We start from the raw sequence: 72,089 nt of genomic DNA on the forward strand, positions 1-72,089 counted from the left end.
AACAGCAAGAAATTTAATATTGCTGACCCTCTCCACCCTTGATCCTCTGAAGAGGACTGGTTTCTGGACCTTTGGTTTCCTCCTGAAATCAGTAATCAGCTCCTTGGTCTTGCTGGCAGTGAATAAGAGTTGTTATTGTGGCACCACTCAGCCATATTTTCAGTCTCCCTCCTGTATACTGATTCAGCCTACCACAGTAGTGTTGTCAGCAAACTTAAATATGGCATTGGGGATATCTTTAGTGTAAAGTATAAGCGTAAACTGAGTATGGCAGGGGGCTAAGCACACAGCCTTGTGGCGCACCTGTGCCGATGGAGATTGTGAAGGAGATGTTGTTCCCAATCTGAGCTGACTGGAGTCTGCATGTGAGGAAATCAAGGATCCAATTTTATTGAGTACCTGTTCAGTACAGCATCGTGGGCTGAAGGGCCTATATTGTGCTGCAGTTCTTCTATGTTTCCATGTTTCTATGTTTCACAAGGAGGTATTGAGGCCAACATCTTGGAGCTTATTGATTGGTTTAGAGGAGATAATGGTATTGATGTTGAGCAGTAGTTGATGTAGAGCATCCTGATGTGTGCATCTGTCCAGTGAAGAGCCAATGAGATGGCATCTGCTGTGGAGCTGTTGTACCGGTAGGCAAACTGGAGCGGATCCAAGTGGCTTCTCAGGCAGGGGCTGTTATGTTTCATCACCAACCTCTCAAAACACATCATCACTGTAGATACGAGTGCTACTGGAAGATGTGCACAGGAATGTAAAAACTACATCACCTTAACACTGCCTTGGACAATACCTCTTTCTTTTCCCTCTTCAAACCTTGTTTATATTAGTGTCATGTGTAATCTAATCTAATTTTGTTAATTTAAGTTTATTAACATTCAAGTGACCACTTTATTAGGTATAGATTACATCTGTCAATGTAAATATCTAAGTTGCCAATCATGTAGTAGAAACTCAATGCATAAAAATACGCAAACATGTTCAAGAGGTTCCATTGTTGTTCAGACCAGTTGCATGATTGTTGATGCCAGATGGAGTGGTTTGAGTATCTCAGAAACTGCTGATCTCTTGGGATTTTCACACACAAAAGTCTCTAGAGCAGGGGCTCCTAACCTTTTTTATGCCTGATCTGCTGAGTTCTTCGTGTGTGTTGCTCTGGATTTCCAGCATCTGTAGAAACTCTTGTGTTAATGAAATCCAGAGTTTCTTGCGTTCATGGACAGAGGGGTTATGTATTTGGATGGGATGTTTTCTGTGGCACATCTGTGAAAATTTAGTGTGTGTGCCATCCAGTTATATTATTCCATACTTACACTCAATGGCCACTTTGATAGCTACACTTGTATACCTCATTAATGAAAATAGCTAATCAGCCAATCATGTGGCAATATCTCAATGCTTAAAAGCATGCAGACTTGGTCATGAGGATCAGTTTGTTGTTCAGGCCAAACACCAGAATGGGGTAGAAATGTGACTTTGACTGTTGAATGATTGTTGGTGCCAGACTGGATGGTTTGAGTATCTCAGAAATTGCTGATCTCCTGGAATTTTCATGTACAGTTATCTAGAGTTTACAGAGAATGATGCGAGAAATGAAAAAAACATTGAGTGAACTGTATTTCTGTGGGCAAAAATGCCTTGTTGATGGGAGAGGTCAGAAGAGAATGGCCAGACTGATTCGAACTAGCAGGTAGACAATACTAATATTTTAATCACATTACAACAGTGGTGTACAGAAGAACATCTCTGAATGCATATGCCGAGCATTGAAGTGGATGGGTTACAGCAAATGAAGTCCACACCGGGTTCCACTCATGTAACTAATAAAGTGGCCACTGAATGTATTCTTGTTATTTATTTATTTATTGAGCTACCATGTGGAATAGGCCATTCAGGTCCTTCAAGCCATGCCACCCAGCAACCCCTGAGTTAACCCTAGTCAAAACATGTGACAATTAACTTACCAACTGGTATGTCTTTGGACTGTGGGAGGAAACTCATGTGGTCACGGGGAGTACTGTATATACAAAGTCCTGGATCACTGTACTGTAAAGCATTATGCTAATCACTGTGCTACCTTACTGCCCCATACCACTGGTTAAATGTGTTCAAAGGGAGATAAAGACCTGGCCAGACAGAGCAACCTCTACATTTGCAGGACTGTTTTGAAAAGATGGTATGGTGCATGTTCAGGAAGGCGGCTATCTGTGACTATCACGTTAACATCGATGAATATGTGAGATCTGTGATGTTTGTAATGCAAGTCAAAAGCACTGGTCATTGACGTCAGGAAGCACAGCAGGATACACGACAATGTTCCCTCTAATTTGTAATGACTAGTGTGCACAAAGATCCTGCAATGTGCAATTTCTTTCCCAGTGACAACAACTTGTGTGCATTGAATAATTTCTTCAATAAAAACAATATAAATAAGCCAGTTCTAAAATATGCAGATTCCACATTGTCAACACCATCCACATCAGTAGCTGGAAAAGGAAATGCAATTGTGCACAATTGTGAAATATACTTAATATGCCAATGAGATAGAGGGTGACAACCTTTTATGTGCAGTTCAAATTCCTTTATGCACTAGTAGCAAAAGATGTGTGTGCGTGCACACCTTAGAGGGAACATTGGTACACAGCTCTCTCTCTAACGGAGAGAGATGGGAGTCTCAAACTATGGGGTGAAATACCACAACCAGCTCGCCATGCCCAAGAAAGTGCACCCAGTGCTTTTACTTCCTCAGGAGGCTCATGAAAGTCAGAATGTCCTCAATGATCATTGCCACCTTTTATAAATGGATCACAGAAAACAGATTCATCACGGCTTGGTACGGCTAGTGCTCAGCCCATGACTGCAAGGGTTGTGGACACAGCTCAGCATCTCATGGAAACCAGTCTCCCCTTTATGGACTCTATCTACACTTGCCGCACTTTCAGAAAGCGGCCAATATAGTCAAAGACCATACACTCCCCCAATTAGGCAAATGCACAATTAGGCTTGAGGACAGCTTCTATCCTGCTGTTACCAAACCCCTGAATAGACCTCTTGTATGATAAGATGGACTCTTGGCCTCACAATTTACCTTATTGTGGCTCCTGCACCTCATCGTTTGCCTTCATTGCACTTTCTCTGTAAATGTAATGCTACATTCTACTATTGTTTTCCTTTGTACTATCTTAATACACTGTTATAATCAAATGATAGACAATAGGTGCAGGGTGTAGGCCATTCGGCCCTTCGAGCCTGCACCGCCATTCACTGTGATCATGGCTGATCAACCACAATCAGTATCCGGTTTCTGCCTTATCCCCATAACCGTTGATTCTGCTATCTTTAAGAGCTCTATCCATCTCTTTCTTGAAAGCATCCAGAGACTTGGCCTCCACAGCCTTCTGGGGCAGAGCATTCCACATATCCACCACTCTCTGGGTGAAAAAGTTTTTCCTCAACTCCGTTTTAAATGGCCTACCCCTTATTCTTAAACTGTAGTGTCTAGTTCTGGACTCACCCATCAGCGGGAACATGCTTCCTGCCTCCAGCATGTCCAATCCCTTAATAATCTTATATGTTTCAATAAGATCCCCTCTCAGCCTTCTAAATTCCAGAGTATACAAGCCCAGTCGCTCCAATCTTTCAACATATGACAGTTCCGCCATCCCGGGAATTAACCTTGTGAACCTACGCTGCACTCCCTCAATAGCAAGAATGTCCTTCCTCAAATTTGGAGACCAAAACTGCACACAGTACTCCAGGTGTGGTCTCACCAAGGCCCTGTACAGCTGCAGAAGGACCTCTTTGCTCTTATACTCAATTCCCCTTGTTATGAAGGCCAGCATGCCATTAGCTTTCTTCACTGCCTGCTGTACTTGCATGCTTGCTTTCAGTGACTGATGTACAAGAACACCTAGATCTCGTTGTACTTTCTGTTTTCCTAACTTGACTCCATTTAGATAATAATCTGCCTTCCTGTTCTTACCACCTCACATTTATCCACATTAAACTGCATCTGCCCACTCACCCAGCCTGTCCAAGTCACCCTGCATTCTCATAACATCCTCCTCACATTTCACACTGCCACCCAGCTTTGTGTCATCCTCAAAGTTGCTAACGTTACTTTTAATTCCCTCATCTAAATCATAAATATATATTGTAAACAGCTGCCGTCCCAGCACTGAACCCTACGATACCCCACTGGTCACCGCCTGCCATTCTGAAAGGGACCCATTAATCGCTACTCTTTGCTTCCTGTCAGCCAGCCAATTTTCAATGATCTGTATGGACGGCATGCAACATAGTTTTTCACTCAACTTGATACACATGACAATTATAAACCAATTTATCAATTGCTGTGCTACTGCTGTACAAAAAATCTAACTTTCCTGACATTTATACCCTGTGTATGTATGCCTCTGGTGGTAAATTTGAATTTTGATAAGGTATTCACATCAGATTGAACGTGTAAGGAACATATACATGTTCTGTAAAAAGGAAAACGTTAATAAAAACTGAGGCTGGTCAATTAAAGTCAGAAGTGGGAGAACTTATGTGTGTGTAGGCAAGGGGTAGCAAGGTGGGAATTGGGTGGTGTAGATGAGTCGGCACGGATTCAGTGAGACATTCCCACGCCCTATCACTCTATAGTGATGGCTGTGACATCAGAACAGAAGACATGTTAAAACATAATGCTTAGAAAATGTAAACAGGATTAAATAGAGACTCTAGAATTCTAAAATTGGGGGATGTTTTTGAGGTGTACAGAGAAATAAAGGAAGACAATGAATTAACGTGTTGGGAATTTCAGGCAATTCAGTGTAGGGGATCTAAACCTAGAGGGCACAGGTAAACATAAATGTGTTTGTTGTCATGTTGTCTGAAATACAGTGAAAACTTCCTTTTGCTTGTCATCATACTGATCATTTCATCACATCAGTGTATCGAAGTAGTAGAAGTAAAAACAATACCAGAATACTGAATACAGAGAAAGTATAGTTCAGGCAGACAGTAAAGTGCAAGGGCCAGAAAGGCAGATTAAGGTGAGAGGAAAAAAAAATAATTTTTAAAACAAAATTAAAGGGGCAAGTTTTTCCACACGGAGGAAGTGTAAGAGGTGGGTAAAATTACAGCATTTAAAAGGCATTCAGTCAGGTATATGATAGGAAAGGATTACAGAGATCAGCCAAATGCAGGCAAATTGAACTAGGTATCTCATAGGCTGAAGGGCCAGATTCTGTGTTAATAACTCCATTACTCTATGAGAGCAGAGGAAAGGTAGTAAATCATATGCATTTTCACCAAGCTCGACCACTGAGAAATATCAAAGTTTATTCAGCATGGAGAGTTTTGAACTGGGTCCCTGAGGTCAAGAACCGAATGGTTGAAAGGTCGTAAATATTTCTTGTAGTACTTCTCGATTTTGTACCGCTTGCCCGATGGGAGCTGCAAGAGGATAGCATGGCCCGGATGGTAGGGATCCACGATGATGAACGTTGGCCTCAAGGCAGATACAACTGATGAATGTGTCAAGACTGTAATCAGTACAGTTTAGCAGCACCATGACCGCACTGCACTGAAATTGACCTTTTTTGTTGTAATTGTATTTTCTTGAAAAAAAATCATGATTATTGTATGTTTTTCTTGTGAATGTTGTGTATCTAACACTGTGTGTCTTTAATGCTGCTGCAAAAACGTTTTTCATTGCACCTGTAAACACTTGAATTTGTGCATCTGACAATAAACTTGGCTCTGACTTGGGCCTGCAGCTGGGAAAGAGTTAGGGGGAACGCAGCAGACTGCCAGGCAGTACAAGGGCTGGTGTTGCAGTATTATTACTGAGTAACAGCAAAGGAATGAGGAGGTGGGGAATGATCCCACAGAGAGCAGAAGTTCAGAAAAGATATGGGCAAATGTCAGTGGTATTTCCACTGCAGGTCTAACCTTAGGCAAAAGGGGAAGTAGAGAATTTCATTTTCAGGTTGAATAGTTCTCCCTGTGAGACACAAGTCTTTTCGAAATGTCACAGAGACCCAGAGTGGGTGGAATATGTTAAACATTCCCAGGGTCGGACACAGAGTAAATCTCCCTCCACATTGTACCATCACACACACCCGGGACAGACACAAAGTGAATGTTCCTTCATACCGTCCCATCACACACTCCCAGGGTCAGACACAGAGTGAATCTCCTTCCATACCGTACCATCACACACTCCCAGGGTCAGACACAGAGTGAATCTCCTTCCATACTGTAGCATCACACACTCCCAGGGTCAGACACAGAGTGAATCTCCTTCCATACTGTGCCATCACACACTCCCAGGGTCAGACACAGAGTGAAGCTCCCTCCACACAGTATCATCACATACTCCCAGGGTCAGACACAGAGTCAAGCTCCCCCAACACCGTACTGTGATGAGAATACACATAAATTAAGATGTTTGCTGGCCTGGGCTAGCATCAGTGGCATCAGCAGTTGGTCTGCCACCTGTCCTCAGGGGAGGGAGAGATAAGGCACACAATGAAGCAGCATTTCGAGGTGTTAATGAAGGAGCCACCAGTCTGGGTATTGTCAAGAGCGGCTCCCCCTTTGAACCCTGAACTGTTTGAAGTGATGGACAGGCGATACCCCAGCAGGGGGATAAAAAGGGACAGGTCCGCTAAGGCAGGACACACACGATACCCGAGGTAACGAGACCCTGGAAGCGGTGTGCCTCTCACGAGTTGGTGGGAAGTACCGGGCCATAAACGGCCAGGGTGGAAAGGTACGATCAGCGGGAACCCGGTGTGTGTCCGCCCTTGCCTGGGTGCCGGGTTCACTGCAGAGGATCGACCGCATCTGGAGGAGGGGTCACAGTCGGTGACCTCAGGTGACATGACAAAGGACTCGCCCGAAAGCTGCTTGTGAGCCATATCGCCGGTCTGTGAGTGAAGCCGTGTCTGAATGATCAGTCGTTCCCGTTCTCTCTCCCCCCCCCACGTTGTCCATCGCCATGGCAACGATTACTGCGAACTGAACTACTAAATTAGACTGAAATTTATGTCACTTTGAAATTGGTTATTTACCCCTAGACAACGATAGAGCTTGATTGATGCTTTTATCTTAATTCTGTGCACATGTGTGTTTATCATTGCTGAACTGTTGCATTTATTATCCTTTCGATTACTGTGTTGCTTGTTTCTTTAATAAAACTTTCTTAGTTCTAGTAATCCAGACTCCAACTGAGTGATCCATTTCTGCTGGTTTGGCAACCCAGTTACGGGGTACGTAACAGTACCATCACACACTCCCAGGGTCAGACACAGAGTGAATCTCCTTCCATACCGTACCATCACACACTCCCAGGGTCAGACACAGAGTCAAGTTCCTTCCATACCGTACCATCACACACTCCCAGGGTCAGACACAGAGTCAAGCTCCTTCCATACCGTCCCATCACACACTCCCAGAGTTAGACTCACAGACCACATGAGGCATTAATCGCTGATCCCTAACTGTCCTCTCTAAACCACAGTGTCTGCCTGCTAACCTCATCCTCATCTTACCCTGTGGGAGGAGAGATTTTCTACGAATATCAAGAAGGGATTTTTTCCAGCCCTGTTCTCAAGTGATTCACCCCACTGCACAGTGAAGCATGCCTTTTATCATTGGCCAGACATTGTAATGAAGTTCACCTGTCCAAAAGTTCAAAGTAAATTTATTATCAAAGTACATAGATGTCACCATGTGTGATTTATTTTCTCCACCACTTGAATCAAAGAATCTCTGTGATGGGAGGTGTGACCACTCTTCCTGTTGTCCTCATCCTGACCCTGACACTACCCTTTCCCATACCGTTAATATTACCCTCCCTCCCAATTCCCCTGCCGTCTTTCCAGCCCTTTGGGAAATTCTCATCAGATATTCATCCCAATTGCAACAGCTCACTTTTGTGGCAATATTTCCCCCCGTTCCTCCATTGATTTCCTCACATCACCCTTCCTCTGACCCTCCTCATTTGAGGCAGCTATTCCTCATTCACTCATATGTCCCATTCGATGTGCTCTGAACCTTCTGTCTCAGGACCTGCATCTGCCCAGGGTCAAGCTGCATCTGCCCAGGGTCAAGCTGCTTCTGATTCAGTCAAGCAACCCGATCCTGCCTCTTGTTAACCTGCCCTCCCAACACCATCCTTACACATGGACCAGACCCATCCTGACTCTCTCCTTGAGCAAATGGATTTAATCTCCCATTAACCTGTCCCTGTCTTCCCAGCACCAGAGCCTTCCAACCCGATGTGCATCCAAAGTCTTCCTGTGCGTCCTCGACATCCTCGGCTCCTTCCAAAAGAGTACGTGTGTGGTGTGGGGAAGTCAGCCACCTCCTCACTTCCCCTCCATAATTAAACAGGGTGCAACAAAGCCTGTGAGAAATTAGACACTTCCCCTAACTCCTGAAATCCACAACGGATCGGGCTGTCCGTTTGACAAGATGAACCTTCGCCCTTGTCTTGTGTTAGCTCTCCAAGTCTGTCACAGTCTACTCCCTATCCACCACCACGAATGTGGGCCTTTCGTTTGGGACTGGCTGTGCCTGTTTGTCCATTCATTGGCATTCATGAAGGAATTCTAACAAGGAGAATGGTCTGGAAGAACTGTCTCTTTCCTCATAGGAATCATTTGATGACCTTCGGGACAAGCCACAATCATTTCTGGAATGGGAGGAGAACAAGAGATTTACAGTCATAGCTTCAGCAACAGTAAAACTAACAAGCTGATTGTTCACTTAAGGACTGGTAAGGTCGGTGAACATGTCCCAGTCTACATTGAGAGAGAGGGTCAACAGCTTTATATTCTTGGGTGTTAACATCTCAGGTGAGCTGTCCTGAACACAGTACACAGATACAATTACAAGGAAGGAATGTGCCTTTATGTTCTTAAGGAGGTTTGGCTTGTCACCAAACTCTCTACAAACTTCTACAGATGTCCTGTTGAAAGTATCCTGTCTGGTTACATCACAGTCTGTACAGAATGGACAGAATCAGCCTAACACATCCCTCCCCACCATCGGTAGCATCTACAGGAGATGCTGCCTCAGGAAGTTAAAGTCCATTATTACAGACCCCCAGCATTCAAGCCACGACATCTTCCTGTAGCACTCAGCATGCTTTCATCTCTGTCCCTCCTCACCAACCCCCCCTCCCACAGAGTGGCACTCCCTCCTCACCTTCCAAGCTGTACCTTTTCGTCGTGTCGTCCTCCGATACACAAGGCCTAGAGCAACCAGCAAAGCCAAGGTGATAACCAACAGGGTGACGTATAAGAGAATATTCCTGCGTGGCTGCTGTACAGAGCTCCCCGTGTTGGATCCTAAAAATATGGGAAACATGACTCACTATCACCTGCCTCCAACCCTGTCCCGTGTGGGAAATATCAGCATTGGACTCCCACAGTTGAGTCAGTGTGTTGGGGGAATTCCATGGGCATTACAATGGAGAGAAAGAGGCAAAGGGGGGAGGGAGTTCCAGAGTTCAGGGTCTGGAAAGCAACTAGAATGGGGGGGGGGGGAATGATGCTGGAGTTGGGGTTGAGGAAGGGTTAATTTTGAGGGTTTGGGATATTGAGGAGATATATGGGCGTGGGTCACAAGGTGATGGAGGGATGCAGGGGCTGGAGGAGGTTCATAGAGATAGGGAGGGGTATAGAGACTGAAAGGGTATCACAGAGACAGGGAGGGGTGTAGGGGACCAGGGGGGAATCACAGAGATGGGGAGGTGTGTAGCGGGCAGAAGGGGTTACGGAGACAGGGAAGGGTGTAGTGGCCAGGTGTCACAGAGACAGCAGGAATGTAGGAGCTGGAGAAGATTGCTCTGGCTCTTACCGGACCAGGCAGGGGAGGTGGTGCTCTTGTTTGTCCGTGTGTTGACGACAGTACAGGTGAAGCTGGAATTGGCTGACACTTCCACCTGGATCATACTGCTGATGCTCCAGAGCCCCGAGACGGCATCTTTGCTGAAGTTGTCCTGCCTCATATCGAGTAATGATCTGCTCTCCCCGTCTGTCCAGCTCACTGTGGGCTCTGGATATCCACCGGACGAGTGGCAGGTCAAGTTCACCAAGTCCCCAGTTTGTACCCGTTCCGGATTTGGGCCAACGATAGTGGGTGTGCTGTAATGGGCTGTTAACGGAAGGAACAGCGTGGTGACGGCAAGGAATCTATTCAGGCTCATTCTGAACCTGTGAGGAGGGGCATGGTGGTGTAGGAGTGCTGTGGGAGGAGTGAGGAGGGAACGAGGTGGGAGATGTGAGGAGGGAACGAGGTGGGAGGGGGTGAGGAGGGAACGCTGTGGGAGGGGGTGAGGAGGAAACACTGTGGGAGGGGGTGAGGAGGGAACACTGTGGGAGGGGTGAGGAGGGAACGAGGTGGGAGGGGTGAGGAGGGAACGCTGTGGGAGGGGGTGAGGAGGGAACGCTGTGGGAGGGGTGAGGAGGGAACGAGGTGGGAGGGGTGAGGAGGGAACGCTGTGGGAGGGGTGAGGAGGGAACGAGGTGGGAGGGGTGAGGAGGGAACGCTGTGGGAGGGGGTGAGGAGGAAACACTGTGGGAGGGGTGAGGAGGGAACGCTGTGGGAGGGGGTGAGGAGGGAACACTGGGAGGGGGTGAGGAGGGAACACTGTGGGAGGGTCGGAGAGGAAGGAACGCTGTGGGAGGGGGTGAGGAGGGAACGCTGTGGGAGGAGGTGAGATGGGAACACTGTGGGAGGGGTGAGGAGGGAACGCTGTGGGAGGGGTGAGGAGGGAACACTGTAGGAGGGGTGAGGAGGAAACGCTGTGGGAGGGTTGGTGAAGAGGGAACGCTGTGGGAGGGGTGAGGAGGGAACACTGTGGGAGGGGTGAGGAGGGAACACTGTAGGAGGGGTGAGGAGGAAATGCTGTGGGAGGGTCGGTGAAGAGGGAACGCTGTGGGAGGGGGTGAGGAGGGAACGCTGTGGGAGGGGTGAGATGGGAACACTGTGGGAAGGGACGGTGAAGAGGGAACACTGTGGGAGGAGTGAGGAGGGAACTTTGTGGGAAGGGTGAGGAGGGAACACTGTGGGAGGGGTGAAGAGGAAACGCTGTGGGAAGGCTGAGGAGGGAGTGCTGTGGCAGGGATAGTGAAGAGGGAACACTGTGGGAGGGGTGAGGAGGAAACGCTGTGGGAGGGGTGAGGAGGGAGTGCTGTGGGACAGATAGTGAGGAGGGAACACTGTGGGAGGGTCGGTGAAGAGGGAACACTGTGGGAGGGGTGAGGATGGAACACTGTGGGAGGGGAAGGGTGACTAGAGAACACTGTGGGAGGGAGTGAGGAGGGAACACTGTGGGAGGGGATGGCGAGGAGGGAACACTGTGGGAGGGGGTGAGGAGGAAACACTGTGGGAGGGGGTGAGATGGGAACACTGTGGGAGGGGACGGTGAGGAGGGAACACTGTGGGAGGGGGTGAGGAGGGAACGCTGTGGGAGGGGGTGAGGTGGGAACACTGTGGGAGGGGGTGAGGAGGGAAGGTTGTGGGAGGGGATGAGGTGGGAACACTGTGGGACGGGGTGAGGAGGGAACGCTGTGGGAGGGGGTGAGGTGGGAACACTGTGGGAGGGGGTGAGGAGGGAACACTGTGGGAGGGTGTGAGGAGGGATCACTGTGGAAGGGGGTGAGGAGGGATTACTGTGGGAGGCGGTGAGGAGGGAACACTGTGGGAGGGGGTGAGATGGGAACACTGTGGGAGGGGACGGTGAGGAGGGAACACTGTGGGAGGGGGTGAGGAGGGAACGCTGTGGGAGGGGGTGAGGTGGGAACACTGTGGGAGGGGGTGAGGAGGGAACGCTGTGGGAGGGGGTGAGGTGGGAACACTGTGGGAGGGGGTGAGGAGGGAAGGTTGTGGGAGGGGATGAGGTGGGAACACTGTGGGACGGGGTGAGGAGGGAACGCTGTGGGAGGGGGTGAGGTGGGAACACTGTGGGAGGGGGTGAGGAGGGAACACTGTGGGAGGGTGTGAGGAGGGATCACTGTGGAAGGGGGTGAGGAGGGATTACTGTGGGAGGCGGTGAGGAGGGAACACTGTGGGAGGGTGTGAGGAGGGATCACTGTGGAAGGGGGTGAGGAGGGATTACTGTGGGAGGGGATGAGGAGGGAACACTGTGGGAGGCGGTGAGGAGGGATTACTGTGGGAGGGGGTGAGGAGGGAACACTGTGGGAGGGAGTGAGGAGGGAATACTGTAGGAGGGATAGTGAGGAGGGAACACTGTGGGAGGGGGTGAGATGGGAACACTGTGGGAGGGGACGGTGAGGAGGGAACACTGTGGGAGGGGGTGAGGAGGGAACGCTGTGGGAGGGGGTGAGGTGGGAACACTGTGGGAGGGGGTGAGGAGGGAACGCTGTGGGAGGGGGTGAGGTGGGAACACTGTGGGAGGGGGTGAGGAGGGAACACTGTGGGAGGCGGTGAGGAGGGATTACTGTGGGAGGCGGTGAGGAGGGATTACTGTGGGAGGGGATGAGGAGGGATTACTGTGGGAGGGGGTGAGGAGGGAAGGTTGTGGGAGGGGATGAGGTGGGAACACTGTGGGACGGGGTGAGGAGGGATTACTGTGGGAGGCGGTGAGGAGGGATCACTGTGGGAGGGGGTGAGGAGGGAACACTGTGGGAGGCGGTGAGGAGGGAACACTGTAGGAGGGATAGTGAGGAGGGATTACTGTGGGAGGGGTGAGGAGGGAACACTGTGGGAGGGTGTGAGGAGGGATCACTGTGGAAGGGGGTGAGGAGGGATTACTGTGGGAGGCGGTGAGGAGGGATTACTGTGGGAGGGGATGAGGAGGGATTACTGTGGGAGGGGGTGAGGAGGGATTACTGTGGGAGGCGGTGAGGAGGGAACACTGTGGGAGGGGGTGAGGAGGGATTACTGTGGGAGGCGGTGAGGAGGGATTACTGTGGGACGGGGTGAGGAGGGAACACTGTGGGAGGGGGTGAGGAGGGAACACTGTGGGAGGCGGTGAGGTGGGAACACTGTGGGAGGCGGTGAGGAGGGAACACTGTGGGAGGCGGTGAGGAGGGAACACTGTGGGAGGGGGTGAGGAGGGAACACTGTGGGAGGGTGTGAGGAGGGATCACTGTGGAAGGGGGTGAGGAGGGATTACTGTGGGAGGCGGTGAGGAGGGATTACTGTGGGAGGGGATGAGGAGGGAACACTGTGGGAGTGATGGTGAGGAGGGAATACTGTGGGAGGGGGTGAGGAGGGAACACTGTGGGAGGCGGTGAGGAGGGAACACTGTGGGAGGCGGTGAGGAGGGATTACTGTGGGAGGGGGTGAGGAGGGATTACTGTGGGAGGGGATGAGGAGGGAACACTGTGGGAGGCGGTGAGGAGGGAACACTGTGGGAGGCGGTGAGGAGGGAACACTGTGGGAGGGAGTGAGGAGGGATTACTGTGGGAGGGGGTGAGGAGGGAACACTGTGGGAGGGAGTGAGGAGGGAACACTGTAGGAGGGATAGTGAGGAGGGAACACTGTGGGAGGCGGTGAGGAGGGATTACTGTGGGAGGGGGTGAGGAGGGAACACTGTGGGAGGCGGTGAGGAGGGAACACTGTGGGAGGGGGTGAGGAGGGAACACTGTGGGAGGCGGTGAGGAGGGATTACTGTGGGAGGGGGTGAGGAGGGATTACTGTGGGAGGGGATGAGGAGGGAACACTGTGGGAGGCGGTGAGGAGGGAACACTGTGGGAGGCGGTGAGGAGGGATTACTGTGGGAGGGGGTGAGGAGGGAACACTGTGGGAGGGAGTGAGGAGGGAACACTGTAGGAGGGATAGTGAGGAGGGAACGCTGTGGGAAGACTGTGGGAGGCGGTGAGGAGGGATTACTGTGGGAGGGGATGAGGAGGGAACACTGTGGGAGGCGGTGAGGAGGGAACACTGTGGGAGGGGGTGAGGAGGGAACACTGTGGGAGGGAGTGAGGAGGGAACACTGTAGGAGGGATAGTGAGGAGGGAACGCTGTGGGAGTGAACACTGTGGTTGGGGTGGTGAGGATCACTCATTCTCTACCTGCTACATAGAGCTGAATGTGGGCAGTGTGCAGCGTCTTCCACTGCTCTGAGGTCTTCAGCACGACACACATGTAGCCGCCCTCGTCCTCCAGCTGCAGTGGTCCGAAGGTCAGCGAGAAGTTGCCCCGGCTAAACTCCTGGTCATCCACTTCCGTCCGGTTATTGTACCTGCGTTCCTGATCACCGAACTGGCTGCCTGTCGCATTCTGAACGTGCACGACAATTGCCCCCCTCTGCCATAACAGCACCTTCTTCTGCAAAGTGCGTTCCTCGTCCCTGTGCGTGCACGGCAGGCTGACACGCTCTCCCTTCATTCCCACCACTTCCGATGGTTCTCCTGCAACTTGAGCGGGATGGGGAGGACACACAGTAAGTATTCTTCTGTCTCCTCTCTGGTATTCTGCTACTGCTCTCTCTCTCATTCCCAAGGTCATTGGGGGAGGGGAGGCTTGGGTCCGATGATGGGTATCTCTCTGCTATCCACGGACTAGCTGGTGAATATGTCTGATGATGACGTCGTGTCATCGACAGTGTCAAGGATTGCAGTGTTGGCTGGTGGGCTAAGAGGCTGCAAAGATAGTTTAGTGGGGATAAGAGTGAGGTCTTGCAATTCAAATCAGTAGAACTTTCACAGTGAACACAGGGCCCTGGGGAATGTTCCAGAACAGAGTGACCCACGGGTACAGAGTGGAGGAGTTGGGTTACGTTGCAAGTATATTGCAGTTGTACAAGACATTAATGAGGCACATGGAGTATCTTGCTCAGTTTTTTGTCTCCCTACTATAGAAAAGATACCATTAAACTGTAGAGAGCGCAGAGGAGATTTACGAGGATGTTGTTTGGACTCAAGGTATGGAAAGTTGGAATTTTATTCCTTGGAGTGTTGGAGACCTGGGGGAGATCTTACAGAGGTGTATAAAATCACCGGGAGCATGGACGGCGAGGTTTAAGGTTAGAGGGGAGATATTTAATAGGGACCCAAGGGGATACTTTTCTACCCAGAGGGTGATGGGTATACGGAACAACATGCTGCGGAAGTGGCTGAGACAGATACATTAACAACGTTTAAACGGGCATGGATGGGAAAGATTTAGAGCAGTGGTTCCAGGGAGGCCGTGAATTTGGATGGAAAAAATTTATATATTTACTTTCACCAACTTCTAACAGAAATTTAACACTTCCTTCAACTTTATAAATGTTGGCAACAAACCACAGTAGTAAGGCCTTATTTCCAATGATGAGACAGCCTACAGAGGAGAAAAAGCCAAGAAAACAACCTCTCCCTCAATGTCGAAATAACGTTTATCGTGGATTACAGGAGGAATGGAGACATCAATGGGACTGTAGTTGAGAGGGTGAGTAGCTTCAAGTTCCTCGGTGTACACATCACTGATGATTCATCTGGAGCATACATACCGGCTGTGTGGTGAAAAAAGCACAACAGAGCCTCTTTCACCTCAGGCAGCTGAAGAAGTTTGGCATGACTCCCCAGATCCTGAGAACTTTCTACAGGGACACCATCGACAGCATCCTGACTGTCTGTGTCATCACCTGGTACGGGAACGGTACTGCCCTCAATCGCAGGGCACTGCAGAGAGTGGTGCGGACAAGGCTGTGTGTCTGTGGATGTGAACTTTCCTCAGTTCAGGACATCTACAGCAGCAGCTGTGTAAAAAGGGCCCAGGGGATCATCAGGCACATGGGTACTACAGTATAAACGCCAGGATCAACAGGTTCCGGGACAGCTTCTTTCACCAGGCCATCAGATTTATCAATGATTGCATATCTGACTGTGTATACAAAACAATTCTGTATAATCTTAGTGTTTCGGCAATATCCTTCCACATTTCCCCTCTTTATTGCTTCTACATTGCATAAACAGATGCAACAGAAAGAATTTTACTCCCTTGTATGTAATAAATAAATAAATACAAATAGTTTTAGCAGTACCTGTGACTCTGTCACCAACAGAAATCACAGATATTTTCATATCACATTACAGTTGTTACAAATATCTCAAAATATCATTTATGGCATGCTCATTGCTTTTTTTAATGCATAAATAAAGAAGCACATGTCACAATTTTTAAAAACTATTCTGATAACTGTATTTCAATAAAATTGGTGTCTTTTGTAATCCTATGTACTCTATTTTATATATTTAAATATATTATTCTGTGAAAGGGTCCATAGGCTTCAATGGCCTGCCCAAGTGGTCCATGGCATAAAAAAGGTTGGGAGCACCTGGAATAGAGGGATAAGGGCCAAAATGCAGGAAAATTGAATCAACTTGGATGGGAACCTTGATTGGCACGGGGCAGTTAAGCCGAAAGGCCTGATTCTGTGCTGAAAAACACTGTAACACACACACACACACACACACACACACACACACACACACACACACACACACACACACACACACACGCAGTCTCACACACACACTCACACACACACACTCACACACACACACACACACTCACACACTCACTCACACACACACACTCACACACACACACACACACGCATTCTCACACACACACACACACACACACTCACACACACACACACACACGCAGTCTCACACACACACTCACACACACACACACACACACACACACTCAGTCTCACACACACACTCACACACACACACTCACACACACACACACACACTCACACACTCACTCACACACACACACTCACACACACACACACACACGCAGTCTCACACACACACTCACACACACACACACACACACACACACGCAGTCTCACACACACACTCACACACACACACTCACACACACACACACACACTCACACACTCACTCACACACACACACTCACACACACACACACACGCATTCTCACACACACACACACACACACTCAGACACACACACACGCACACACTCACACACTCACTCACACACACTCACACACACACTCACACACACACACTCACACACACACACACTCACACACTCACTCACACACACACACTCACACACACACACACACACTCATTCTCACACACACACACACACACACACACACTCAGACACACACACACGCACACACACACGCACACACACACGGACACACACACTCACTCAGACTTATACACACACATTCTCACACACACTCACACAGACATACACACGCATTCTCATACAGACTTACATACATTCTCACATGGCTCACACTTATACACAGACACACACGCATTCTCATAGACTTGCATTCTCACATGCACTCACAGACTTATACACACACACGTTCTCACACGCACTCACAGAATTACACACACACATTCCCACACACTCACTCAGAATTACACACACACACACATTTTCACACATACTGTTTTGGAGGCTTTGACTGAACCCAGGTCTCTGAGGCTGTGAGATAGTGGCTCTTTAGCAAAATATAATGTTTCCTACACCCCAACCCATCCTTGTGACCCCGATGCTGATGCCCAATTGCCTCAGCCATTGCTGGATTGGAAAGTTTCTGGCCGGTTTTGCGCTCAGTGCCCCTCCCTCTCTTCTCATGAGTAAATCACACTGAATGCCACAGACCTGTGCTCTCACCTGCTTGCACGCACATGACCAAAAGGTTCAGGCTCAGCAACCAGTCCTTCATCCTGTGGCAGAGAGAAAACATGGGAATTAATCTCAGACCATTTAGCTTTGTGCCCAGGCTGCAGGCCTGCACTGTCTCCAGGGAGATCAAATGCCCCTCTTCTTCTCTTGCTCTGTTCCATCCCCTCTCCGCACTCCATTGTCCCAGGAAGCTGGGTCTCTTTATAAGGATGTTCTGGCCTCATGGAGCCCTCAGGAATGTGTCAGATCACTTGTAGATTGTGGCCCTCTGTAGCAAGGTCCTGGGGCTCACTATTGACATCCACAAAACCTTTGGACCCTTTTGAGAAAATAATTTAAGCTGTGAGTCTCTCTATAATATCCCAGAGCCTCCTGATTATTCTTGAGGCTTGAACATGAGACCTGGGCCTCTCCAGAAAGGCACTGAGACTATTGCATTTCAAGAAAGCCACGTGTCTCACCGGTCATCCTTGCTAAGGCAAAGTGGAGTTTATTGTCAGATGTGCACAGGTGTAATGCAAAGACTTACTCGAGCAGCTCCACAGGCACAAGGAGACACAACGTTCACAAAAATACATAAACTTAGCATAAGTTATGCATAAATTTACAAGAAAGAACAGAAATTGAACAAAATCAATGTCTAATTGTAGTGCAGAATGGCCACAGTGTTGCTATAGTGTTGGTTCAGGAACCAAATGGTTGAAGGGAATTAACTGTTCCTGAACCTGCTGTGGAACTTCAGGCTCCTGTACTGCAGTGGAAGCTGAGAGAAGATGCCATGTCCTTGGTGGTGAGGATCTTTGATGATGGATGTTGTCTTCTCGAGACAGCACCTCCTGGCTGATCCCTGCTGCATGTTCACCCTCCACCATCCTGAAGCCAACAATCAGCTTTTCAGTTTCGCACCACACCATCAGGTATTTGACCCCAATCTTGTACACTGAGTCATCATCACCACTGATTCATTCAGAGATAGTGGTGTTGTCAGTGAGTTTGTGTTAAGCTTGTGTCTAAGATCCCAAGGCCCTGGGAATTCATTAAGGTTCTGGTGTCATGTGTGACGCCAAGCAGAGGTACTGAACGGGTGATGCTAATGAGAGAGATAAGAAAGACAATGGAGAAACATTCAAAATGCTAATAAGAGAGAAGAGAGGGATTAACTGAAAAGAAATACAATTCAGATATTGACAGACCGGTTGCTTGGAACCTGAACTGTTTGAAGTTTGATGGACAGGTGATACCCCAGCAGGGGGATAAAAGGAGCAGGTTTGCTAAGGCACGAGACACACCACGAGACCCTGGAAAGAGCAGTGTGCCCCCACAAGTTGGTGGGCGTTTAGAGGACCGGTTCGCGGGAACCGATCAGAGGCTCACAGGGTGTAAAGGTACAATTGGTGGGAGCCTGGGGTGTGTGTCCGCCCTTGCCTGGGTGCCGGGTTCACCGCGGAAGAACGATCATATCCGGAACGGAGGGGTCACAGTCGGTGACCACAACGGGATAGAAGACATCAAAAGGGCTGCTGGAAAACAACTGCGAAAACATCAAAAGGTCTGCCTGAAACTAAATTGCATCTCTCTCTCTCTCCCCCCAATGGTACGACAACAGTGATTACTGCGAACAGCACTAAACTGAACTGAACTCTGCTTCACTTAAGACTGATCATTTTACCCCTAGACTGCGATAGAGCTTGGTTGATTCCTATTACCCTAGTCCTGTGTATATGTGTGTATTATCATTGCTAATCTGTTACATTTATATCCTTACGATTAGTGTACTGTATTACCTATTTCTTTAATAAAACTTTATTAGTTCCAGTAATCCAGACTCCAACGAGCGTTTCTTTAATAAAACTTTATTAGTTCCAGTAATCCAGACTCCAACAAGCGTTCCATTTCTGCTGGTTTGGCAACCGAGTTACTGGGTACGTAACATAAGAGGGGATCTCGTCTGGGATTTTGAACGCAAAAATTTGGGACTGGGTAAATTGATTGGGTTAAAATTTCTGAAAGAAAGAAAGGGCAAACAGCAGAAATGGAGATTGAGGAATTTCTAAAGGCGCCAACCTTGGAGGCATTAGAGGATGCCAGGATATCAGAATTGGCGACTGTTGCCAAATGGTTGAATCTTTTTAAGGGGAAGCCGACAATGAGGAGAGCGGAGATGCACAGAGCTATCATTGAGCATTATGTATCTAAAGGTATGTTTCCCCAAGGGGAGCTGGAGGTGGTATCTATGGGAAAACCTGGTGGAGAAGCGGTGCAGCTGCAGATGGAAAAATTAAGACTCGAGCACGAGTTCCGAGTAAAGCAGTTAGAACGAGAAGAGAAAGAGAAGGAAAGGGAGTTTGAGCTGGAGAAGTTAAGGATGACGTTAGAGAGGGGCCAAATGCCGAACCAAGGTGGAGGGTTCAAGGTGACCCAGGGGGTTAGGCTGGTTCCCCCATTTGAGGAGGCCGATGTTGATCGGTACTTTCTACATTTTGAAAAAGTTGCTGCAAGTCAGGATTGGCCGAGGGATAAGTGGGCTGTTTTGCTTCAGAGTGTACTTAAAGGAAAAGCCCAGCAAGCTTACTCGGCATTGTCCGCAGAAGATGCCCAGAGGTATGATGTGGTGAAAGAGGCTATACTCAGGATTTATGAGTTGGTCCCGGAGGCATACCGGCAAAGGTTCCGGAATGTGAGGAAGCAGTGGGGACGCTCGTATTTAGAGTTTGCCCGTGAGATGCAGATGTATTGTGAGTGTTGGTGCACCTCGAAAGGGGTCACTGGGGATTATGACAGACTGCTACAGCTAATAATGATTGAGCAACTTAAAGGTTGTGTCCCTGAAGGTATGAGGACCTATCTAGATGAGAAAGAGGCAGAAACCTTAGCCGTGACTGCTAAGTTAGCAGATGAGTACGCGTTAACACACGAAGTCAAGTTTACCCCGAGTAAGAGCTACCAGAAGGGTAGTCAAGAGGGTGGAGAGAGTCCACCAGAAAAGCCAGAAAGTAGGCCGGGGACTAGTGAGAAGGATAAGGAAGACCGGGAGCAGTTTGGTAGGAAGTCTCCTGGGGTCGTATGCTATAATTGTGGGAAAGCTGGTCACATTGTGTCCAGGCATTTTGCCCCAAAGAAGGAGACAGGGAAAGGAAAAACGGCGACTCCGACTGGCTGTATTGAGCCGGCAAACAAACCGCTAGGGGAGAAGAGGTCTGATAGAGTTCAGGAAGGGCGTGAGAAGTTTATTTTGGCTGGATTGGTGTCGGTGAAGGAGTGGTCAAACCCAGTTCCAGTACGGATCTGGAGAGACACTGGAGCTTGTCAGTCATTGATATTAAGGAGGGTGTTAGACTTTAGCTCAGAGACCGAGACTGGGGAGGTCAGTGTGATAAAAGGCATTGGGAAAGGGACTGAAGCAGTACCTTTGCACCAGATACACCTAAAAAGCGACTTGGTCTCCGGACCGGTCACGATAGGGGTGAGGCCCGAATTACCGATGGAAGACGTGGAGGTTTTACTTGGTAATGACCTTGCAGGTGGAGATGTGTACCCAGCAGTAAAGCTGACGAGTAAGCCTGCCAGGACCGAGGACCCGCCCATGGACTCATATGTTTATCCTGTTTGTGCAGTGACTCGGCGCATGTCCAGAAAGGCTGCCGAAGCGAATGTAGATCTAGCTGAGAAGTTTTTACCAGCCTTGTACCAGGACGGATAGAAAGTGAGAAGAAGGAGAATAGTGGAGTGGAAGGAAGTGAGGGAGTTGAGGTAGACTTATCATTAGCGAGGAAGGAATTTATACAGGCACAGGAGCAAGATGAGGAGCTGATGGTTTTGACGGAGACAGCTCTCTCCGAAGCAGAAATAAAAAGGGAACCAGTGGGCTATTATGTGAAGGAGGGAGTAGTAATGAGGAAGTGAAGACCAAGCAGATGAGGAGTGGGGGTGGTAGTGCCGAAAATTTATAGGGACGTGATTTTTAACCTGGCCCACAAGATACCCCTTGGTGGACATTTTGGGGTGAGGAAAACAGTCGATAGAATTATGAAAGAGTTTTACTGGCCGAAAATGAGGAAAGATATTGTTGAATATTGTAGGCGATGTCATTTATGTCAGGTGGTAGGAAAGCCGAACCAGGTCCTGCCTAAGGCGCCCCTTCGACCGATACTCGCTTTTGGGGAACCTTTCTCCCGAATAATTGTGGATTTTGTCGGTCCCCTGCCCAGAACTGCGAGTGGGCGAGAGTATGTGATGACTATGATGTGCGCTGCCACCAGGTTTCCGGAGGCGGTGCCCCTGGCAAGCGTCAAGGCTCCCGCAGTGGTAAAGGCACTTGTGAAAATTTTCACTATGGTGGGGCTCCCCAGGGAAATCCAGTCAGATCAGGGGAGTGTCTTCATATCTCACACATTCCAACGGATGTTGGATGAGATGGGAGCAAAGCAGATTTTGGCCTCTGCGTACCACCCAGAGTCCCAAGGGGGCATTGGAAAGATTCCACGCAACATTAAAGACCATGATTAAAATTTATTGTCAAGAGAACACTAGGGACTGGGATGATGCCTTGCCCCTTCTGTTATTTGCCGTAAGGGACACGGTTCAGGAGTCATTGGGGTTCAGCCCATTCGAGCTTGTCTTCGGTCATTGGTCCAGAGGACCCCTTGACCTTACTGAAAGAGCAATGGTCCAGTCCGGCAGTACAAGTCAATATGATTGACTACGTTTTAAAATTTTGTGAGAGGCTTAAAAGGATCTGTGACCTTGCCAAAGAAAATCTATGACACTCCCAAACTAAAATGAAACAGTGGTATGATAGATGTGCCCGCAAACAAGTGTTTCAAGTGGGCGATCGGGTCTTAGTTCTGTTTCCAGTGGTAACCAAACCCCTCCAGTCGAGATTCCACGGTCCGTACAAAGTGATTAAAAAGATAGACTCTTTGAATTATGTTATCAAAACGCCAGACAGGCGTAAGCCAACACAATTAGTACACATTAATATGCTAAAAGCTTGCCACGATCAGAAAGCAGATCTAGTTGGTGTTATCACGAAAATTAATGAGGCTGGGGTGCCAAATGATAAGGGGAAAACCCATCTTGAAAAGATAAATATGGTGTCAACCAGATTGGAGAACTCTATTGTTTTGGCCAACTTTGCTGATAAGGTCTCTCACTTAACCCCTGAACAGAGCGAGTCGCTGATAAAGCTAATTAACCGGCTGGCAGATGTATGTCCGGATGCCCCGAGGCGATGCAAGGAGACGGTATATGATGTTGTTGTCACCTCAGATCAGCCTATTAAGCAACACCCCTATAGGATGAACTTGGAGAAGGGCAAGCAAGTGGAGAAAGAAATTGAACACATGCTCGCCACGGATATTATTAGGCCATCCAAATCGGAATGGGCGTCTCCCTGTGTGGTTCTCCCGAAAGCCGATGGGAGCATATGATTCTGTACAGATTACAGAAAGGTGAACGCCTTCACAAAAACTGATGCTTACCCCATCCCAAGGGTAGACGATTGCATCAATAAAGTGGGGAGAGCTAAGTAGATCACAAAGATCGATTTGCTGAAAGGGTACTGGTGCGTTCCTTTAACCGACCGGGCTAGAGAAATCTCAGCATTTTTCACTCCACCCGAGTTATACGAGTATAACGTTTTACCTTTTGGCATGAAAAACGCCCCAGGGACCTTTCAAAGGATGATTAATTCCGTGATAAAAGGGTTAAAGAATGCAGAAGCTTATATTGATGATTTAGTGGTCTGGAGTGACACGTGGGAGGAGCACATTGTGGCAGTAGAGGAACTGTTTAAACGGCTGTCTGAAGCCAACCTGACAGTGAACCTCGCGAAAAGTGAGTTCGGCCACGCTAAGGTCACTTATCTGGGATATGTGGTAGGACAGGGGCAGCTGGCACTGATGCAGGCTAAGGTGCAGGCTATCTCTGAAGTTCCCATCCCGACGGACAAGAGAGCCCTGAGAAGGTTCTTGGGGATGGTGGGGTACTATCGGAAGTTTTGCAAAAACTTTGCGGATATTACCCTCCCTCTTACTAAGCTCTTGCCGAAGAATGCGAAGTTTGTGTGGAACAACCTTTGTCAACAAGCCTTCGAGAGTCTGAAGGCCATTCTGTGTCACCACTCTGTATTGAATGCGCCTGACTTTTCAAAACCCTTCTCTCTAGCAACAGATGCTGGCGATGAAGCAGCCGGGGCGGTGCTGTTTGCAGACAGACAAAGAGGAAATTGAACACCCAGTGGCTTATTTTTCGAAGAAACTTAATATCCATCAGAGAAATTATTCCACTGTGGAGAAGGAATTATTGGCAATCATACTAACATTACAACATTTTGAGGTTTATATTTGTCCGGCACGGAAACCACTGATAATTTACACTGATCACAATCCATTAGTGTTTTTGGCCACAATGAAGGATAAAAACAAACGCTTACTAAGATGGAGCCTGGTCTTACAGGAATTTGATATTAAGATAAAACATATAAAAGGAACGGACAATGTGATTGCTGACTCTCTGTCAAGGTGTTAAAACTTAAAGTTCTCTGTATTAACCAAATAGCTGATGACTACCTGTATATTAGTGTGTATGCAATAATGTGCATCCATGCCCATAATTTTTACCCCGGTAAAAATCCTTTTAAGGGTGGGGGTGTCATGTGTGACGCCAAACAGAGGTACCGGACGGATGATGCTAATGAGAGAGATAAGAAAGACAATGGAGAAACATTCAAAATGCTAATAAGAGAGAAGAGAGGGATTAACGGGAAAGAAACACAATTCAGATATTGACAGACCGGTTGCTTGGAACCTGAACTGTTAGAAGTTTGATGGACAGGTGATACCTCAGCAGGGGGATAAAAGGAGCAGGTTTGCTAAGGCACGAGACACACCACGAGACCCTGGAAAGAGCAGTGTGCCGCCACAAATTGGTGGGAGTTTAGAGGACCAGTTCGCGGGAACCAACCAGAGGCTCACAGGGTGTAAAGGTACGATCAGTGGGAACCTGGGTGTGTGTCCACCCTTGCCTGGGTGCCGGGTTCACCGCGGAAGAACGATCGTATCTGGAACGGAGGGGTCACAGTTGATGATCACAGTGGAATAGAAGACATCAAAAGGTCTGCCGGAAAACAACTGCGAAGACATCAAAAGGTCTGTCTGAAACTAAATTGCATCTCTCTCTCTCTCCCCCCAACGGTACGACAACAGCGATTACTGTGAACTGCACTAAACTGAACTGAACTCTGCTTCACTTAAGACGGTTCATTTTACCCCTAGACTGTGATAGAGATTGGTTGATTCCTACTACCCTAGTTCTGTGTATATGTGTATATTATCATTGCTAACCTGTTACATTTATATCCTTACGATTAGTGTACTGTATTACTTATTTCTTTAATAAAACTTTATTAGTTCCTAGTAATCCAGACTCCAACGAGCGTTCCATTTCTGCTGGTTTGGCAACCCAGTTACTGGGTACGTAACATTTAGGGATTGACTGTGGGGAACTGAAGCTTTCTAGAAAGTCCTTTGGCCCTCTGGTGTGACTCTAACTCTAGATGTATGTCCTGGGACCCTGATTTTGGACCCCCTAATGTGGTTCTAACTCCGGAGACCCTCTGACAAGTTTTGGGTCTTCTGCTGGCCAGGAAATCACCTCCAGCAAAGCCCTGTGTCAGTCAAAATACGTCCACCTTGTCTAGGGCCCCGGGAGAAGATTTTGGATTTCCCAGTAAGGCACCCAGGCCCATGGGACAACCCTGGGAGCAGCCTAACCACAATCCCAGGCTTAGGAATGGATCCACCAGAAAGGTCCTAACCCAAGCAGAATCTGGGAAGAGGGTCAGAAGACGGGGAGGGTGGGAGAGCTCGCCTCATGATTACTCTGTCCTTGGCCGCTCTCTTGTGCAGCTGGTGGTGGTGGAAGGAGTTGGCACCTCTGCTTGAAGTTTGGTGGCAAGGTTATCGGCCTCTTTGGGGGAAACCCAGCTGAACCAGGGCCTCTCTTTGTGGTTAGAGGGCAAACAAATCCATACAGATTTTTCAAAAAGACCAGCTCCTTCTTCAAGGGACTTTATAGGTGGATTTTCTCAGCTAAATAAATCCCTGAATCTAAGGAAGAACGTGCTGGCATTGGGGAGAGTGCAGAGGAGGTTCACATGAATGATCCCGGGAATGAAAAGATTAATGTATAAGGAGTATTTGATGTCTCTGGGCCTGTTCTTGCTTGAGTTTAGAAGAATGAGGGAGAATCTTATTGAAACCTAACCAATATTGAAAGACCTAGATAGAGTAGTATTCCCAAGATCCCATTGGACGGGGTAAGGGAAGAAGTGCCGGGGTTCAGATCTGGTGATGGTGAAGGAACGTCTGACAGATGTCCGAGTGGGGATGGCAGAGCTCGGAACCAGGTGATGATGTCCCTAAGCTTTCACACTCCCCTCTGTTTTCAGGGCGGAAAGAGGTGAGCGTTCAGGAGGGGCTGTCGGAGTAGCTCGTGTGTTATATAGACTGTAGCCATATTACAGCCACTGTGTGCCAGTGGTGGTGGTGGGGGGGGGGCAGTGTTTGGGGATTTGGTGCCAATTGAGCAGAATTAGGCCATTCAGCGCATCAAGACTACTCCATCATTCTATCATGACTGATTCTTTTTCATCAGTCGGGGCACTGAGTACAGGAGTTGGGACATTATGTGGCAGATGTACAAGACATTAAAAAGCAATTAAAAAGTGGTGTTCAGTTCTGGTCGTCCAGCTATGGGAAAGATGGCATTAAGCAGGTAAGAGTGCAGAGGAGATTAAGGAGGCTGTTTCTAGGACTTGAGGGACTGAGTTATGAAGAAAGAATGGGCAGACTCAGACCTCATGCAGTTAAGAAACCTGAGGGGTGACCTTACAGAGGTCATGAGAGTCACAGATAAGGTGAACATGCACAGTCATTTTCCCCATTGTTGGGAATCAAGAACTAAAGGGAACAGGTTTAATGTGAGAGGGTGAGATTTCATAGGAACCTGAGCTGAAACCTTTTCACCCAGAGGATGGTCTGTATATGGAACAAGCTGCTAGAGGAAGTGGTTGAGGAAAGTACATTAACAACATTTAAAAGACACTTGAACAGGTACATGGATAGGAAGGGTTTAGAGGGATGTTGGTCAAATGGGACCAGCTTAGATGGGAAACTGGGTTGGCATGGACCAGGTGGGGTGAAAGGCCTTTTACGATGGACAGTTTTATTCAACTGCGTTCTCCCTGTAACCCCTGACTAATCAACAACCTATCGGTCCCCACTTTCAATATACCCAATGACGGCCTCCACAGCCGTCTGTGGCAATGAATTCCACAGATTCACCAGCCTCTGGATAAAGCAATTCCTCCTCATCTCTGTTCTAATGGGACGTCCCTCTGTTCGGAGACTGTGTCCTCTGGTCCTAGACTCACCCTCTATAGGAAAATCCTCTCCACATCCACCTTGTCTAGGCCTTTCAATATTCGATAGGTTTCAATGAGATTCTATCTCATTTTTCTGAACTTCAGTGAGTACAGGCCCAGAGTCATCCAACCCTCCTCATGCATTGACCTATCGTCCCCAGGATCGTTCCTGTGAACCTTCTCTGGACCTTTTCCAATGCTAGCACCTGGACTGTGGCAGCTCGAGGGGAGCGGTTTACCCCAACCTTCTCTGGGGAGAGTGGCTGGGGAAGGAGGGAGGGGCAATAAATGCTGGTCTGAGTCAGTGAGGGGCAGTCCCAAGTACAAGTGCCGAAGCCAGTTAACGGGGTCTGTTACCCACAAGCCATTGTCACTGCCTCTCTATGGAGTGAGACTCTGGGATCCCAGGTCAAAGGTGAATCAAGCTCAGAAATAAAATGGTTCCGGGGAGAGTCTAAGTCTGGATAGTTCTGGCAGTCAGGAGTAAACTAGGGGTAAACCGACAGATCTGAGAAAATCTCGGCATCATCCAACCAAGAAGGCAGACTCACCTGTTAACTACAAACACAGAACCGTACAGTACAGGAACAGACTTTTTGGCCCACAATATCATGCCAGATTAATTAAGCTCAGACACCTCACTCCTCCTCTCTCCCTGTACATTCACGTGTGCGTCTAACAACACCTCTATCGTATCTGCCTCCCCCACCGTCCCAGGCAGCTCATTCCAGGCTCCCACCACTCATTTCTCCTCTCTCCCTGTACGTTTATGTGTGTGACTAACAACACCCCAATCGTATCCACCCCCACCACCACCCCCCCGCCCCAGGCAGCTCATTCCAGGCTCCCACCACTGTCTGTGTTAAAAAAAAACCTTGCCCTCACATCTCCTTTAAACTTTGCCCCTCTCACACAGGGTTGGGGAATCCAGAACTGGAGGCCACAGGTTTAAGGCAAGAGGGAGAGATTCACAGGGAAAGAATGGAAGGCTTCTCTGGGCCTTCTACAACTGCAGGAAGACATCCATGACCTCTAATCGAATCCTCTTGCATGGAAGCCAACACATTGTTTGCCATTCTGCATGATACAGCTGTACAGGACGCTGGTGAGAGCACACAGAGTACTGTGTACAGTTCTGGGCCCCCAGCACTAGGAAGGATGTCATTACGCTGGAGAGGGTGCAGGAAAGATTCACGAGGATGTTACTGGGACTGGAGGGTTTGCATTATAATGAGAGGATGTTACTGGGACTGGAGGGTTTGAGTTAAAAGGAGAGGATGTTACTGGGACTGGAAGGTTTGAGTTATAAGGAGAGGATGTTACTGGGACTGGAAGGTTTGAGTTATAAGGAGAGGATGTTACTGGGACTGGAGGGTTTGAGTTATAAGGAGAGGATGTTACTGGGACTGGAGGGTTTGAGTTATAAGGAGAGGATGTTACTGGGACTGGAGGGTTTGAGTTATAAGGATAAGGTGGGTGATCACAAACCTTTCCCCAGGGTAGGAGAGCCTTAACCTCGAGGCACAGGTTTAAGGTGAGATTCAATAGGAAGCTGAGGGGTAGGTTTTCCGGGGGAAGTGTTTGAGGTAGGTACATTAACAACATTTTAAGGGCAGGTACATGGATAGGAAAGGTGCAGAGTAATATGGGCCAAGACTCTCTCTCTGATTCTGAGATCTATCCTCAGTCTCTGCCACTCCAGAGAAATCAATGTCTCTCCTTATAGCTCACACCCTCTAGTCCAGGCAGCAAGCTGGTGAACCCTCTCCACATCCTTTCAGAGCCTTGCACAACACTCCAAATGCACTTGACCAAAGTTCTACACAGCTGCTATGTGACTTCCTGCTTGTGCCCAATGACAAGCATGCCGACTGCCTGTGCAGGGACTCTCAGGGAGCTGGGGACTTAGACTCCAGGATCGTGCTGTACATCAGCACTTGTTCAGGGTCCTGTCCATTTACGTTTGACCTCCCAAAGGGCAACACCTCACACTTGCCCAGATTAAACTTCATCGGCCATTTCTCTGCACACATTCCCAGCTGATTAATCACTCAGACTGCGATGATTCGATGTGGCCCCATATTAGGTTTGAGAGGATGGAGATGTATCTGAGACATTCCTGGGATCATCCTGCTTCTGCGAGGTACAGGGCTACCCTGTGGTAGGTCTCAGTTAGTCCCAGGTTTGGCCCTGGTTGCCCTTAGCCCTGCAGCAGCCCCTGTACAATCCTGCATGAGAGCTGGGACAGACCTAGGGTAGGTCTGTGCTCTGAACTAACTCACATGCGTTACAAGGAAATGGTGAGTGAGCAAAGACTTTTCTCTTTGCATAGCGGTGTACCAGATGAAAAGAGGCACAGATCAATTGGTAATCAGAGGCTTTTTTCCCAGGTGGAAATGGCTAATATGAGGGGGCATAATAAGGTGATTGGAGGAAAACTGGAGGAGCTCAGGAGGAAGATGGCACCTAACGGCGATTCCTTTGCTTGAATCTTTGGAAACAGCTCTGTTTCTATCTTTAATATCTTTTTTTTACCCTTTCAAGGTTCTATTAGAGACCCTGACCTGGAGTTACACGCTGACTTCAGTTCTTTGCGGAAATGTGACCTGCTCTCAGGGCCTCACGACCGGCTCCTTTTCAATTTGCCAAGGACGTGGCCTGGAGGACTAGTGTACGTTCCGGGTGGCTCTGCAGACGAGCAGATTCAAGGCCAGTGCTGCCGCCTGATGCATCATGGGAGACGGAAGATCGAAAGCAGTGAGCTGGCTGCTGGCTGTGTGTCCAGAGACCCGAGTTCTTTGGGCACAGAGCTCAGAAAAAGCGACGCAACAGACTTTTAACACCATACACCAGCGAGTTGCTTGTTATGTCTGCCCTCTCACTATGAAACGTGACCCCAGTGGGCTTTCCACAGGGGCTTCAGTTTGCTTATCCCACATCCCATTAAACAGGCGTGTGGATCATTGGCCGCTGTCATCTTTCCCTCCCCCTACAAGTCTGTGTGAGAAGTGGGGGGGGAATTCCGAGGGTGTCCAGTCGTGGGGTTCTGAAATGGGATCTGTGTGGATGGGTAGTCGCTGGATAGCAGACAGTGTGTAGGCTGAAGAGGCTCTTTCTACACTCCCTTCCTCACACATGAGATGAGTCCTGCCTCTCCCGAGTGTACTCATGTAAACAGTTCAGCCAACCCCTCCCCAGGAAACATTGGTCAATGTGAGCACTGTTGTGATGGACCGAGCTGTCTGCTGCGACAATGCATCCTTCCAGTACCCACCCTACCCCCCCACCAACTCCTCTTTCCATCCTCTGACAATTCACACACTCTATCACTAATCAATGTCCACAAACTGAGTTGGCATAGACCACTGACAGGTAATGTTTGAAACTCACCACATGTGGCTGTATCCTGTTGGACCCCTACACCCCTCCCTGTCTCTGTATCCTGTTGGATCCCTACGCCCCTCCCTGTCTCTGTATCCTGTTGGGCCCCAACACCCCTCCCTGTCTCTGTATCCTGTGGGCCCCTACACCCCTCCCTGTCTCTGTATCCTGTGGGCCCCTACACCCCTCCCTGTCTCTGTATCCTGTGGGCCCCTACACCCCTCCCTGTCTCTGTCTCTTGTTGGGCCCCTACACCCCTCCCTGTCTCTGTATCCTGTTGGGCCCCTACACCCCTCCCTGTCTCTGTCTCTTGTTGGGCCCCAACACCCCTCCATGTCTCTGTATCCTGTTGGGCCCCTACACCCCTCCCTGTCTCTGTATCCTGTTGGGCCCCTACACCCCTCCCTGTCTCTGTCTCTTGTTGGGCCCCTACACCCCTCCCTGTCTCTGTATCCTGTTGGGCCCCTACAACCCTCCATGTCTCTGTATCCTGTTGGGCCCCTACACCCCTCCCTGTCTCTGTATCCTGTTGGGCCCCTACAACCCTCCATGTCTCTGTATCCTGTTGGGCCCCTACAACCCTCCATGTCTCTGTATCCTGTTGGGCCCCTACACCCCTCCCTGTCTCTGTCTCTTGTTGGGCCCCTACACCCCTCCCTGTCTCTGTATCCTGTTGGGCCCCTACACCCCTCCCTGTCTCTGTATCCTGTTGGGCCCCTACACCCCTCCCTGTCTCTGTCTCTTGTTGGGCCCCTACACCCCTCCCTGTCTCTGTATCCTGTTGGGCCCCTACAACCCTCCATGTCTCTGTATCCTGTTGGGCCCCTACACCCCTCCCTGTCTCTGTCTCTTGTTGGGCCCCTACACCCCTCCCTGTCTCTGTATCCTGTTGGGCCCCTACACCCCGCCCTGTCTCTGTATCCTGTTGGGCCCCTACACCCCTCCCTGTCTCTGTATCCTGTTGGGCCCCTACACCCCTCCCTGTCTCTGTATCCTGTTGGGCCCCTACACCCATCCCTGTCTCTGTGTCCTGTTGGGCCCCAACACCCCTCCCTGTCTCTGTCTCTTGTTGGGCCCCTACACCCCTCCCTGTCTCTGTATCCTGTTGGGCCCCTACACCCATCACTGTCTCTGTAACTCCCTCTGGCCCTGAAACCCCCCCACCCACCTTTGTACCTATTGTCAAGCTCCCTACCCACATCCCCCCTCCACAGAGGACTTTGTGTTTCTCCTCCTCCCTCTCTCTCTGCCTATCCCCTCTTCCTCTACTCCATCTCTCTCCTAATCTTCCTTTCTGTTCCCATCTTCCTCTCCCCATATCCTTCTCTACCTCTTTCCTCCCTATCACCCTCTCTCACCAACACACTCTCTCTCTCCCCATCACACTCTCTCTCTCTCTCCATCATTGAACATTGAAATTCAAGCAGTCCAGCGCAGGAATAGACTATTTGGCCCAGTAAGCTGTGCAGAACCAGCAAAAACCCCCTAAAACTAATCCCTCCTACCTGCACAATGTCTATGTCCCTCCATTGTCCTTACATCCATGTGCCTACCCAATCATTTCTTAAAAGTCTCTGCCACCATTCCAGACGTCCACCACTCTCTGAGTAAAAACCTTACCCCTCACATCCCCCTTGAACCTACCCCCCTCACCTTCAATGCATGGTCTCTGGTATTAGACATTACAATCCTGGGAAACAGTTATCCCCTGTCTACTCTTATCTATGCCTCTCATAACTTTATAATTCTCTGTCAGACTACCCATCAGCCTCCGCCAGAGAAAACAACCCAGGCTTCTCCAGCCCCTCCTGGTAGCATCTGCCCTCTAAACCAGGCAAAGTGCTGGTAAACCCCTTCTGCATCCTCTCCAAAGCCTCAACCTGCTTCCTGTAGTGCGGTGACCAGAACTGTCTGCAATACTCCAGCTGTGGCCTAACAAAGTTTTATAAGTTGCAACATAACCTCTTGATTTTTGAACTCAGTGCCTCAACTAATTAAAAGCAAACATTCCGCAAGCCTTCTTAACCGCCGTACAGTATCGACTTGTGTAGCCACTTCATAGAGCTATGAAATTGGATCCCAAGATCTCTCTGCTCAGCAACACGGTGAAGGATCTTGCCCTTATCAGTGTACTGTCTCCTTGCATTTGCCCCACCAAGGAGCAACACCTCACATTTATCTGGGTTAAACTCCATCTCATTTCTCAGCCCATATCTGCTTCTGATCTATATCACACAAGTTATCTTTGCCAGTGTTCCGCGCTATCCACAACTCCTCCAATCTTGTATCATCCACAAACTTACCAAACACACTCATCTACATTTTCAACACACATCAAAGTTGCTGGTGAACGCAGCAGGCCAGAGAGCATCTCTAGGAAGAGGTACAGTCGACGTTTCGGGCCGAGACCCTTCGTAAGCAACTTTTATGTGTGTTGCTTGAATTTCCAGCATCTGCAGTTTTCCTCGTGTTTGCATCTACATTTTCATCCAGGTCATTTATATACATCACAAACAGCAGACACCACTAATTATAGACCTCCGGCTAGAATAAGTTCCATTGACCACTACCTTCTGTCTTCTATGCACAAGCCAGTTGTGAATCCAAACAGCTGATTTACCGCGGACCCCACGCAGCCTAATGTGCTGGATTAGCCTCCATGAGGGACTTTGTCAAACTCGTTACTCTAATCTTGTAGACAACATCCACCATCTTACCTCCATCATCCTCTCTCTCCCCATCACTCTCTCCCTTTCTCCCTTTTTCTCCATCTCTCTATCCTTCCCTTCCCTCTCTCTGTTCCTCCATCTCTTACCATCTCCCTCTCTCACCTCATCTCCCTGTCACCCTATCCCTCTCTCCGTCTCCTCCCTTTCCCCATTTCCTTCCCTCTCTCTTTCTCTTTCTGAATATTTCCCTCTCTTCCACCTTCCTTCCCTCTTTTTTTCTCTCCCTTGTCTATCGGCACTCTCTCACCTTCTCTCTCTCTCACTCTTTCTTCTCCTCCCTCTCTTTCTCTCCCCCTCCCTCCCATCTCTGTTCTGTTCCCCACTTGTGCTTTTCCACATTACATTACCCCAGACATTCCTGAGATTAATCCCAGGGTGAAGAGCTGGTCGTTAAGGCCAGGAGGAGCTGGATTTACCTGGGCAGGGCGTTGCACAGCGACCGATAGCTCTCTTCCTCACGGGTGTCGCTCGGTCAATGGAAGATGGCAAATGTTGATGTCTGTCCCTGGAACATCAAAGTTCAACTGGAACGAAGACAGAAACCAATGGACTTTCCCCTCTGCAACAGGCCACGTGTGTCACCGAGACAATCAGATTGTTTCACTTCATCTTTGATCTCTGAACCAAATCCATTGGCCGAGAGCTCGACTGGGGCTTTCCCCGCTGTGTGTCAGCCCCTCCCCTCGTCTCTCCTGTGGCTCTGTGGTACCTGAAGTGGGAGGTGAGGCTGATATTTCTTCCCCCGACCTCCCCAGGGTGTTCCCTGCTCCTCCCAATCACAGAGACACCTTCACACTGCTGCCCCCTCTCTCTCCTAATTTCCCAGCTCTTTATTCTTCCCGTCTCTCCTTTATCCCTTCTGTTTGACCCCCTAGTTCCTCCTCACTTCTGATATTTCTGCCCCCTCTCTCCTCTCCCCACCACTGTCTCCCCATCACACCCCTGCACCCCACTCCATCACTGTGACACCCCTGCACCCCACCCCTACAGTCTTTCTGTGGATGCGACTCTCTTCAACCTCTACACTCCTCTGTCACCCCTCCAGAATGTGATGGGTGAGTCCTGTGGGAGGGGGTGAGGAGGGATCGCTATGGGAGGGGCGGTGAGGAGGGAATGCTGAGGGAGGGGGTGAGGAGGGAACGCTGTGGGAGGGAGTGAGGAGGGAACGCTGTGGGAGGGGCGGTGAGGAGGGAACGCTGTGGGAGGGGGTGAGGAGGGAACACTGTGGGAGGGAGTGAGGAGGGAACGCTGTGGGAGGGGCGGTGAGGAGGGAACGCTGTGGGAGGGGGTGAGGAGGGAACACTGTGGGAGGGGACGGTGAGGAGGGAACTGTGGGAGGGGGTGAGGAGGGAACGCTGTGGGAAGGGCCGGTGAGGAGGGAACACTGTGGGAGGGGTGAGGAGGGAACTCTGTGGGAGGGAGTGAGGAGGGAACGCTGTAGGAGGGGTGAGGAGGGAGCGCTGTGGGAGGGAGTGAGGAGGGAACGCTGTGGGAGGGGTGAGGAGGGAGCGCTGTGGGAAGGGTGAGGAGGGAGCTCTGTGGGAGGGGGTGAGGAGGGAATGCTGTGGGAGGGGTGAGGAGGGAACTCTGTGGGAGGGGTGAGGAGGGAGCGCTGTGGGAGGGAGTGAGGAGGGAACGCTGTGGGAGGGAGTGAGGAGGGAACGCTGTGGGAGGGGTGAGGAGGTAATGCTGTGGGAGGGGTGAGGTGGGAGCGCTGTGGGAGGGGACGGTGAGGGTACCCACCAGGTGGAAAATGTGACACCACTGATGGTGAAGGACGAGTGAGAGAGAGCAGGGGGCTAATAAAGTACTCGACAGAAACTATAGTTAGCATGGTTTTATAAACCCCTGTCAGGTCCCCCTCAACTTCCGCCACTCCAGAGAAAACAACCCAAGGTTATCCAGCCTCTCCTCACAGATCATGCCCTGTAACCCAGATGGCATTCCGGTGTCCCTCTTTTCACCTCTCCAGAGTCTCCACATCCTTCCTGTAATGGGCCAACCAACGGCCTGACCTGAATTTTATACAGCCGCATTGTGACCTCCTGACACTCACACACACAACACCCTGACCCTGTACAACCCTGTCTACCTGTGCAGCCACTATCAGGGAGCGGTGCACTTGCACTCCTTTTGTATTTTAAACCTTCTGTCATTATTTGTGTGTTTCCCCCTTCCCTCCAATGTAACGCTCCATTTTCTTCATCCATGTGCTTATCTAAGGCTCCTAAATGTCTCCTGGCACCACCCCTGACAGCATGTCCCCTGGTATCTTCCCTGGCACCACCCCTGACAGCATGTCCCCTGGCATCTGCCCCGGCACCACCCCTGACAGCATGTCCCCTGGTATCTTCCCTGGCACCACCCCTGACAGCATGTCCCCTGGCATCTGCCCCCGGCACCACCCCTGACAGCATGTCCCCTGGCATCTGCCCCCGGCACCACCCCTGACAGCATGTCCCCTGGCATCTGCCCCGGCACCACCCCTGACAGCATGTCCCCTGGCATCTGCCCCCAGCACCACCCCTGACAGCATGTCCCCTGGTATCTTCCCCGGCACCACCCCTGACAGCATGTCCCCTGGCATCTGCCCTGGCACCACCCCTGACAGCATGTCCCCTGGCATCTGCCCCCGGCACCACCCCTGACAGCATGTCCCCTGGCATCTGCCCCCGGCACCACCCCTGACAGCATGTCCCCTGGTATCTTCCCTGGCACCACCCCTGACAGCATGTCCCCTGGTATCTTCCCCGGCACCACCCCTGACAGCATGTCCCCTAGCATCTGCCCCGGCACCACCCCTGACAGCATGTCCCCTGGCATCTGCCCCCGGCACCACCCCTGACAGCATGTCCCCTGGCATCTGCCCCCGGCACCACCCCTGACAGCATGTCCACTGGTATCTTCCCCGGCACCACCCCTGACAGCATGTCCCCTGGTATCTTCCCCGGCACCACCCCTGACAGCATGTCCCCTGGCATCTGCCCCCGGCACCACCCCTGACAGCATGTCCCCTGGTATCTTCCCCGGCACCACCCCTGACAGCATGTCCCCTGGCATCTGCCCCCGGCACCACCCCTGACAGCATGTCCCCTGGTATCTTCCCCGGCACCATCCCTGACAGCATGTCCCCTGGCATCTGCCCCTGGCACCACCCCTGACAGCATGTCCCCTGGTATCTGCCCCCGGCACCACCCCTGACAGCATGTCCCCTGGTATCTGCCCCGGCACCACCCCTGACAGCATGTCCCCTGGCATCTGCCCCCGGCACCACCCCTGACAGCATGTCCCCTGGCATCTGCCCCGGCACCACCCCTGACAGCATGTCCCCTGGCATCTGCCCCGGCACCACCCCTGACAGCATGTCCCCTGGTATCTTCCCCGGCACCACCCCTGACAGCATGTCCCCTGGTATCTGCCCCGGCACCACCCCTGACAGCATGTCCCCTGGCATCTGCCCCCGGCAGCACCCCTGACAGCATGTCCCCTGGCATCTGCCCCGGCACCACCCCTGACAGCATGTCCCCTGGCATCTGCCCCGGCACCACCCCTGACAGCATGTCCCCTGGTATCTCCCCGGCACCACCCCTGACAGCATGTCCCCTGGTATCTGCCCCGGCACCACCCCTGACAGCATGTCCCCTGGCATCTGCCCCCGGCACCACCCCTGAAAGCATGTCCCCTGGCATCTGCCCCCGGCACCACCTCTGACAGCATGTCCCCTGGTATCTGCCCCCGTCTCCACCCCTGACAGCATGTCCCCTGGTATCTTCCCCGGCACCACCCCTGACAGCATGTCCCCTGGTATCTTCCCCGGCACCACCCCTGACAGCATGTCCCCTGGCATCTGCCCCCGGCTCCACCCCTGACAGCATGTCCCCTGGTATCTTCCCCGGCACAACCGCTGACAGCATGTCCCCTGGTATCTTCCCTGGCACCACCCCTGACAGCATGTCCCCTGGTATCTTCCCCGGCACCACCCCTGACAGCATGTCCCCTGGCATCTGCCCCGGCACCACCCCTGACAGCATGTCCCCTGGTATCTTCCCTGGCACCACCCCTGACAGCATGTCCCCTGGTATCTTCCCCGGCACCACCCCTGACAGCATGTCCCCTGGTATCTTCCCCGGCACCACCCCTGACAGCATGTCCCCTGGTATCTTCCCCGGCACCACCCCTGACAGCATGTCCCCTGGCATCTGCCCCCGGCTCCACCCCTGACAGCATGTCCCCTGGCATCTGCCCCGGCACCACCCCTGACAGCATGTCCCCTGGTATCTTCCCCGGCACCACCCCTGACAGCATGTCCCCTGGTATCTTCCCCGGCACCACCCCTGACAGCATGTCCCCTGGCATCTGCCCCGGCACCACCCCTGACAGCATGTCCCCTGGCATCTGCCCCGGCACCACCCCTGACAGCATGTCCCCTCGTATCTTCCCTGGCACCACCCCTGACAGCATGTCCCCTGGTATCTTCCCTGGCACCACCCCTGACAGCATGTCCCCTGGCATCTGCCCCCGGCTCCACCCCTGACAGCATGTCCCCTGGCATCTGCCCCCGGCACCACCCCTGACAGCATGTCCCCTGGTATCTTCCCTGGCACCACCCCTGACAGCATTTCCCCTGGTATCTTCCCCGGCACCACCCCTGACAGCATGTCCCCTGGCATCTGCCCCGGCACCACCCCTGACAGCATGTCCCCTGGCATCTGCCCCCGGCACCACCCCTGACAGCATGTCCCCTGGTATCTTCCCCGGCACCACCCCTGACAGCATGTCCCCTGGCATCTGCCCCCGGCACCACCCCTGACAGCATGTCCCCTGGTATCTTCCCCGGCACCACCCCTGACAGCATGTCCCCTGGCATCTGCCCCCGGCACCACCCCTGACAGCATGTCCCCTGGTATCTTCCCCGGCACCATCCCTGACAGCATGTCCCCTGGCATCTGCCCCTGGCACCACCCCTGACAGCATGTCCCCTGGTATCTGCCCCCGGCACCACCCCTGACAGCATGTCCCCTGGTATCTGCCCTGGCACCACCCCTGACAGCATGTCCCCTGGCATCTGCCCCCGGCACCACCCCTGACAGCATGTCCCCTGGCATCTGCCCCGGCACCACCCCTGACAGCATGTCCCCTGGTATCTTCCCCGGCACCACCCCTGACAGCATGTCCCCTGGTATCTGCCCCGGCACCACCCCTGACAGCATGTCCCCTGGTATCTGCCCCCGGCACCACCCCTGACAGCATGTCCCCTGGCATCTGCCCCCGGCACCACCCCTGACAGCATGTCCCCTGGCATCTGCCCCGGCACCACCCCTGACAGCATGTCCCCTGGCATCTGCCCCGGCACCACCCCTGACAGCATGTCCCCTGGTATCTCCCCGGCACCACCCCTGACAGCATGTCCCCTGGTATCTGCCCCGGCACCACCCCTGACAGCATGTCCCCTGGCATCTGCCCCTGGCACCACCCCTGACAGCATGTCCCCTGGTATCTGCCCCCGTCTCCACCCCTGACAGCATGTCCCCTGGTATCTTCCCCGGCACCACCCCTGACAGCATGTCCCCTGGTATCTTCCCCGGCACCACCCCTGACAGCATGTCCCCTGGCATCTGCCCCCGGCTCCACCCCTGACAGCATGTCCCCTGGCATCTGCCCCGGCACCACCCCTGACAGCATGTCCCCTGGTATCTTCCCCGGCACCACCCCTGACAGCATGTCCCCTGGTATCTTCCCCGGCACCACCCCTGACAGCATGTCCCCTGGCATCTGCCCCGGCACCACCCCTGACAGCATGTCCCCTGGCATCTGCCCCGGCACCACCCCTGACAGCATGTCCCCTGGTATCTTCCCTGGCACCACCCCTGACAGCATGTCCCCTGGTATCTTCCCTGGCACCACCCCTGACAGCATGTCCCCTGGCATCTGCCCCCGGCTCCACCCCTGACAGCATGTCCCCTGGCATCTGCCCCCGGCACCACCCCTGACAGCATGTCCCCTGGTATCTTCCCCGGCACCACCCCTGACAGCATGTCCCCTGGCATCTGCCCCCGGCTCCACCCCTGACAGCATGTCCCCTGGCATCTGCCCCGGCACCACCCCTGACAGCATGTCCCCTGGTATCTTCCCCGGCACCACCCCTGACAGCATGTCCCCTGGTATCTTCCCTGGCACCACCCCTGACAGCATGTCCCCTGGCATCTGCCCCGGCACCACCCCTGACAGCATGTCCCCTGGTATCTTCCCTGGCACCACCCCTGACAGCATGTCCCCTGGTATCTTCCCTGGCACCACCCCTGACAGCATGTCCCCTGGCATCTGCCCCCGGCTCCACCCCTGACAGCATGTCCCCTGGCATCTGCCCCCGGCACCACACCTGACAGCATGTCCCCTGGCATCTGCCCCCGGCACCACCCCTGACAGCATGTCCCCTGGCATCTGCCCCGGCACCACCCCTGACAGCATGTCCCCTGGTATCTTCCCCGGCACCACCCCTGACAGCATGTCCCCTGGTATCTTCCCCGGCACCACCCCTGACAGCATGTCCCCTGGTATCTTCCCTGGCACCACCCCTGACAGCATGTCCCCTGGCATCTGCCCCGGCACCACCCCTGACAGCATGTCCCCTGGCATCTGCCCCGGCACCACCCCTGACAGCATGTCCCCTGGTATCTTCCCTGGCACCACCCCTGACAGCATGTCCCCTGGTATCTGCCCCCGGCACCACCCCTGACAGCGTGTCCCCTGGCATCTGCCCCCGTCTCCACCCCTGACAGCATGTCCCCTGGTATCTGCCCCCGTCTCCACCCCTGACAGCATGTCCCCTGGTATCTTCCCCGGCACCACCCCTGACAGCATGTCCCCTGGTATCTTCCCCGGCACCACCCCTGACAGCATGTCCCCTGGCATCTGCCCCCGGCTCCACCCCTGACAGCATGTCCCCTGGCATCTGCCCCGGCACCACCCCTGACAGCATGTCCCCTGGTATCTTCCCCGGCACCACCCCTGACAGCATGTCCCCTGGCATCTGCCCCGGCACCACCCCTGACAGCATGTCCCCTGGCATCTGCCCCGGCACCACCCCTGACAGCATGTCCCCTCGTATCTTCCCTGGCACCACCCCTGACAGCATGTCCCCTGGTATCTTCCCTGGCACCACCCCTGACAGCATGTCCCCTGGCATCTGCCCCCGGCTCCACCCCTGACAGCATGTCCCCTGGCATCTGCCCCCGGCACCACCCCTGACAGCATGTCCCCTGGTATCTTCCCCGGCACCACCCCTGACAGCATGTCCCCTGGCATCTGCCTCCGGCTCCACCCCTGACAGCATGTCCCCTGGCATCTGCCCCGGCACCACCCCTGACAGCATGTCCCCTGGTATCTTCCCCGGCACCACCCCTGACAGCATGTCCCCTGGTATCTTCCCTGGCACCACCCCTGACAGCATGTCCCCTGGCATCTGCCCCGGCACCACCCCTGACAGCATGTCCCCTGGCATCTGCCCCGGCACCACCCCTGACAGCATGTCCCCTGGTATCTTCCCTGGCACCACCCCTGACAGCATGTCCCCTGGTATCTTCCCTGGCACCACCCCTGACAGCATGTGCCCTGGCATCTGCCCCCGGCTCCACCCCTGACAGCATGTCCCCTGGCATCTGCCCCCGGCACCACCCCTGACAGCATGTCCCCTGGCATCTGCCCCCGGCAGCACCCCTGACAGCATGTCCCCTGGCATCTGCCCCCGGCACCACCCCTGACAGCATGTCCCCTGGCATCTGCCCCGGCACCACCCCTGACAGCATGTCCCCTGGTATCTTCCCCGGCACCACCCCTGACAGCATGTCCCCTGGTATCTTCCCTGGCACCACCCCTGACAGCATGTCCCCTGGCATCTGCCCCCGGCACCACCCCTGACAGCATGTCCCCTGGTATCTTCCCTGGCACCACCCCTGACAGCATGTTCTACGGTCTGTCACTCTCTGAGTAGATCTGCCTCTGACATCCCACCCTCTATACTTCCCTCCAATCACCTTAAAATTATGTTTGCTTGTATTCACTATTTCAGGCTGCCCACTCGATCCATCCCTCCTGCCATCCTGCGCACCCCGATCAAATCACCTCTCATTTTCCTTTGCTCCAAAGGGAAAAGCCCCAGCTTGCTCATAACACATGCTCTCTAATCCAGGCAGCATCCTGGTAAATCTCCTCTGTAATACACACAAAATGTTGGAGGAACTCAGTAGGCCAGGCAGCGTCGAAGAGAAAGAGTCAAAAGTCGACTTTTCCAGGCTGATACCCCTCGCTTCAGGACTCCTGTAGAAGGGTCTCAGCCCAAATCTGCAAACAGAGACTCCAACAATGGATTTTTCCTCGGGGTTTACTCACAAGGCCTTCCCCATGAGTGGGTGTAGCCGTAAGGCAGCGGAGGTTTGAGATCAAAATTTTACTTCTTCTGGATGAACTGCCAACCGTGACGGATGAGCCCCTCTGTCTGAAGTGACCGCTCTATCTTTGCCCTTCTGTCAGTAGAAATGTTTTCGCTGGCTTTAGTAGTGAAGGCCAGGCTTTGTTGTCAGAGGCTATTTGAGACACGCGCCTTTGGGATAAATAGTGAGAGCTTAGCCCCATTACCATCTCCACCCCCACCCTCACGTCCCCCCGGCAATAATATCCTTAGGGAGCCACGATGTTAAACGCTTTGGAAAAAGAATGGCTATTGCAGATGAAAGCAGGTCGCTATCAGGCTTGAGTGACTCCAACTAGGGTACCAAAGGGATCAGATCTTGGCGTGTGATTCCTTAGTGACGTTAGTGACCGGTTGCAAGGTTGTGGACAATACAGAAACAGTGAATGGAGCTGAATACGGGGAAGGGAGGGGTTACACATTTCAGTGAGAGATGACTATTATCTAAGTGGGGACAGGTTTCAGATGAGTGAGGTGTGAGTGGGGTTTGTGGTCAGATACACGTCTGTGTGTGCAGAGGCACAATGAAACACTTAACTGCAGCAGCATCATAGGTACAGATTGTCACAGACACAACATTCACTAGAAAAACAGAGGTTAGACATAAATTATACACAATTTTTACAAGAAAGAACACAATTAGAACTTAAGTAGAAGGTCCACTGCAGTGCAAAGTGGTGACGGCGTTGCTGTCCTGAGGCAGTGATTAGGATTGTGCAGAATGGATGAAGGGAGGGAGCTGTTCCTGAACCTAGTGATTTCAGACCCCTGTCCCTCCTGCCCGATGGGCGCTCTGAGGTGATGGCATGGTCTGGGTGGTGGGATCTTTGCTGATTGTGTTACCTTTTCAGACAGTGCCTCCTGTAGATCCAGCCGATGTTGAGGAGGGATGGACCTGTGATGGATTGGCTTGAGCAGACTACTGCCTGTAGTACATTTGTAAAGGTTTGTTGAAATGTTCAGTGACAAGACAAACCTACCTAACCTCGTAAGGACATGCATTCCACAGGGATTGAGGAGTTCTTGTGTCAGAATTACAGTCACGTCAGTGGGAGGGGGCGGCAAGTGGGGCGGGGCTGTGCCAGTTTGGTGTTGGTCCTCAGGGGTGGGGATTCAAACGTAAGGATGTCCAATTCCAAACACACCATGTTGGTAAGGTCCCAGCTTGACCGTGAAGCTTGGCTCAGGAGGCCTCACTTAAGGATGGAGAGGCCGGAAGTGGGGGCAGTCCAAAAGAGATTCATCAGGCTTATCCCTGGGGTGGGGTGGGTCCCGTCACCAAGAGCTGGTTTCAGCCCCATGGGATTAGAAGGATGAGGGGCAACCTCACTGAGATATCTCAGACCTCGAGGCGAGGGCAGAGGAGAGGGGAGAAGTTTCCCCAGTGGAAGGCTCTCAATCCAGTGAACTTTTCTGGATCTTCCTCCTCACTGCCCCACCCACAACGTTCCCTCCTCATCAACCCTCCCATAGCACTCCCTCCTCATCCCCTCCCACAGCACTCCCTCCTCACCAACCCTCCCACAGCACTCCCTCCTCACCAACCCTCCCACAGAACTCCCTCCTCATCAACCCTCCCACAGCAATCCCTCCTCATCCCCTCCCACAGCACTCCCTCCTCATCAACCCTCCCACAGCACTCCCTCCTCATTCCCTCCCACAGCACTCCCTCCTCATCAATCCTCCCACAGCACTCCCTCCTCACCAACTCTCCCACAGCACTCACTCCTCACCAACTCTCCCACAGCACTCCCTCCTCACCAACTCTCCCACAGCACTCCCTCCTCATCCCCTCCCACAGCACTCCCTCCTCATTAACCCTTCCACAGCCCTCCCTCCTCATCAACCCTCTCACAGCATTCCCTCCTCATCCCCTCCCACAGCACTCCCACCTCATCAGCCCTCCCACAGCACTCCCTCCTCACCAACCCTCCCACAGCACTCCCTCCTCACCAACCCTCCCACAGAACTCCCTCCTCATCAACCCTCCCACAGCAATCCCTCCTCATCCCCTCCCACAGCACTCCCTCCTCATCAACCCTTCCACAGCCCTCCCTCCTCATCAACCCTCTCACAGCATTCCCTCCTCATCCCCTCCCACAGAACTCCCTCCTCATCAACCCTCCCACAGCACTCCCTCCTCATCCCTCACACAGCACTCCCTCCTCATCCCACCCACAGCACTCCCTCCTCATCAACCCTCCCACAGCAATCCCTCCTCATCCCCTCCCACAACACTCCCTCCTCATCCCTCCCACAGCACTTCCTCCTCACCAACCCTCCCACAGCCCTCCCTCCTCATCAACCCTCTCACAGCACTCCCTCCTCATCCCCTCCCACAGCACTCTCTCCTCATCCCTCACACAGCACTCCCTCCTCACTAACCCTCCCACAGCACTCCCTCCTCATCCCTCACACAGCACTTCCTCCTCATCCCTCCCACAGCACTCCCTCCTCATCAACCCTCCCACAGCAATCCCTCCTCATCCCCTCCCACAGCACTCCCTCCTCATCAACCCTCCCACAGCAATCCCTCCTCATCCCCTCCCACAGCACTCCCTCCTCATCCCTCCCACAGCACTTCCTCCTCACCAACCCTCCCACAGCCCTCCCTCCTCATCAACCCTCTCACAGCACTCCCTCCTCATCCCCTCCCACAGCACTCTCTCCTCATCCCTCCCACAGCACTCCCTCCTCATCCCTCACACAGCACTCCCTCCTCACTAACCCTCCCACAGCACTCCCTCCTCATCCCTCCCACAGCACTCCCTCCTCATCCCTCACACAGCACTCCCTCCTCATCCCTCCCACAGCACTCCCTCCTCATCAACCCTCCCACAGCACTCCCTCCTCATCCCTCCCACAGCACTCCCTCCTCACCAACCCTCCCACAGCCCTCCCTCCTCATCAACCCTCTCACAGCACTCCCTCCTCATCCCCTCCCACAGCACTCTCTCCTCATCCCTCACACAGCACTCCCTCCTCACTAACCCTCCCACAGCACTCCCTCCTCATCCCTCACACAGCACTCCCTCCTCATCCCTCCCACAGCACTCCCTCCTCATCAACCCTTCCACAGCAATCCCTCCTCATCCCCTCCCACAGCACTCCCTCCTCATCAACCCTCCCACAGCACTCCCTCCTCATCCCCTCCCACAGCACTCCCTCCTCATCCCTCCCACAGCACTTCCTCCTCACCAACCCTCCCACAGCCCTCCCTCCTCATCAACCCTCTCACAGCACTCCCTCCTCATCCCCTCCCACAGCACTCTCTCCTCATCCCTCCCACAGCACTCCCTCCTCATCCCTCACACAGCACTCCCTCCTCACTAACCCTCCCACAGCACTCCCTCCTCATCCCTCCCACAGCACTCCCTCCTCATCCCTCACACAGCACTCCCTCCTCATCCCTCTCACAGAACTCCCTCCTCACCAAACCTCCCAAGGCACTCCCTTCTCATCCTTCCCATAGAACTCCCTACTTGTCCCTCCCACAGAACTCCCTGCTCATCTCTCCCTCAACACTCCCTCCTCACCAACCCTCCCACAGCACTCCCTCCTCATCAACCCTCCCACAGCACTCCCTTCTCATCCCTCCCACAGCACTCCCTCCTCATCCCTCCCACAGAACTCCCTCCTCACCAACCCTCCCACAGTTCCCTCCTCACCCCCTTCCACAGCGCTCCCTCATCACCCCCTCCTGCAGTGCTCCCTCCTCATCGCCCCTCTGACAGTGTTCCCTCCTCATCACTCCCACAGTGCTCCCTCCTCACCCCCTCCTACAGCATTCCCTCTTCACCCCCTCCAACAGCGTTCCCTCCTCACCGTCCCCTCCCACAGTGTTCCCTCCTCACCCCCTCCCACAGCATTCCCTCCTCACCCACTCCCACAGTGTTCCCTCCTCAATCCCTCCCACAGTGTTCCCTCCTCAACCCCTCCCACAGCATTCCCTCCTCATTGCCTCTTCCTCGATGTGACTCCTGTTATGATGAGATCAGTGAGGTAGTTTTTACAGGGATATTCCAAAGGGCAATTCTAGTCCCCCGGAGTTGATGAATCACTTTGGAAAACTTCCACCCTGGGGAGAGTATGGTTACCTCAGACTTGTGTTCTATTTGTCTCTGCTGGTTTCAAAGGTCCCATTACCACAGAAGGCAGGAACTGTTCCCTTCAAATCTGACCCATTTAGGGAACACCTCGACGATCAGATCACAAAATTACATTACACCCCAGAACAACAACTGTCCAACCCCTACACCTATCCCATTCTCTAAAACCCCTACACCTCTCCCATTCTCTAAAACCCCTACACCCATCCCATTCTCTGTAACCCACTACACCCCTCCCATTCTCTAAAACCCCTACACCCATCCCATTCTCTGTAACCCCCTACACCCCTCATTCTCTAAAACCCCTACACCCATCCCATTCTCTGTAACCCCCTACACCCCTCATTCTCTAAAACCCCTACACCCATCCCATTCTCTGTAACCCACTACACCCCTCCCATTCTCTAAAACCCCTACACCCATCCCATTCTCTGTAACCCCCTACACCCCTCATTCTCTAAAACCCCTACACCCATCCCATTCTCTGTAAACCGCTACACCCATCCCATTCTCTGTAACCCCCTACACCCCTCCCATTCTCTAAAACCCCTACACCCATCCCATTCTCTGTAAACCCCTACACCCCTCCCATTCTCTAAAACCCTACACCCATCCCATTCTCTGTAACCCACTACACCCCTCCCATTCTCTAAAACCCCTACACCCATCCCATTCTCTGTAACCCCCTACACCCCTCATTCTCTAAAACCCCTACACTCATCCCATTCTCTGTAAACCGCTACACCCATCCCATTCTCTGTAACCCCCTACACCCCTCCCATTCTCTAAAACCCCTACACCCATCCCATTCTCTGTAAACCCCTACACCCCTCCCATTCTCTAAAACCCTACACCCATCCCATTCTCTGTAAACCACTACACCCCTCCCATTGTCTAAAACCCTACACCCTCCCATTCTCTAAAACCGCTACACCCCTCCCATTGTCTAAAACCCCCTACACCCCTCCCATTTTCTAAAACCCCTACACCCATTCCATCCTCTGTAACCCCCTCCACTCCTCCCATTGTCTCAAACTATAACACCCATCCCATTCTCTAAAACCCGTACACCCATCCCATTCTCTGTAACCCCCTACACCCATCCAATTCTCTCCAACCCCTACACCCCCCATTCTCTAAAACCCCTACACTCCTCCCATTCTCTAAAAGACCTACACGCCTCCCATTCTCTGTAACCCCCAACACCCCTCCCATTCTGTCTAACCCCTACACCCCCTTGTCTCTGTAACCCTCTCCACCTCTCCCATTCTCTGTCACCCCCTACACCCCCCTGTCTCTGTAATCCCTTACCCCCATCCCATTCTCCAAAACCCCTACAACCCTCCCATTTTCTCTAACCCCTACACCCCTCGCATTCTCTAAAACCCCTACATCCTTCCCATTGTCTGTAGCCCCCTGCACCCTTCCCTGTCTCTGTCACTCCCTACACTCATCCCATTCTCTGTAACCCCCTACATCCTTCCCATTGTCTGTAGCCCCCTGCACCCTTCCCTGTCTCTGTAACCCCTTACACCCATCCCATTCTCTGTAACCCCCTACACCCTTCCCATTGTCTGTAGCCCCCTGCACCCTTCCCTGTCTCTGTCACTCCCTACACTCATCCCATTGTCTGTAGCCCCCTGCACCCTTCCCTGTCTCTGTCACTCCCTACACTCATCCCATTGTCTGTAGCCCCCTGCACCCTTCCCTGTCTCTGTCACTCCCTACACTCATCCCATTCTCTGTAAACCCCTACACCCCTCCTTTGCCTGTAACCTCCTACTCCCTCAGTATATATCTCTTTCTTTCTATATCTCCCTCCTCTCCCTTCTCTTCCTCTCTTTCTCTTTCTTTCCTCCTCTCTAACTCCCTGTCCCTCTCACACACTCTCACAAGCTCACTCTCTCTCTGTATCTCACCTCCCTCTTTCCCTCCTCCCCCCTCTCTCTTTCTCTCTCTCTCCCTGTATTTCTCACACACTCACTCACCCTCTTTCTCTTTCTGCCTCTCTCCCTTGCTTTCTCCCTTTCTTTCTCTCCCTCCCTCTCTTTCCACACAGGCTGCCTGAGCTGCTGAGTGTTTGGGACATTTTCTCTCTGTGAGTTTCTGTTCTAACCCCTGAGCAGCCCATGCTGTACCTGATTTCGGCAGTGACTACCACACTGGCAGCTGTGAAAACTGAAACCAAAGCTGTCCAAACTGCTTTGGTGCCTGTCACTCGAAACCTCGACACCTGCTGCCAGTGGAACAAAAACTTGGGATTTCCCAGTCAGTGCAGCAATTTAGCTTTCCTGATATTTCCTTGCAGCAACGTGCACACTATTCCCTCTCTCTGTAGTGCACATGGGAGCCGCACAAGGAACTCACGGTTGCAATGGTACAAAGTGCCAGTGCTCAGCAGAGAGGCACGGACCGAGAGCTGGGCAACAAGATTGGTGTTGAAGGTCAGCGTGGATGTAACAGGCTGAATGGCCTGCTTCTGAGTTGTTTGGGTCATGTTGCAGTAAATATTTGTTCAGTTCAAGGCTCGTGTGGAAACAGAAAGGGGGTGAAAGAGGCTCAGAGTAACAGTGCCACACCAGCAGCTTCAGGAACAGCCATGTAGTAATAGTAATCATAGTACATTTATTTATAGAGAACTTTTCATACAGATGAGATCATTCAAAGTGCTTTACAACAGGATAAACATGGCTTCCTTTCAAAGTTTCAGTTCTTGATTTTAGTAATTAAAATGTAGTGTTATTTGTCAGATGAAAGGATACCGTGAAATACGTCAATAACCAAAACAGTCCAAGGGTGCACTGAGGGCAGCCCACAAGGGACGGCATGCTTCCGGTGTTGGCATAGCATTCTCACAATGTACTGTCATACACCTTTGGACTGTGGGAGGAAATCAGAGCACCCGGAGGAAACCTCTGCAATCACAGGGAGAACTCTCCTTGCAGAGAGCAACAGGAATTGAACCTGCGTCACTGATACTGTAAAGCATTGAGCTAACCACTATATTACCAAATGTCTAACCATCTAATCATGTGGCAGCAGTTCAATGTACAAAAGCATGCAGACATGGTTAAAGAGGTTCAGTTCAAGTTATCATTCAAACATACATGAAGACAGACGGACAAAACAGTGTTCCTCTGGAGCCAACGTGCAAAATACATTACCAACAACACACAGCACAAATAGCACGTTTCATGATTTCAGAAAAAACATGCAGTCACAAAGAAAAAAGTATAGACCATGTCCCTGAGTGACCAGCTTGTTCTTCTAAAGAGCAAACACTTGATGACAGCACCAATACGAAAGGTTATCCCCAGTACAGACGGATTCCAACATGTCCACAGAGGCCTCTCCCATATTGTCTTGGTATCTCCTTCCTTGGGCGACTGCTGCAGATGATCTTACCACAGCCAAGGCAACACAGCTCCCCCGCCACCGGTCTCACCATTGAACCAATAAAGCAGATTGCAGTATTCTATGCTACCAATGTCTAAAGGGTATTGCAATCACAATAAAAATGCCAAAATAATCCCTTGCAACTTTTTATTTTGGACTGCAACGGTAAAAAACAAGTCCAGGCAACAAGAGAACATTGTGAAGTAAGTCCAGCTCTATTGCTATGGAGTAATTTGTTGATGAGATAGGCCAGCAGTATCTGATGTACTTAGTATCCAGCAGGGACTTGCAATTGTAAAAAGGCACACAAGATGAACAAACACACCTTTGGTTGGAACCGGAGGGGGCAATGTGCCCAAGTTCACTGCCATCTTTCTGGAAGAAACTGCCACACTAGTAGTTCAGACTAAAATCAGAATGAGGAAGAAATTTGATCTAAGTGACTGACTGGAATGATTGTTGGTACCAGATGGGGTGGTTTGAGTATCTCAGAAACTGCTGATCTCCTTGGATTTTCATGCACACCAGTCTCTAAAAGTTACACAGAATGGTACGATAAGCAAAATAACATCCAGTGAGCAGCAGTTCTCTGGGCAAGAACGTTGTGTTAATGAGAGAGGTCAGAGGAGAAAAGCCAGACTTCTCGCTGGCTGGAATAAGACAGTAATCCAAATAACCACGTGTTACAACAGTGGTTTGCAGAAGAGCATCTCTGAATGAACAACATGTTGAAGCTTGAAGTGAATGGCAAAGTGGCAGAGGACCACACTGGATTCCACTCCTGAACCTATTAAAGTGGCTATTGAGTGTAAAAGCAAGGATATAATGCTGAGGTTTTATAAGTGAAATCAAATTGGAACCTGCTTTACAAGAGAAGAACCTATAGTATTACGCAAAGAAGACTGGCTGACTGGCAGGAGGCAAAGAGTAGGAATAAAGGAGGCCTTTTCTTGTAGGCTGCTTATGACCAGTGGTGTTATGCAGCAGTCAACGTTGGGACCACTTCTTTTCACGTTATAACTTAACGATTTGGATGACAGAATTTAAGACCAAGTTGGCAGAGGATTGAAAGACAGGAGGAGGAGCAGGTAAGGTTGATGAAGCAGAGTATTTGCAGAGGACTCAGATAGATTGGGAGAATGGGGAAAGAAGTGGCAGATGGAATTTAGTGTAGGGAAGTCTATGGTCATGCACTGTAGCAGAAGAAATAAAGACATAGATAGTTTTCTAAACATGGAGAAAATTCAAAAATCTGAAGTGCATGGGGACCTGGGAGCCCTTGTGCAAGGTCCCTAAAGGTTAATTTGCAGGTTAAGTCCGTGGTGAGGAGGGAAAATGCAATTTTAGCATTCATTTCAAGAGGACGAGAGTACAAGAGCAAGGATGCAATGCTGAGGCTTTATAAGTCATTGGTCAGGCTGCATTTAGAAGCATAGAAGCATAGAAACATAGAAAACCTATAGCACAATACAGGCCCTTCGGCCCACAAAGCTGTGCTGAACATGTCCTTACCTGAGAAATTACCTAGTGTTACCCACAGCCCTCTATTTTTCTGAGCACTATACACCTGTCCAGGAGTCTCTTAAAAGACCCAATCGTATCCACCTCCACCACTGTCGCCAGCAGCCCATTCCACGCACTCACTACTCTGTGTAAAAAAACTTACCCCTGACATCTCCTCTGTACCTACTTCCAAGCACCTTAAAACTGTGTCCTCTCGTGCTAGTTATTTCAGCCCTGGATAAAAGCCTCTGACTACCCATATGATCAATGCCTCTCATCATCTTGTACACCTCTATCAGGTCACCTCTCATCCTCCGTCACTCCAAGGAGAAAAGGCCAAGTTTACTCAACTTATTCTCATAAGGCATGCTCCCCAATCCAGGCAACATCCTTGTAAATCTCCTCTGCACCCTTTCTATGGTTTCCACATCCTTCCTGTAGTGAGGCGACCAAAACTGAGCACAGTACTCCAAGTGGGGTCTGACCAGGGTCCTATATAGCTGCAACATTACCTCTCGGCTCCTAAACTCAATCCCACGATTGATGAAGGCTAATGCACCTTATGCCTTCTTAACCACAGAGTCAACCTGTATTCCACAAAGCAATTTCTCCTTGGATCCCATACCTCCTTACTTTCTCAATAAGCTTTGCATGGAGTACCTTGTCAAATGCCTTGCTGAAATCCATATACACTACATCTACTGCACTACCATCATCAATGTGCTTAGTCACATCCTCAAAAAATTCAATCAGGATTGTAATGCACGACCTGCCTTTGACAAAGCCATGCTGACTATTCCTAAGCATATTATGCCTCTCCAAATGTTCATAAATCCTGCCTCTCAGGATCTTCTCCATCAACTTACCAACCACTGAAGTAAGACTCACTGGTCTATATTTGCCTGAGCTATCTCTACTCCCTTTCTCAAATAAGGGAACAATATCCGCAACCCTCCATTCATCCGGAACCTCTCCCATCCTCATTGATGATGCAAAAATCATCACCAGAGGCTCAGCAATATCCTCCCTCACCTCCCCACAATAACCTGGGGTACATCTTGTCCGGTCCCGGTGACTTATCCAACTTGATGCTTTCCAAAAGCTCCTGCACATCCTCTTCCTTAATATCTACATGCTTAAGCTTTTCAGTCTGCTGTAAGTCAGCCCTACAATCGCCAAGATCCTTTTCCATAGTGAATACTGAAGAAAAGTATTCATTAAGTACCTCAGCTATCTCCTCCAGTTCCATACACACTTTTCCACTGCCACACTTGATTGGTCCTATTCTCTCACGTCTTATCCTCTTGCTTTTAACATACTTTAGAATGCCTTGGCATTTTCCTTAATCCTGCTCGCCAAGGCCTTCTCATGGCCCCTTCTGGCTTTCCCAATTTCTTTCTTAAGCTCCTTCCTGCTAGCCTTATAATCTTCAACTCTCTATCATTACCTAGTTTTTTGAACGTTTTGTAAGCTCGTTTCTTCTTAACTAGATTTACAACAGCCTTTGTACACCATGGTTCCTGTGCCCTATCATCCTTTCCCTGTCTTATTGGAACGTACCTATGCAGAACTCCATGCAAATATCCCCTGAACATTATCCACATTTCTTCCATACATTTCCCTGAGAACATCTGTTTCCAATTTATGCTTCCAAGTTCCTGCCTGATATCCTCATATTTCCCCTTACTCCAATTAAACGTTTCCTAATTTGTCCATTGCTATCCCTCTCCGATATTATAGGAAAGGAGATAGAGTTGTGATCACTATCTCCAAAATGCTCTCCCACTCCCATCTGACACCTGACCAGGTTCATTTCCCAATACTAGATCAAGTATAACCTCTCTTCTCCTTCTTGAACACACCAAACAAACTCCACCCCATCTAAACCTTTCGCTCTAGGGTCATGCCAATCGATATTTGGGAAATTAAAATCTCCCACCACGACAACCCTGTTGTTATGACACCTTTCCAGAATCTGTCTCCCTATCTGCTCCTCAATGTCCCTGTTACTATTAGGTGGTCTATAAAAAACACCCAGTTGAGTTATTGACCCCTTCCTATTCCTAACTTCCACCCACAGAGACTCCGTAGACAATCCCTCCATGACTTCCTCCTTTTCTGCAGCCGTGACACTATCTCTGATCAACAGTGCCACACTCCACCTCTTTTGCCTCCCTCCCTGTCCTTTCTGAAACAGCTAAAGCTTTGAATTTGGAGTGTTGTGAGCAATTTTGGCTCCTTATCTAAGAAAAGGTGTGTTGGCATCAGAGGAGGTTCAAGAGAATGATTTCAGGAATGAAAGGGTTAATGTCTGAGGACTGTTTGATGGCTCTGGGATGTACTCACTGGAGCTTAGAAGAATGAAGGGTGATCTCATTGAATCCTATCGAATGCTGAAAGCCTTTCATAGTGGATGTAGAGAGAATGTTTCCTATATCGGGGGAGGTGTAGGATCAGATAGCAGTGCCTCAACATCTAGAACAGAAATGAGGAGGAACGTCTTTCGCCAAAAAGTGGTAAATCTGTGGAATTAATGCTACGGACAGTTGTGGAAGCCAAGTCCTTCAGTGTCTTTAAAACAGATTTGAATCATTCTCATGGTTCTGCTTTGGACTCTTGGTTAGTCAGGGTGCCAATTGTTTTGGAAAGAAAGCAGGAGAGAGAGGTTGAAGAATGGCAATAAATCAGCCATGGTCAGATCGTGGAACAGACTTGATGAACCAATCAGCATAATTTTGCTTCTATGGCTTATGGTTTTGTGGAAGATGGTGGGTAGTTTTGGACCTTGTATCTAAAAAAGGATGTTCTGGCATTGGAGATGATCCAGAGGTTACAAGAGTGAACCTAGGGGTGAAAGAGTTAATGCTGTGTAACTCTTATACATTAACTCTTTCACCCCTAGGTTCACTCTTGTAACCTCTGGATCATCTCCAATGGCAGAACATCCTTTTTTAGATACAAGGTCCAAAACTACCCACCATCTTCCACAAAGCCATAAGCCATAGAAGCAAAATTATGCTGATTGGTTCATCAGCAATGGTGGCCTACAGGGAAGAAGTCATCTCTCTGACTCAGTGGTGACAAGAAAACAACCTCTCCCTCAATGTCGCAAAACCAAAGGAGCTGGTTGTGGACTACAGGAGGAATGGAGACAGGCATCAATGGGTCTGGGGTTGAGAGGGTGAACAGCTTTAAGTTCCTCGACATACACATCACCGAGGATCTCACGTGGTCTGTACACACCAGTTGTGTGGTGAAAATGCACAACAGCGCCTCTTTCACCTCAGATGGTTGAGGAAGTTTGGTATGGGCCCCCAAATTCTAAGAACTTTATACAGAGGCACAATTGAGAACATCCCGACTGGCTGAGTCACTGCCTGGTATGGGAATTGTACCTCCCTGAATCGCAGGACTCTGCAGAGAGTGGTGTGGACAGCCCAGTGCATCTGCAGTTGTGAACTTTCCATTATTCAGGACATTTACAAGGACAGGTGTGTAAAAAGGGCCCATAGGATCATTGGAGACCCGAGTCACCACAACCACAAACTGTTCCAGCTGCTTCCATCTGGGAAACAGTAGCACAGCATAAAAGCCAGAACCAACAGGCTCCAGGACAGCTTCTTCCACCAGGACATCAGACTGATTTGAGTGTACTCTATGTTACATTGACTGTTCTATTTATTATAAATTACTATGATTGCACATTGCACATTTACACGGAGACGTAATGTAAAGATTTTTATTCCTCATGTATGTGAAGGATGTAAGAAATAAAGTCAATTCAGGGTAGAGGAGGGAGAACTGTGGGAGGGGGTGAGGAGGAAACGCTGTGGGACGGGGAGAAGAGGGAACACTGTGAGATGGGGGAGAGGAGGGAGTGATGTGGGATGGGGAGAGGAGGGAACGCTATGGGAGGGAGTGAGGAGGGAACACTGGGATAGGGGAGAGGAGGGAGTGATGTGGGATGGGGAGAGGTGAGAACGCTATGGGAGGGGGTGAGGAGGGAACACTGTGGGATGGGGGAGAGGAGGGAGTGATGTGGGACGGGGAGAGGAGGGGACGCTATAGGAGGGGCTGAGGAGGGAACACTACTGGATGGGGAGAGGAGGGAGTGATGTGGGACGGGGAAGAAGAGGGAACACTGTGGGACGGGTAGTGGAGGGGTTGCTTGGGATGGGTAGTGGAAGGAGTGCTGTGGGACGTGGGACAGAGTGGTAAGGATGGAGTGCTGTAGGAGAGGCAGTGTGGAAGCAGTTCTATGGAAGGAGGTGGTGAGGAGAGAGTAGTTTCATTCCCTAAATCGACCAGTGAAATATCTCCAGTACTGACCTTGACGGTGGGATCTTTCTATGCCAGAACAATGACCATGGCCCATCTGGAAGGAGAGAGGGTTCATGGCCTCTGTGGGGAGCAGAGTGGGTGGCTGAAATGTATCATACCCAGCACTGTTTGCTTGTGGAGGGCAGAATGAGGAAGCAAAAGCCCTTTCCTCTGCCCACTCATGTCTGACAGCAGTAACACGAGATATCATCAGCTTCCAGCGAGAAAGCTCAAACCAACATAACTCACCCCTAACCACAGGAACATACTTCCACAAATAATATGTAATTCACTGAAGCACATGAACCTTTTTATTCCAGTACCTTGGGGTGTGTGATGGGACGGTGTGGAGGGAGCTTCACTCTGTGTCTGACCCTGGGAGTGTGTGATGGGATGGTGTGGAGGGAGCTTCACTCTGTGTCTGACCCTGGAAGTGTGTGATGAGACAGTGTGGAGGGAGATTCACTCTGTGTCTGACCCTGGGAGTGTGCGATGGGACAGTGTGGAGGGAGCTTCACTCTGTGTCTGACCCCTGGGAGTGTGTGATGGGACAATGTGGATGGAGCTTCTCTCTGTGTCTGACCCTGGGAGAGTGGATGGGATGGTGTGGAGGGAGTTTCACTCTGTGTCTGACCCTGGGAGTGAGTGATGAGACAGTGTGGAGGGAGCTTCACTCTGTGTCTGACCCTGGGAGTGAGTGATGGGACAGTGTGGACGGAGCTTCACTCTGTATCTGACCCTGGGAGTGTGTGATGGGACAGGGTGGAGGGAGTTTCACCCTGTGTCTGACCCTGGGATTGTGTGATGGGACGGTGCGGAGGGAGCTTCACTCTCTGTCTGATCTTGGGAGTGTGGATGGGACAGTGTGGAGGGAGATTCACACAGTGTCTGACCTTGGGAGTCTGTGATAGGACGGTGTGTTGGGAGCTTCACTCTGTGTCTGGCCCTGGGAGTGTGTGATGATATTGTGAGGAGGGAGCTTCATTCTGTGTCTGACCAAGGGAGTGTGTGATGGGACAGTGTTGATGGAGCTTCACTCTGTGTCTGACCCTGGGAGTGTGGATGGGACGGTGTGGAGGGAGCTTCACTCTGTATCTGTCGTTGGGAGTGTGTGATGGGATTGTGTGGAGAGAGCTTCACTCTGTGTCTGGCCATGTTAGTGAGTGATGGGATATTGTGGAGGGAACTTCACTCTATGTCTGAATGTGGAAGAGTTTGGCGGAATGGTATGGAAGGTGAAGGAATGGTGTGGAAGCTAATGCGATGTGTCGAGTGTGTGATGATGGGATGGTGTGGAATGTGATGAGATGGTGTGGAATGTGATGGGACATTGTGGAATGTGATGGGATGGTGTGGAATGTTGTGGGATAGTGTAGAAAGTGATGGGACAGTGTGGAACTTGATGGGACAGAGTGGAAGGTGATGCAACGGTGTAGAATTTGATGGGACTGTGTGGAATGTGATGGGATGGTCTGGAAGGTGTTGGGACAGTGTGGAATGTGATGGGATGGTCTGGAAGGTGTTGGGACAGTGTGGAATGTGATGGGACGGTGTGGAATGTGATTGGACGGTGTGGAATGTGATGGGACAGTGTGGAATGTGATGGGACGGTGTGGAAGGTGTTGCGACGGTGTAGAATGTGATGGGATGGTGTCGAATGTGATGGGACGGTGTGGAAGTGATGAGATGGTGTGGAAGGTGGTGGGACGTGTTGACGGTGATGGGACGGTGTGGAACATGATAGAACAGTGTGGAATATGATGGGACGGTGTGGAATGTGTTGGGATGGTGTGGAATGTGATGGGACAGTGTGGAATGTGATTGGACGGTGTGGAATGTGATGGGGTGGTGTGGATGGTGTTGGACGATGTGGCAGATGATGGGACAAATGGAATGTCATGGGAAGGTGTGGAAGGTGTTGGATGATGTGGCAGGTGATGGGACAGTTGGAATGTGATGTGATGGAGTGGAATGTGATGGGATGGTGTGTAGGGTGTTTTTGGACATTGTGCAGTGTGTGATGGGACAGTGTGAAATATTTGATGGGACACTGTTGAAAGTGATGGATTGGTGTGGAAGGTGATGGGACGGTGTGGAAGGTGAGGGGCCAGTGTGAAAGGTAATGGGACGCTGTGGAATGTGATGGGACATTGCGGAAAGTGAGGAAACGGTGTGGCAGGTGATGGGACGGTGTGGAAGGTGAGGGGCCGGTGTGGAAGGTAATGGGATGGTGTGGAATGTGATGGGACATTGTGGAAAGTGATGGATTGGTGTGGAAGGTGATGGGACGGTGTGGAAGGTGATGGGCCAGTTTGGAAGGCAATGGGACGGTGTGGAATGTTATGGAATGGTGTAGAACGTGCTGGGATAGAGTGGAATATGATGGGACGGTGGGGAATGTGATGGGACAATGTGGTGTGTGATGGGATGGTGTAGAACGTGCTGGGATAGAGTGGAATATGATGGGACGGTGTGGAATGTGATGGGACATTGTGGAATGTGATGGAACGGTGTGGAAGGTGATGGGCCGGTGTGGAAGGTAATGGGATGGTGTGGAATGTTATGGGATGGTGTAGAACGTGCTGGGATAGAGTGGAATAAGATGGGATGGTGTGGAATGTGATGGGAGATTGTGGAAAGTGATGGAATGGTGTGGAAGGTGATGGGACAGTGTAGAAGGTGATGGGCTGGTGTGGAAGGTAATGGGACGGTATGGAATGTTATGGGATGGTGTAGAATGTGCTGGGATAGAGTGGAATATGATGGGACAGTGTGGAATATGATGGGACAATGTGGTGTGTGTTGGGATGGTGTAGATTGTGATGGGATAGTGTGGAATGTGATGGGACGTTGTGGAATGTGATGGGACGGTGTGGAATGTGATGGGATGGTGTGGAATGCTGTGGGATACTGTAGAAGGTGATGGGACAGTGTGGAATGTGATGGGACGGTGCGGAAGGTGATGGGACTGTGTGGAATGTGATGGGATGGTCTGGAAGGTGTTGGGACAGTATGGAAGTGATGGGACAGTGTGGAATGTGATGGGACATTGTGGAATGTGATGGGATGGTGTGGAATGTTGTGGGATACTATAGAAGGTGATGGGACAGTGTGGAATGTGATGGGACGGTGTGGAAGGTGATGCGATGGTGCAGAATGTGATGGGATGGTGTCGAATGTGATGGGACGGTGTGGAAGTGATGAGATGGTGTGGAAGGTGGTGGGACGATGTGGACGGTGATGGGACGGTGTGGAACATGATAGAACAGTGTGGAATATGATGGGACGGTGTGGAATGTGTTGGGATGGAGTGGAATGTGATGGAAGATGTGGCAAGTAATGGGAGAGTTGGAATGTGATGGGATGGTGTGGAATGTGGTGGGACAGTGTGGAACGTGATAGGACGGAGTGGAATGTGATGAGATGGAGTGGAATGTGATGGGACGGTGTGGAATGTGATGGGATGGTGTGGAATGTTGTGGGATACTGTAGAAGGTGATGGGACAGTGTGGAATGTGATGGGACGGTGCGGAAGGTGATGGGACTGTGTGGAATGTGTTGGGATGGTGTGGAATGTGATGGGACAGTGTGGAATGTGATTGGACGGTGTGGAATGTGATGGGGTGGTGTGGATGGTGTTGGACGATGTGGCAGATGATGGGACAAATGGAATGTCATGGGAAGGTGTGGAAGGTGTTGGATGATGTGGCAGGTGATGGGACAGTTGGAATGTGATGTGATGGAGTGGAATGTGATGGGATGGTGTGTAGGGTGTTTTTGGACATTGTGCAGTGTGTGATGGGACAGTGTGAAATATTTGATGGGACACTGTTGAAAGTGATGGATTGGTGTGGAAGGTGATGGGACGGTGTGGAAGGTGAGGGGCCAGTGTGGAAGGTAATGGGACGCTGTGGAATGTGATGGGACATTGCGGAAAGTGAGGAAACTGTGTGGCAGGTGATGGGACGGTGTGGAAGGTGAGGGGCCGGTGTGGAAGGTAATGGGATGGTGTGGAATGTGATGGGACATTGTGGAAAGTGATGGATTGGTGTGGAAGGTGATGGGACGGTGTGGAAGGTGATGGGCCAGTTTGGAAGGCAATGGGACGGTGTGGAATGTTATGGAATGGTGTAGAACGTGCTGGGATAGAGTGGAATATGATGGGACGGTGGGGAATGTGATGGGACAATGTGGTGTGTGATGGGATGGTGTAGAACGTGCTGGGATAGAGTGGAATATGATGGGACGGTGTGGAATGTGATGGGACATTGTGGAATGTGATGGAACGGTGTGGAAGGTGATGGGCCGGTGTGGAAGGTAATGGGATGGTGTGGAATGTTATGGGATGGTGTAGAACGTGCTGGGATAGAGTGGAATAAGATGGGATGGTGTGGAATGTGATGGGAGATTGTGGAAAGTGATGGAATGGTGTGGAAGGTGATGGGACAGTGTAGAAGGTGATGGGCTGGTGTGGAAGGTAATGGGACGGTATGGAATGTTATGGGATGGTGTAGAATGTGCTGGGATAGAGTGGAATATGATGGGACAGTGTGGAATATGATGGGACAATGTGGTGTGTGTTGGGATGGTGTAGATTGTGATGGGATAGTGTGGAATGTGATGGGACGTTGTGGAATGTGATGGGACGGTGTGGAATGTGATGGGATGGTGTGGAATGCTGTGGGATACTGTAGAAGGTGATGGGACAGTGTGGAATGTGATGGGACGGTGCGGAAGGTGATGGGACTGTGTGGAATGTGATGGGATGGTCTGGAAGGTGTTGGGACAGTATGGAAGTGATGGGACAGTGTGGAATGTGATGGGACATTGTGGAATGTGATGGGATGGTGTGGAATGTTGTGGGATACTATAGAAGGTGATGGGACAGTGTGGAATGTGATGGGACGGTGTGGAAGGTGATGCGATGGTGCAGAATGTGATGGGATGGTGTCGAATGTGATGGGACGGTGTGGAAGTGATGAGATGGTGTGGAAGGTGGTGGGACGATGTGGACGGTGATGGGACGGTGTGGAACATGATAGAACAGTGTGGAATATGATGGGACGGTGTGGAATGTGTTGGGATGGAGTGGAATGTGATGGAAGATGTGGCAAGTAATGGGAGAGTTGGAATGTGATGGGATGGTGTGGAATGTGGTGGGACAGTGTGGAACGTGATAGGACGGAGTGGAATGTGATGAGATGGAGTGGAATGTGATGGGACGGTGTGGAATGTGATGGGATGGTGTGGAATGTTGTGGGATACTGTAGAAGGTGATGGGACAGTGTGGAATGTGATGGGACGGTGCGGAAGGTGATGGGACTGTGTGGAATGTGATGGGATGGTCTGGAAGTTGTTGGGACAGTATGGAAGTGATGGGACAGTGTGGAATGTGATGGGACATTGTGGAATGTGATGGGATGGTGTGGAATGTTGTGGGATACTATAGAAGGTGATGGGACAGTGTGGAATGTGATGGGACGGTGTGGAAGGTGATGCGATGGTGTAGAATGTGATGGGATGGTGTCGAATGTGATGGGACGGTGTGGAAGTGATGAGATGGTGTGGAAGGTGGTGGGACGATGTGGACGGTGATGGGACGGTGTGGAACATGATAGAACAGTGTGGAATATGATGGGACGGTGTGGAATGTGTTGGGATGGAGTGGAATGTGATGGAAGATGTGGCAAGTAATGGGAGAGTTGGAATGTGATGGGATGGTGTGGAATGTGGTGGGACAGTGTGGAACGTGATAGGACGGAGTGGAATGTGATGAGATGGAGTGGAATGTGATGGGACGGTGTGGAATGTGATTGGACGGTCTGGAATGTGATGGGACAGTGTTGAATGTGATTGGACGGTGTGGAATGTGATGGGACAGTGTAGAATGTGATTGGACGGTGTGTAATGTGATGGGGCGGTGTGGACGGTGTTGGACGATCTGGCACATGATGGGACAAATGGAAAGTCATGGGAAGGTGTGGAAGGTGTTGGATGATGTGTCAGGAGACAGGAGAGTTGGAATGTGATGTGATGGAGTGGAATGTGATGGGATGGTGTGTAGGGTGTTTTTGGACATAGTGCAGTTTGTGATGGGACAGTGTGGAATATTTGATGGGACATTGTTGAAAGTGATGGATTGGTGTGGAAGGTGATGGGACGGTGTGGAAGGTGAGGGGCCGGTGTGGAAGGTAATGGGACGGTGTGGAATGTGATGGGACATTGAGGAAAGTGATGGATTGGTGTGGAAGGTGATGGGACGGTGTGGAAGGTGAGGGGCCGTTGTGGAAGGTAATGGGACGGGGTGGAATGTGATGGGACATCGTGAAAAGTGATGGAACGGTGTGGAAGGTGATGGGACGGTGTGGAAGGTGATGGGCCAGTGTGGAAGGTAATGGGATGGTGTGGAATGTTATGGGATGGTGTAGAACATGCTGGGATAGAGTGGAATATGATGGGACGGTAGGCAATGTGATGGGACAATGTGGTGTGTGTTGGGATGGTGTAGAATGTGATGGGATAGTGTGGAATGTGATGGGACGTTGTGGAATGTGATGGGATGGAGTGGAATGTAATGGGATGGTGTGTAGGGTGTTTTTGGATATTGTGCAGTTTGTGATGGGACAGTGTGCAATATTTGATGGGACATTGTTGAAAGTGATGGATTAGTGTGGAAGGCGATGGGACGGTATGGAAGGTAATGGGACGGTGTGGAATGTGATGGGACATTGTGGAAAGTGATAGAACGGTGTGGAAGGTGATGGGACGGTGTGGAATGTTATGGGATGGTGTAGAACATGCTGGGATAGAGTGGAATATGATGGGACGGTGGGGAATGTGATGGGACAATGTGGTGTGTGATGGGATGGTGTAGAACGTGCTGGGATAGAGTGGAATATGATGGGACTGTGTGGAATGTGATGGGACATTGTGGAAAGTGATGGAATGGTGTGGAAGGTGATGGGCCGGTGTAGAAGGTGATGGGCTGGTGTGAAAGGTAATGGGACGGTATGGAATGTTATAGGATGGTGTAGAATGTGCTGGGATAGAGTGGAATATGATGGGACAGTGTGAAATGTGATGGGACGGTGTAGAAGTTGTTGGACGATGTGGCAGGTGATGGGACAGTTGGAATGTGATGGGATGGAGTGGATTGTGATGGGATGGTGTGTAGGGTGTTCTTGGACATAGTGGAATATGTGATGGGACAGTGTGGAATATTTGATGGGACATTGTGGAAAGTGATGGGATTGTGTAGAATGTGCTGGGATAGTGTGGAATATGATCTGATGGTGTGGAATGTGATGGGACATTCTGGTGTGTGATGGGAAGGTGTAGAATGTGATGGGACAGAGGGGAATGCGATGAGACGTTGTCGAATGTGATGGGACGATGTGGAATGTGATGGGGCAGTGTGGAATGTGATGGGACAGTGTGGATTGTGATGGGACAGTGTGGAATGTGATGGGACAGTGTGGATTGTGATGGGACAGTGTGGATTGTGATGGGACTGTGTAGAAGGTGATGGGACAGTGTGGAAGGTGATGGGACAGTGTGGAATGTGCTGGAATATAATGGGACAGTGCGGAATGTGACTGGACGGTGTGGCAGGTGATGGGAGGGTGTGGAATGTAATGCAATGGTGTAGAATGTGATGGGACAGTGTGGATTGTGATGGAATGGTGTGGAAGGTGATGGGACAGTGTGGAATGTGAAGGGACGATGTGGTTTGTGATGATACAGTGTGGCATGTGTGAAATGTGATGGGAAGCTGAGAAATGTGATGGGATGGTGTGAAATGTGATGGGATGGTGTGGAATGTGATGGGAAGGTGTGAAAGGTGATGGGACGGTGTGGAAGTTATTGGACGTTGTGGCAGGTGACGAGACAGTTGGAATGTGATGGGATGGAGTGGAATGTGATGGGATGGGGTGTAGGGTGTTTTTGGACATTGTGGAGTGTGTGATGGGACAGTGTGGAATATTTGATGGGACATTGTGGAAAGTGATGGGACGGTGTGGAAGGTGATGGGATGGTGTGGAATGTGATGAGACGGTGTGGAAAGGCATAGGACCGAGTGGAATGCGATGGGACAGTGTGGAAGGTGATGGGCCGATGTAGGATGTAACGAGATGGTGTGGAATGCTATGGGATGGTGTTGAATGTGCTGGGATAGTGTGGAATATGATGGGATGGTGTGGAATGTGATGGGACAGTGTGGTGTGTGATGGGTAGGTGTGGAATGTGATGGGACAGTGTGGAATGTGATGGGAAGTTGTGGAATGTTATGGGACAGTGTGGATTGTGATGGGACTGTGTGAAATGTGATGAGATGGTGTAGAAAGACATAGGACCGTGTGGAATGCGATGGGACAGTGTGGAAGGTGATCTGCCGGTGTAGAAGGTAATGGGAAGGTATGGAATGCAATGGATGGTGTAGAATGTGCTGGGATAGTGTGGAATATGATCTGATGGTGTGGAATGTGATGGGACAGTCTGGTGTGTGATGGGATGGTGTGGAATGTGATGGGAGAGTGTGGAATGTGATGAGACATTGTGGAATGTGATGGGACGATGTGGAATGTGATGGGACAGTGTGAAATCTGATGGGACAGTGTGGATTGTGATGGGACTGTGTGGAAGGTGATGGGACGGTGTGGAATGTGCTGGAATATAATGGGACAGTGTGGAATGCGATTGGACGGTGTGGCAGGTGATGGGAGGGTGTGGAATGTGATGCAATGCTGTGGAATGTGATGGGACATTGTGGAAAGTGATGGATTGGTGTGAAAGGTGATGTGACAGTGTGGAAGGTGATGGGATGGTGTGCAAGGTAAGGGGCCGGTGTGGAAGGTAATGGGACGCTGTGCAATGTGATGGGACATTGCGGAAAGTGATGGAACGGTGTGGAAGGCGATGGGACGGTGTGGGAGGTGAGGGGCCGGTGTGGAAGGTAATGGGACGGTGTGGAATGTGATGGGACATTGTGGAAAGTGATGGAACGGTGTGGAAGGTGATGGGACGGTGTGGAAGGTGATGGGCCAGTTTGGAAGGCAATGGGACGGTGTGAAATATAATGGAATGGTGTAAAACGTGCTGGGATAGAGTGGAATATGATGGGACGGTGGGGAATGTGATGGGACAATGTGGTGTGTGATGGGATGGTGTAGAACGTGCTGGGATAGAGTGGAATATGATGGGACGGTATGGAATATGATGGGACAGTGTGGAATGCGATGGAAGGGGTGGGTGGAAGGTGATGTGCCGGTGTGGAAGGTAATGGGATGGTGTGGAATGTTATGGGATGGTGTAGAACGTGCTGGGATAGAGTGGAATAAGATGGGACGGTGTGGAATGTGATACGACATTGTGGAAAGTGATGGAATGGTGTGGAAGGTGATGGGACAGTGTAGAAGGTGATGGGCTGGTGTGGAAGGTAATGGGACGGTATGGAATATTATGGAATGGTGTAGAACGTGCTGGGATAGAGTGGAATATGATGGGACGGTGTGGAATGTGATGGGACATTGTGGAATGTGATGGAACGGTGTGGAAGGTGATGGGCCGGTGTGGAAGGTAATGGGATGGTGTGGAATGTAATGGAATGGTGTAGAACGTGCTGGGATAGAGTGGAATATGATGGGACGGTGGGGAATGTGATGGGACAATGTGGTGTGTGATGGGATGGTGTAGAACGTGCTGGGATAGAGTGGAATAAGATGGGACGGTGTGGAATGTGATACGACATTGTGGAAAGTGATGGAATGGTGTGGAAGGTGATGGGACAGTGTAGAAGGTGATGGGCCGGTGTGGAAGGTAATGGGACGGTATGGAATGTTATGGGATGGTGTAGAATGTGCTGGGATAGAGTGGAATATGATGGGATGGTGTGGAATCTGATGGGACAATGTGGTGTGTGTTGGGATGGTGTAGATTGTGATGGGATAGTGTGGAATGTGATGGGACGGTGTGGAATGTGATGGGATGGTGTGGAATGTTGTGGGATAGCGTAGAAGGTGATGGGACAGTGTGGAATGTGATGGGACGGTGCGGAAGGTGATGGGACTGTGTGGAATGTGATGGGATAGTCTGGAAGGTGTTGGGACAGTATGGAATGTGATGGGACAGTGTGGAATGTGATGGGACATTGTGAAATGTGATGGGATGGTGTGGAATGTTGTGGGATAGTATAGAAGGTGATGGGACAGTGTGGAATGTGATGGGATGGTGTGGAAGGTGTTGCGACGGTGTAGAATGTGATGGGATGGTGTCGAATGTGATGGGACGATGTGGAAGTGATGAGATGGTGTGGAAGGTGGTGGGACGTGTTGACGGTGATGGGACGGTGTGGAACATGATAGAACAGTGTGGAATATGATGGGACGGTGTGGAATGTGTTGGGATGGTGTGGAATGTGATGGGACAGTGTGGAATGTGATTGGACGGTGTGGAATGTGATGGGGTGGTGTGGATTGTGTTGGACGATGTGGCAGATGATGGGACAAATGGAATGTCATGGGAAGGTGTGGAAGGTGTTGGATGATGTGGCAGGTGATGGGACAGTTGGAATGTGATGTGATGGAGTGGAATGTGATGGGATGGTGTGTAGGGTGTTTTTGGACATTGTGCAGTTTGTGATGGGACAGTGTGGAATATTTGATGGGACATTGTTGAAAGTGATGGATTGGTGTGGAAGGTGATGGGCCAGTTTGGAAGGCAATGGGACGGTGTGGAATGTTATGGAATGGTGTAGAACATGCTGGGATAGAGTGGAATATGATGGGACGGTGTGGAATGTGATGGGACGGTGTGGAATGTGATGGGACGGTGCGGAAAGTGATGGAACGGTGTGGAAAGTGATGGAACGGTGTGGAAGGTGATGGGACGGTGTGGAAGGTGATGTGCCAGTGTGGAAGGCAATGGGACGGTGTGGAATGTTATGGGATGGTGCAGAACATGCTGGGATAGAGTGGAATATGATGGGACGGTGGGGAATGTGATGGGACAATGTGGTGTGTGATGGGATGGTGTAGAACGTGCTGGGATAGAGTGGAATAAGATGGGACGGTGTGGAATGTGATACGACATTGTGGAAAGTGATGGAATGGTGTGGAAGGTGATGGGACAGTGTAGAAGGTGATGGGCTGGTGTGGAAGGTAATGGGACAGTATGGAATATTATGGAATGGTGTAGAACGTGCTGGGATAGAGTGGAATATGATGGGACGGTGTGGAATGTGATGGGACATTGTGGAATGTGATGGAACGGTGTGGAAGGTGATGGGCCGGTGTGGAAGGTAATGGGATGGTGTGGAATGTAATGGAATGGTGTAGAACGTGCTGGGATAGAGTGGAATATGATGGGACGGTGGGGAATGTGATGGGACAATGTGGTGTGTGATGGGATGGTGTAGAACGTGCTGGGATAGAGTGGAATAAGATGGGACGGTGTGGAATGTGATACGACATTGTGGAAAGTGATGGAATGGTGTGGAAGGTGATGGGACAGTGTAGAAGGTGATGGGCCGGTGTGGAAGGTAATGGGACGGTATGGAATGTTATGGGATGGTGTAGAATGTGCTGGGATAGAGTGGAATATGATGGGATGGTGTGGAATCTGATGGGACAATGTGGTGTGTGTTGGGATGGTGTAGATTGTGATGGGATAGTGTGGAATGTGATGGGACGGTGTGGAATGTGATGGGATGGTGTGGAATGTTGTGGGATAGCGTAGAAGGTGATGGGACAGTGTGGAATGTGATGGGACGGTGCGGAAGGTGATGGGACTGTGTGGAATGTGATGGGATAGTCTGGAAGGTGTTGGGACAGTATGGAATGTGATGGGACAGTGTGGAATGTGATGGGACATTGTGAAATGTGATGGGATGGTGTGGAATGTTGTGGGATAGTATAGAAGGTGATGGGACAGTGTGGAATGTGATGGGATGGTGTGGAAGGTGTTGCGACGGTGTAGAATGTGATGGGATGGTGTCGAATGTGATGGGACGATGTGGAAGTGATGAGATGGTGTGGAAGGTGGTGGGACGTGTTGACGGTGATGGGACGGTGTGGAACATGATAGAACAGTGTGGAATATGATGGGACGGTGTGGAATGTGTTGGGATGGTGTGGAATGTGATGGGACAGTGTGGAATGTGATTGGACGGTGTGGAATGTGATGGGGTGGTGTGGATTGTGTTGGACGATGTGGCAGATGATGGGACAAATGGAATGTCATGGGAAGGTGTGGAAGGTGTTGGATGATGTGGCAGGTGATGGAACAGTTGGAATGTGATGTGATGGAGTGGAATGTGATGGGATGGTGTGTAGGGTGTTTTTGGACATTGTGCAGTTTGTGATGGGACAGTGTGGAATATTTGATGGGACATTGTTGAAAGTGATGGATTGGTGTGGAAGGTGATGGGACGGTGTGGAAGGTGAGGGGCCGGTGTGGAAGGTAATGGGATGGTGTGGAATGTAATGGAATGGTGTAGAACGTGCTGGGATAGAGTGGAATATGATGGGACGGTGGGGAATGTGATGGGACAATGTGGTGTGTGATGGGATGGTGTAGAACGTGCTGGGATAGAGTGGAATAAGATGGGACGGTGTGGAATGTGATACGACATTGTGGAAAGTGATGGAATGGTGTGGAAGGTGATGGGACAGTGTAGAAGGTGATGGGCCGGTGTGGAAGGTAATGGGACGGTATGGAATGTTATGGGATGGTGTAGAATGTGCTGGGATAGAGTGGAATATGATGGGATGGTGTGGAATCTGATGGGACAATGTGGTGTGTGTTGGGATGGTGTAGATTGTGATGGGATAGTGTGGAATGTGATGGGACGGTGTGGAATGTGATGGGATGGTGTGGAATGTTGTGGGATAGCGTAGAAGGTGATGGGACAGTGTGGAATGTGATGGGACGGTGCGGAAGGTGATGGGACTGTGTGGAATGTGATGGGATAGTCTGGAAGGTGTTGGGACAGTATGGAATGTGATGGGACAGTGTGGAATGTGATGGGACATTGTGAAATGTGATGGGATGGTGTGGAATGTTGTGGGATAGTATAGAAGGTGATGGGACAGTGTGGAATGTGATGGGATGGTGTGGAAGGTGTTGCGACGGTGTAGAATGTGATGGGATGGTGTCGAATGTGATGGGACGATGTGGAAGTGATGAGATGGTGTGGAAGGTGGTGGGACGTGTTGACGGTGATGGGACGGTGTGGAACATGATAGAACAGTGTGGAATATGATGGGACGGTGTGGAATGTGTTGGGATGGTGTGGAATGTGATGGGACAGTGTGGAATGTGATTGGACGGTGTGGAATGTGATGGGGTGGTGTGGATTGTGTTGGACGATGTGGCAGATGATGGGACAAATGGAATGTCATGGGAAGGTGTGGAAGGTGTTGGATGATGTGGCAGGTGATGGGACAGTTGGAATGTGATGTGATGGAGTGGAATGTGATGGGATGGTGTGTAGGGTGTTTTTGGACATTGTGCAGTTTGTGATGGGACAGTGTGGAATATTTGATGGGACATTGTTGAAAGTGATGGATTGGTGTGGAAGGTGATGGGCCAGTTTGGAAGGCAATGGGACGGTGTGGAATGTTATGGAATGGTGTAGAACATGCTGGGATAGAGTGGAATATGATGGGACGGTGTGGAATGTGATGGGACGGTGTGGAATGTGATGGGACGGTGCGGAAAGTGATGGAACGGTGTGGAAAGTGATGGAACGGTGTGGAAGGTGATGGGACGGTGTGGAAGGTGATGTGCCAGTGTGGAAGGCAATGGGACGGTGTGGAATGTTATGGGATGGTGCAGAACATGCTGGGATAGAGTGGAATATGATGGGACGGTGGGGAATGTGATGGGACAATGTGGTGTGTGATGGGATGGTGTAGAACGTGCTGGGATAGAGTGGAATAAGATGGGACGGTGTGGAATGTGATACGACATTGTGGAAAGTGATGGAATGGTGTGGAAGGTGATGGGACAGTGTAGAAGGTGATGGGCTGGTGTGGAAGGTAATGGGACAGTATGGAATATTATGGAATGGTGTAGAACGTGCTGGGATAGAGTGGAATATGATGGGACGGTGTGGAATGTGATGGGACATTGTGGAATGTGATGGAACGGTGTGGAAGGTGATGGGCCGGTGTGGAAGGTAATGGGATGGTGTGGAATGTAATGGAATGGTGTAGAACGTGCTGGGATAGAGTGGAATATGATGGGACGGTGGGGAATGTGATGGGACAATGTGGTGTGTGATGGGATGGTGTAGAACGTGCTGGGATAGAGTGGAATAAGATGGGACGGTGTGGAATGTGATACGACATTGTGGAAAGTGATGGAATGGTGTGGAAGGTGATGGGACAGTGTAGAAGGTGATGGGCCGGTGTGGAAGGTAATGGGACGGTATGGAATGTTATGGGATGGTGTAGAATGTGCTGGGATAGAGTGGAATATGATGGGATGGTGTGGAATCTGATGGGACAATGTGGTGTGTGTTGGGATGGTGTAGATTGTGATGGGATAGTGTGGAATGTGATGGGACGGTGTGGAATGTGATGGGATGGTGTGGAATGTTGTGGGATAGCGTAGAAGGTGATGGGACAGTGTGGAATGTGATGGGACGGTGCGGAAGGTGATGGGACTGTGTGGAATGTGATGGGATAGTCTGGAAGGTGTTGGGACAGTATGGAATGTGATGGGACAGTGTGGAATGTGATGGGACATTGTGAAATGTGATGGGATGGTGTGGAATGTTGTGGGATAGTATAGAAGGTGATGGGACAGTGTGGAATGTGATGGGATGGTGTGGAAGGTGTTGCGACGGTGTAGAATGTGATGGGATGGTGTCGAATGTGATGGGACGATGTGGAAGTGATGAGATGGTGTGGAAGGTGGTGGGACGTGTTGACGGTGATGGGACGGTGTGGAACATGATAGAACAGTGTGGAATATGATGGGACGGTGTGGAATGTGTTGGGATGGTGTGGAATGTGATGGGACAGTGTGGAATGTGATTGGACGGTGTGGAATGTGATGGGGTGGTGTGGATTGTGTTGGACGATGTGGCAGATGATGGGACAAATGGAATGTCATGGGAAGGTGTGGAAGGTGTTGGATGATGTGGCAGGTGATGGAACAGTTGGAATGTGATGTGATGGAGTGGAATGTGATGGGATGGTGTGTAGGGTGTTTTTGGACATTGTGCAGTTTGTGATGGGACAGTGTGGAATATTTGATGGGACATTGTTGAAAGTGATGGATTGGTGTGGAAGGCGATGGGACGGTTTGGAAGGTGATGTGCCGGTTTGGAAGGCAATGGGACGGTGTGGAATGTTATGGAATGGTGTAGAACGTGCTGGGATAGAGTGGAATATGATGGGACGGTGTGGAATGTGATGGGACGGTGTGGAATGTGATGGGACGGTGTGGAAAGTGATGGAACGGTGTGGAAGGTGATGGGACGGTGTGGAAGGTGATGTGCCAGTGTGGAAGGCAATGGGACGGTGTGGAATGTTATGGGATGGTGTAGAACATGCTGGGATAGAGTGGAATATGATGGGACGGTGGGGAATGTGATGGGACAATGTGGTGTGTGATGGGATGGTGTAGAACGTGCTGGGATCGAGTGGAATAAGATGGGACGGTGTGGAAGGTGATGTGCCGTTTGGAAGGCAATGGGACGGTGTGGAATGTTATGGAATGGTGTAGAACGTGCTGGGATAGAGTGGAATATGATGGGACGGTGTGGAATGTGATGGGACGGTGTGGAATGTGATGGGACGGTGTGGAAAGTGATGGAACGGTGTGGAAAGTGATGGAACGGTGTGGAAGGTGATGGGACGGTGTGGAAGGTGATGTGCCAGTGTGGAAGGCAATGGGACGGTGTGGAATGTTATGGGATGGTGTAGAACATGCTGGGATAGAGTGGAATATGATGGGACGGTGGGGAATGTGATGGGACAATGTAGTGTGTGATGGGATGGTGTAGAACGTGCTGGGATCGAGTGGAATAAGATGGGACGGTGTGGAATGTGATACGACATTGTGGAAAGTGATGGAATGGCGTGGAAGGTGATTGGACAGTGTAGAAGGTGATGGGCCGGTGTGGAAGGTAATGGGACGGTATGGAATGTTATGGGATGGTGTAGAATGTGCTGGGATAGAGTGGAATATGATGGGATGGTGTGGAATCTGATGGGACAATGTGGTGTGTGTTGGGATGGTGTAGATTGTGATGGGATAGTGTGGAATGTGATGGGACGGTGTGGAATGTGATGGGATGGTGTGGAATGTTGTGGGATAGCGTAGAAGGTGATGGGACAGTGTGGAATGTGATGGGATGGTGCGGAAGGTGATGGGACTGTGTGGAATGTGATGGGATAGTCTGGAAGGTGTTGGGACAGTATGGAATGTGATGGGTCAGTGTGGAATGTGATGGGACATTGTGGAATGCGATGGGATGGTGTGGAATGTTGTGGGATAGTATAGAAGGTGATGGGACAGTGTGGAATGTGATGGGACGGTGTGGAAGGTGTTGCGACGGTGTAGAATGTGATGGGATGGTGTCGAATGTGATGGGACGGTGTGGAAGTGATGAGATGGTGTGGAAGGTGGTGGGACGTGTTGACGGTGATGGGACGGTGTGGAACATGATAGAACAGTGTGGAATATGATGGGACGGTGTGGAATGTGTTGGGATGGTGTGGAATGTGATGGGACAGTGTGGAATGTGATTGGATGGTGTGGAATGTGATGGGGTGGTGTGGATGGTGTTGGACGATGTGGCAGATGAAGGGACAAATGGAATGTCATGGGAAGGTGTGGAAGTTGTTGGATGATGTGGCAGGTGATGGAACAGTTGGAATGTGATGTGATGGAGTGGAATGTGATGGGATGGTGTGTAGGGTGTTTTTGGACATTGTGCAGTTTGTGATGGGACAGTGTGGAATATTTGATGGGACATTGTTGAAAGTGATAGATTGGTGTGGAAGGCGATGGGACGGTGTGGAAGGTAATGGGATGGTGTGGAATGTGATGGGACATTGTGGAAAGTGATGGATTGGTGTGGAAGGTGATGGGACTGT

General features: G+C 50.9%; 1 protein-coding gene across 2 annotated transcripts; it reads right to left on the bottom strand.

Annotated features, from left to right (window-relative positions):
- Positions 1 to 7,653: 7,653 nt before the first annotated feature.
- Positions 7,654 to 33,694, bottom strand: LOC134341172 (CD276 antigen-like). Of its 2 annotated transcripts, none has more exons than XM_063038972.1 (6): positions 33,603 to 33,694; positions 17,641 to 17,693; positions 14,046 to 14,390; positions 9,862 to 10,158; positions 9,222 to 9,350; positions 7,654 to 8,692 (listed from the first exon to the last, which is right to left on the bottom strand). In XM_063038972.1, exons 2-6 carry the CDS (start codon positions 17,690 to 17,692, stop codon positions 8,610 to 8,612), a joined length of 906 nt encoding a protein of 301 aa, XP_062895042.1. In that variant the 5' UTR covers position 17,693; positions 33,603 to 33,694; the 3' UTR covers positions 7,654 to 8,609. The 2 variants fall into 2 exon arrangements, with proteins under 2 accessions (XP_062895042.1, XP_062895043.1); XM_063038973.1 differs by having other exon boundaries at positions 9,208 to 9,350.
- Positions 33,695 to 72,089: the final 38,395 nt, after the last annotated feature.

This window comes from Mobula hypostoma (assembly GCF_963921235.1).
Source record: "Mobula hypostoma chromosome 8 unlocalized genomic scaffold, sMobHyp1.1 SUPER_8_unloc_2, whole genome shotgun sequence".
Taxonomy (NCBI): Eukaryota; Metazoa; Chordata; class Chondrichthyes; order Myliobatiformes; family Myliobatidae; genus Mobula; species Mobula hypostoma.

Bases quoted from the DNA above. Each gene is read 5' to 3' on its own strand.
- LOC134341172 (XM_063038972.1), bottom strand. From the start codon at position 17,692: ATGAAGGACTGGTTGCTGAGCCTGAACCTTTTGGTCATGTGCGTGCAA. The intron at 10,159-14,045 runs GTAGAGAATGAG...TTCCGTTAACAG, and splicing joins CATTCAGCTCTATGTAGCAG to CCCATTACAGCACACCCACT. The intron at 9,351-9,861 runs GTAAGAGCCAGA...CCATATTTTTAG, and splicing joins CACCTCCCCTGCCTGGTCCG to GATCCAACACGGGGAGCTCT.